Consider the following 71,463-nt stretch of genomic DNA (forward strand, 5'->3'; position numbering starts at 1 on the left):
TCCATACAATAGAATACTACACAGCACACACACAAAAAAGAAATAAAATACCAGTGCATGCTTAAACACGGGCAAACCCTGAAAATACTGTCCTAATTAAGTGAAAAATCCAAACAACAAAATGCCACATATTATGTAATTCCATTGATAGAAAATGTCCAGAATAGGCAAACCCACAGAGACAGAAAGCAGAGTCATGTTTGCGAAAAGCTAGGGGCAGGGCAGAATGGAAACCACTGCTTTACTGGTACAGGGATTCCTTTGTGTGTGATACGCTCCAAAATTGGATCGTAATTACGATTGTACAACATGGTGAATGTGCTAAACACTCTGAATTACACACTTAAAAACCATTAAGATGGTGAGTTTCAGGTTATGTGTATTTTTCTTTCCATTAAGAAAGAAGTGGAGAAAAATGAATATGGCGGAGAGGAGAAGACAATGAAGAAGACCAGCGTGTGGACCATGTCCACGTGGCAGCAAGACTGGCTGGGCCACAGAGGCCTGGCGTGGCACATCACATGCACCTGTGGTGGGAGTCTTTATTCTGAGTGGTCTACGTGCTGCTCAACTTCAGTAACTTGCTACTAAAGGAAGAAGGAGAAAACAGAGTTGGGGAATCCACTGGTGGTCTCTGTCAATTATCCCCTAACTTTAATCTTGAATTGTTTCTCAACAAAGCCACCAACAGGGAAAGTAAAACCAGGCCATGTAAAGGTCGGGGCTAGAACCACGGGCAGTATTTCTGCCAGTCGTCCCCACAAAGTCAGGCCTCATGTCAGTTGAGGCTTTGTGAAGACCCAGAGCTGTGCCTTCCTGTTTTCCCTTGGGTCAGCTAATGCGTTGGTAGGCTCTGCCTTAGGGTATATTCTGTCATGAGTGATATCTGAGCCACTCTCATTAGCAGTATACTCCAAGGCTTAGACAAGCATTCCTAATCTTAGTGTTTTAAAATAAGATTTTTAAAAAAGATTTTATTTATTTCTTTGACAGACAAAGATCACAAGTAGGCAGAGAGGAAGGCAGAAAGAGAGGAGGAAGCAGGCTCCCTGCCGAGCAGAGAGTTTGATGCAGGGCTTGATCCCGGGACCCTGGGATCACGACCTGAGCCGAAGACAGAGGCTTTAACCCACTGAGCCACCCAGGCGCCCCTAAAATAACATTTTTTGCCAGGGAACCTGTGGTTTGGGATGATCTCGATGGGGACGGATCCTCTCTATGCCACATGGTTCCACTGGAACTGCTCAAAGGCTCACAGCTGGGATCCTCTGAAGCCTTGCTCACTCCCACGTCTGCTGCTGCTGATACTGATGATGGCTGCTCAAGGCAGACAGTTGGCTAGGTTTGGGGCCAGAGCCTTCCCATGTGTCTGGCTGCAGGATCCCCAGGTCAAGGATCCCAGGAGGGCCAGTGAAAATTGCATTGCCCTTTATAACCTCCCCTTCCAACATAGTCACAGTCCCAGCAGGTGCAAAGCTAGGGAGACAGTCTCCCTCCGCCTCTTGATGCGAGAGGGCCTATGTCCATTACAAGAAGAACATGGTGATGGGACCATCTTTGGAAATTACAATCTGCCCCAGCAGGCATGAGATTCAGACAGTGTTCATGCCAACTATCCAATCGTGTGTGTGTGTATGTGTGTGTGTGTGCACGTGCACGTGTTGTGTTGTGTTTCATCTTTAACCAACTCCTATCTGTGGGCTCCCTGCTGCCTACAGTCTGACCTTGGCAAAGCCCCTTATCTCTCCATATCCCAGGCTATGGGACACCTTGCAAGGTGCCAGGTTTTATTTAGTACTTTATAATGAAATCCACGGAGCTCTGAGGGCTATAAATCACGTTCTGAGAGCTTTGGCTTTGTGCTTAATGGCAAAGCTAAGACGAAATGCCTTCCTCTTGGGTTTCCAGCAAGTTATTAACTTGGGTTAGAAATATTACCACTCAGCAGTTTCCAGAGTTTTCTCTCTAATAACCATTTGATCCTCTGAGTACATATTATGGATCTCCTCTCTCTCTCTCTCTCTTATTTTTTTTTCCAAAATGAAGAATTTCAAATTATCCTTCTCAGACTACCCTGAAGTACTTACTTTTTCTAAGATTCTGCTCTTTATGGTTCTTTCCTCTAATCAAGGTTTAGACCACATGCCCTAGCTGTTGCTCAGATAACTGAGCGTGGGCCACACACATGACATGGTCCTGGCAATAGCAAGCTTATCCTTTAGGAATTCATTGAGCTGCAAGTAACCCAACTCTCGGCTGCTTGGATGGTGATTTATGATTATGAAGTAATTGATTGATATGAAATTATGATTATGAAGTAATGAAATAATAATGATTATAAAATAAGGATGCATGGCCCGGAGCCTGTCCCAGGTACTGGCCGTCTCCTGCATGTGGGGCTTTAGGACAATTGGGGAGCTTCCCAAATCTGGCTGTTCTCCCCAGCAACCTCCCAGCCTCCCTCTGGCAAAAGGACATTGCATTAGTTGCACCTGTGCAAGGTCAAGTATCTGGCCCATAACAGGTTCAAGCATAGCTACTCTAGGGGCACTTGGGTGGCTTGGTCCATTGAGCGTCAGACTCTTGATTTGGGCTCAGGTCATGATCTCAGGGTCCTGAGTTTGAGCTGCGTGTCAGCATGGAACCCGCTTAAAGTTCTCTCTACCCCTCTCCTGCCCCTCTCCCCACCGCTCACATTCTCTCTCTCACTCTCTTTAAAAAAAAAAAAAAAAAAAATAGCTACTCTAGTCCCCAGTCCATCTTTCCCTTTGGGAAATGGGACCCTGGGCCTGGCAATTTGGACGGAGCACTTGGGGAGCGGGCACCGTGAAGGAGCAGAGCACTGGGTTGGGTCATGCTGGAGAGTGCTCCAAGTGCTTCATAATTTCCCTCCTGTTTAAATTTGAGGCCGGTCTCACAGCACTCCTTCAATTACATTTTTGTCTCAGAGAATAATTGTGTTTCTAAAACCATGAACTTTCGAGACTTTGAAAGCAGAAACAAATCCCCACTTAGAACCAGTCTCCCTTAAAAAAAAAAAAAAGCCTGTTTCCAACTGTTTTTATCTTTCCCATTATATTTTGGTTTGACCTTTAAGTAAAGACCTTTCTTAACCCAGCAGCCATTTTACTCCGCTTCTAACTTGAGGAAATGTTCCCAGCCTGTTGAGGACTGAGTCCTCAGCAAATGTTTGCCTAACCTTTGCTTCGAGCATCATCTTACCTTTTAATAAAATACACCCGAAAGCCTGCACTACAAGTTTTTCAGAGCTCCGAGTCGTGTTCATACCAGGAAGTGGAAGAATTGAAGAACTGTTTTGTTTGAATAGTTAAGTCCTAGCAGGATGGGGAGGCAGGAAGCGAGGAGGGGTGGCTGGGAATGGCATACCTAGCTTTGAATATGGACTAGAGGCAATACCCAGCTTTGAATATGGACTAGAGGCAATACCCAGCTTTGAATATGGACTAGAGGCGAATAGACGGACTATAGTCCGTCCTTCTGCAGGGAGGCAAGCTTGCGGGTTGTTCTGAGCACGGGCAGCCTGGAATGTGTGCCACACGGACACGGGAACAGCCAGGGATAAACCTGAGAGGGGGCAGCAAAGGGAATTTGGTAGGTGGGGGGTTTTCTCTTTTTTTTTTCCCAGGGATGGGGTGGGATAGGAACCTGAGGGAAATCTCAAACTTTAGACCACTCTGGCTCCCACCGTCTCCTCCGCAATGAGGAAGGAATTACAAATCATATGGGTCAGACCCCAGGACACTCAGTGAGCCACGTTCTGCGAGTGGATGGGGACCACTGGGCTTGGGCGTACGGACGGGCTTGGTCCCCTGCTGACCTCTGCATGCCAGGCCTTCTTTCCACCTCCGGCTTTGTGTCTAGCTTCCTGGCACAGGCCCTGCCTGCTCAGGATAGAGCCAGACATGTGTTTTGTCTTGGTTTAGAAACAGGTACTGCAACAAGCATCTGTGTAGCAGTAGTTCCTTGGGGAGATGATTCCAGAGATCAGAGTGGGGGCATGGGAAAGGGAGGGGGGGAAGACAAGACAGCCACAGAGGGGGTTCTATCAAGAAGACCATCCCTGGGGCGCCTGGGTGGCTCAGTGGGTTAAGCCTCTGCCTTCGGCTCAGGTCATGATCCCAGAGTCCTGGGATTGAGCCCCACATGGGGCTCCCTGCTCAGCGGGGAGCCTGCTTCCCAGTCTCTCTCTGCCTGCCTCTCTGCCTACTTGTGATCTCTCTCTCTCTCTGTCAAATAAATAAATAAAATCTTAAAAAAAAAAAAAAGAAGACCATCCCTGTGGGCACCTGGAACTAGGTTCACTTGGCACATCTGGGAGACAGGGTACTGTACGCACCTAAGAGTTAACCCCTCCAAGGATGGGGGTCCTGATATATTATACACCAACCCCTGTCAATCATTGGCTATGGGCTCCTCCCAGGAGGTGTTAATCCCCTGGTACTTCCAGATTGCCTTGAAAGGGGAGAGCAAGGACACCTGGTCACTCAGTCGGTTAAGTGTCTGCCTTCAACTCGGGTCATGATCCCAGGGTTCTGGGATTGAGTCCTGCATCTGGCTCCTTGCTAGCACAGAGCCTGCTTCTCCCTCTGCCTGTCACTCCTCTTGCTTGTGCTCTCTGACAAATAAATAAGCAAACTCTTAAAGAAAGAAAGAAAGAAAGAAAGAAAGAAAGAAAGAAAGAAAGAAAGAAAGAAAGAAAGAAAAAAGAAAAGAAAAAGGAAAAAAGAAAGGCAAGAGCAAACTCCAGGGACTATAAAGGCCATCAGGCAGAGATGAAATTATCCTGGACCAGGTGTCAAGAGCATCTGCTCTTCTTCCTCTATATTGTGATATCTTCACCATCTATACTGGAGAGGGATCAGCTATTTGTCCTGTGTCTAGCTACAGCCTGTGCCACAGACCCCAGGTGACTGAGACTCAGGACAACAGGAACCAGGAAACCTTATGCAGACCTGCCATTCTGAGCCACACTCTCCATCCAGCCTGTGCCCCGGAAGCCCTAAGTCAGGAGATGGAGACATCTTCTGGTGCTTGCCTAACGTTAATTCACAACTGGTATTTCACAACTCACTTGGTTCTTTCACCTTGTAGGTGTCCTTTCCTTGTCAGGAGCCTCAGGGATGTGGGATCTGGAGCACCCAAACCCAGATTCCAACCCCTCATGTGTATTTTAGCCATTGTATACCTTCCTGTTGCTCAGAGTGTCCATTTTGAAAAATGTAATAATGTAATACAAAAAAAAAAAAAAAGCAATACTATGTCACGTGAGGGCAGGAGGTTTTGAAGAGAAGGGCAGGAATGTTTTCTTTTTTTTAAACTTAAATTCATTAGCAACCCCGTCCCGCCCCACCCCACCCCCCAAGAAAAAAAGATCTCACAAGCTCCATTCAAGGTTGTAAGCCATAACGAGCAGGGGTTAAATTCAGGCTTCCTTTCAAAATCTACATTCTTTTAGGCTTCAGGTATGAGGTAAAGTAGCACGTTTCCAATTAGGCTTCAGATCTCCAATTACATATCTCTTTTAAACAAACCCACAGTTCTAATAGATGAGAGCTGCACCATATCTTTCCCCCCTTCTTGGAACTGAAGTGTGCACTGAGAAGTACATCACACCTATAGTTATTAATGTTTAAGTAAATTCTTGCTCCAAGGAATGAGAAATGTCAACCTTAGGCTCAACGCACGGCGTTTAAATTTTAATGGTGTGGGGGAGGAAAACATTCCCATTCTTACCTTCTAGGTTCTTTGGCTGGTCTAATAACTGAATTGACGTAAATCAGATTAACAGGAAAAAAAAACAGATTTAATTTCGTACACATAGGAACTCATTAGGGTGTGGGACTCAGAGAAGTGACCAAAGCTGGCAGCTTTTGCCTTTTAGACAAAGAAAAACTAACTTGTGAAAAATTGACAAAACCAAGGGATTTGGGTTTCGGGGTAGCTATTTAGGGAAGCCGTAGCCAGGTTTGTTTATGCAGACGACCCTGCCCTGAATTCTCTATCTCTGATGACCAGGATGCCTCCTCCCCTCCAGGTGCAGGGAGGGTATCCTTCCCATGGGGAATTTATTTCCTGCTTTCCGGGGGACAGAGGAGAGTCAGAGTGCCCTTCTTGCACGGGCTCTTTCTTAAGTAACTTTAATTCAAAATAATTGATATTGGGGTGATATATTCTGCTCCCCTTCAATTGTATCCACAAATGTACAGATACTCCATAAATATATCTGTGTGCTTAGGAAGCTCTCCCAAGAAAGGTTAAACAGGATGACAATGGCAAAGGAGGGGAATAAAAGGGAAGAGATTCATGTGGGGTAAAGACAGATGATGCTATTGAAATTGACAGTGCATACATTACTGAGGGGTAAGGAAGCACTATTTTTGCTTGAAAAATAATGGGACATTGTAATCATCTTCTGGAAGAAGCTGTAAAGCTAGGAGGACATGATAGCTGTTTGAAAAGCAATTAAGCAATCTCCTCCTAGAGGAGACTGAAAGGGCTGTAGGAAGAAATGCAAAATAGCCTTCAGTTCTCATCACATGTCAGCCCTTCACTAGCCCTGAGCCTTCCTGGAGCTGAGGAAGGGCGTTTGGTGAAATGTTACACCAGGAGCGAGGCCACGCACAGCTAGAGCAGGAAGCAAAAGGACCGTGTTTCAAATTATGAGGAAAGGGAATTGCTGCTGCTCATTTGTAACAAGCTGATTGCAAAATGGAGGTTCTCTCTATGCTGTCGTTGCTCCAGAAGGTGTGGTGTCTGTGTGTCAGGATAACGCAGCTCTAACAGTCTGTTACATTCAGAAAACAGGGCACCTGGCCAGCTCAGTCCGTAGAACCTGTCACTCTTGCTCTCAGCGTCATGAGTTTGAGCCCCATGTTGAGAGTAGAGATTACTTTAAAAAAAATTATTAAAAAGAAAAAGAAAAAAACAAAAACAAAAACGTGGCCAGATAATTGCTTAAGTCTTCCTAGCGTTTGTCACTCATACACAATTCCCCCGCTGATTAATAACACCCCTTAGAGTAGGCTTTCTCCACCCGGACATTACTGACATTTAGATCAAGAGCGTTCTTGGGGGGCGCCTGGGTGGCTCAGTGGGTTAAGCCGCTGCCTTCGGCTCGGGTCATGATCCCAGGTCCTGGGTTCGAGCCCCGCATCGGGCTTTCTGCTCAGCGGGGAGCCTGCTTCCTCCTCTCTCTCTGCCTGCCTCTCTGCTTACTTGTGATTTCTCTCTGTCAAATAAATAAATAAATAAAATCTTAAAAAAAAAAAATAAAAAAAAAAAATAAAAAAAGAGCGTTCTTGGTTGGGGGCACTCTGGAGCACATTTAGCTAGCTAGGCTAGCCTGTTTAGCAACACCACTTGGCCTCTACCCGCTCTTTCCCAGTAGTGCTCTCCCTCTCCTGTCGTAACAGTCAAAAATGTCTTGGGCGCCTGGGTGGCTCAGTCCGTTAAGGGTCTGACTCTTGATTTCGGCTCAAGTCATCATCTAAGAGTCCTGAGATTGAACCCCACATTGGGCTCTGCCCTGGGTGTGGAACCTACATAAGATTATTTCTCTCACTCCCTCTCCTTCTGCCCCTCCACCCACCAAGTGGGGGGAGGGGGAAATGTTCCTAAACATTGCCAAATGTCTCCAGTAGGGGGAGGGGTATGAGGTTACCACTAGTAGAGAATTACTCTGTTAGATGAAGTAGAAAACTTTTTTTTTTTTTTCTAACTTGCATGGTGTCCTGGACAGCTTCTGAGCTTGAAGTCAGGTGGTCCAGGGGCAGTTCCCTGCTCTCATGCTTTGTAAGTGAATGATTTGGAATCTCTTTCAGCCACTCCATGGCGCCCCGGAGGCGGCTGGGAGTTGTGCTAATTGTTTCCTAGAGGAGCGTTTGCTGTCCCAGCTCAAGGCACTGTTTGCTGCTTTTCTATTAATGAATTAAATCAACTAAAACAGTCTATAAGCTCTGCAGAGAGACATACGAAATAGGTCTGAAAGTGAAATGCCAGCTTCCCCTAATGTGTGAATTTTCAGATCAGTTGAATTTATTGTAAGGTCAGCTGTAAAGGTGTATTACTACCTCTATCTATGCCATGTGACAAGCAGATTTTAAGACTCTGCGTGTTGGGAGGAAGAGGTGGGGTTGGAGAGTCGTCGTCTCTGCCCCCCACCCCTCCCGCAAGGAGGTGGCCCTGACACTGAGGATTCTGAATGCTACATAGTACACTCACACCAGGGGTTGCTGACTCAAGTCTGGAAATGTCTCTTTGTGTGCCATATCCCAAGATTGCCACTGGGTGTCACCCTGGTCCCACCAAAGTTCCCACCATGGCTAACTTGCACATCAGAACTTCAGGGTCCGAGAAAGATGATCAAGGAGGAAATCTGAGGTTGGATTAGCCCCACCACAAGCCTTAATGGACGATGGGCCAGAAGAAAGTTCAGCTTTCTTGACAGATCCAGACAGCCTAGGAGGTGGACCCTACTGCCCTCCAAGGCCGTGGTGGGATCAGGCAGGAGCTGGACACTGCAGGGACTTGCTGGAGGTTGCATCCTTGTTGAGCTCATTCCCTATCCTGCCTCCCTTCTCCCTTGCCTGTTTCCCTGGAAGCCACGCTTCCATGAATCACTGTACACAAATCATGTCAGACTGTGCTTCTGGGGAGCCTCATGCAAGACACTGGTGTACAAGGTGTTCTTATCTGCCTGCTTCAGGCAACAGTGGGACTGGGGGACACATCTCACCTAGAGTCACCTTCGCCTGCAGGACAGACCAGCATCGCAAGACTATCCAGCCCACCCACCCTCCCTTATCTGCCTACTGTCCCTTGTGGCCTGATTGAGGCTGGCGCCCAAACCTGTGTGTCTACTTATGGCCCCTGGGCGTCAATGCTCATGTTTTGTGTGCTAATCCATGTGTGGCATTAGTAGTAACAGGAGGCTCAAGGAAAGATCTAGGATGAGGGCGGAAAAAAGAGCCTTAACTCATTTTGCCACAAGGGGATGGGGAGAGAAGTAAACTAACTCCTGAGTGACTGGGGTCCTGCCAGGTGGGTAGGTGGACAGCCAGGGACAACACCTTAGGCTTTCTGCCTTTTGTTTGTAGAAATCTCAAAGCCCACACGGGTTTCCCCCACCCTAGCCCCCACAGTTTGAAGAATTCCTCAAAGGGATTAACATTGCCAACTCCACTGAAGCTTTTGGCCAGGATAAATTCCCCTGCTGAAGGAAAGAGGAAAAAGGGGAGGGAGAGCAAGAAAAGAGGAGAGGCAGGGACTGTGGGTGACATATTAGTAACAGGGCCTCATCTCTGCCTCCCAAACACACTCACTTGAGCGCAGCGTCTGCTTGGCGAAGAAATTATTAAAACAATTGCTCACATGTGACAGAAAAGTCATTTACATTTAGAAAAATATTTAAATCACAGCTTGGGAGCATTCTCTGTCTTTGTTAATGATGGGTTAGAGGGAGGCTTCTCGAAAGCGTGCGGATCGATATGTCGTTTTTCCCGATTAAATTACTGATCTATGGTGGTATTTGCAGGTGACGCGGTCAGACACTGTAACACGGGAAGGCCTTTACAGTCCACAAAATTGGATTTCAAGGATAGGACATGGAATAGTATTAGCTTGTGTAATTTCTCTCTGACTTTTTTTCCCCCTCACCATTTCAGACAGATGAGGCTGATGGTTGAAGAAATGAGATTTTCTTCCTGGTGCTCACTTTTATTTCTTCTCTCCACTCAGAGCTGAAATACCCACTTCCTCCAGAGATTTGTTTAAATACTACACGAAGGCGTTTAATATTTCCCTGTATTAAATCAAATCCGGGAGGGCACAGGCGTCTCCTCAGCCAATAAACACGAGAGGCAATAAAAGCCCCCATTTATCTAGGGTCAGGAGTGGGGGAGGCTAAAGGCAGCTCCATTTTGACTTCTCTTTCTTTGAGGCTTATGAAATCCCCTAGGGTTTTCTAAAATTTGACTGCACAAAAAAAACCACTGCTGAATTTAGTCACGCCATGAACAATGAACTAAGTCACTTGTGACTCAAAAATTTTTCACACCAACTGTCTTCACAAAAGCAGTTGGGGCATGGGCCCCAGCAACTTGGATGTTTCTGGTCAAGTTGACTTGAAGCCTGACATCCCAACCATTACCCCACTTACTCCGTGTCCCCATAGCAAGTCTGAAAAACCTTGCTAGGCTTGGTTAGGAGTCTTAGAAGTTCAGGGTTGGGGGTGGAAAGGATGGGTTTCCAATTTTAGTATCTGCTGGGGATTCTGATGGTCTCTCTTACAGGTTTGCAGAAAGGAGAAGTAGCATTCCCAACGACTTGCCTCTTGAATAAGAAGTATGGCTTTTAACAAAAAGAATTGATATTCACAGGAATATGCTACCTGACTTGCAGGGAAGAGTTCTCAGCACTTTTCCTGAGATAATCAGAGGCCTGCCTTCAATTGTCCTTTCTTGACATTTGCTGGTGTTTGCTCCTGGGAAGTGGCCAAGGGAAGGAATTCAAAAGCTTGTACTCTGAAAATGAGGTGTCCTTCAGATCTATAGACTCGATAATTAGAGCAATGTCCTTGTTTCTGCAGGACTGAAAGGATTTTACTCAACAGGACCCCTGGCCACTTATTTATTAGTCATTCCAAGCAGATGTCACCATCACAAACACTCAGAAGTCGTATCTGCAGTCAAGTCAAGTCGCTCTTGGCTGGGCACCAGATAACACAGAGAATCCCATGGCTCGCTGCCATTTGCAAATTCTCTGAGAATAGAGGAGGATGAGGGAAGGAACGGCTGGAAGTTGGAGAGGGCTGGGGCTCTGTCCTTCCAGGTGTTTCTTCAAAGTCTCTTTGACAGAGCACCAGAGACATTCCCCTAATAATGATGGCAGGGGACCTGTGCCGTCCCAGACATCACGAACAGCGTTGGTCAAGTTCTACATGTGTGTACGTGTGCGTGTTTGTTCACACCTTCATGATAAGTATTTGTAGTATGCCCTGCATACAACTTCCAGAAAGCCATGGGGAAAACACAAAATATTCCAGAAAGAAAAGATGCTAAAGATATACTTTTCATTCACTTAAAAAAGAACGAAAGAAAGAACAGTTGTTCTTCAAAAGTTTCAAAAATGCTTGAAAAACCTCTCATCTAGAAGTTCATTTTACTGCCATTTATCACACACCCATTGTATACTGTGTACTGGTACAGTGCTGGGTGATTTTACGTTCTGTATCTCATTTAATTTAATCCTTATAGTTACCCCCCAAAGTTAGTTATTATTATCCTCAAAGGTATTCTTATTCCCATGCTTAGATGGGTCACATGGGAGGAGAGATCTTCATGAACATGGCTACACAAACAAGAGAAGATTGAGCCATCAGGCCACGTGACCAGTGAGAGGCCCAAGGGGTCTCGGGGCTACAACAACACACATTACAGTTACTCCACTGGCTTCCCGGTGACATGGGGAACCCGCCAAATATAGCCCATTCAAATTATGTGGAACTATAAAAATCACTAGTATTTATTACAGGATTATTTAACATCACAAAGGTGTAGCCAGTAAGAAACCATATATTCTGGGGTATCTGGGTGGTTCAGTCGGTTGGGTGACCAACTCCCGATTTCGGCTTAGGTGGTGATCTCGGGAAGGTGAGATCGAGCCCTGCCTGGGGCTCTGCACTCAGCACATAGAGCCCGCTCAGGAGTCTCCCTCTCTCTCTCTCCCTCCGCTCCTCCTCCATGCCAAAAAAAAAAAAAAAAAGAATAAATACATTAAAGAAACCACTATTGTAGACATCCATTCAGGCTCACTAGAATGCATTCCATACCCATGTGTACTTTTTTAGAGAAGGAATAGAGTCTCGGGTGGGTGCCTGGTGTGGTCCGTGGAGCTCTTCTCTCTTCCTCACGCCATGTGCTTCGGGTCTTGTACAAGGCTCTCTTCCGAGGGAGGGTTAAAAGGCCTGGCCAGAGATGTGAACTTCCAGCATCAGGAGAGCCAGGAACCATACTTACCCTCGCAGTTGGAGCGAGTGCCATCAAGCTGTGGAAATCTGAGGTGGGACATGCCGCTTATGAGGCTGCTTTCCTGAGAGGTGTTGTTATTTACACCCTTGCTGGGATGGTTAGACGCAAATGAGATGACCCAACTTTGCCGGGTCTGAATACAATTAATTTCTGTGCTAATGTCCATCGGGCTGTACGTCTCAGAGATAAACAAATATATAGAGAACCTAATGTAATGATTCTTAAAAAGTTGGGGCACCTGGGTGGCTCAGTGGGTTAAAGCCTCTGCCTTCGGCTCGGGTCATGATCCCAGGGTCCTGGGATCGAGCCCCGCATCCCGCTCTCTGCTCAGCAGGGAGACTGCTTCCTACTCTCTCTCTGCCTGCCTCTCTGCCTACTTGTGATCGCTCTGTCAAATAAATAAATAAAATCTTAAAAAAAAAAAAAAAAGGTGTGGTGGCCCTCAGTGGGATGTAAATGACCCTCCCATTAAGAATGAAGAGCTGTTAATGAAGGGATGTGGCCAGAACTGGGATTTCAAAATTACACTCACACATGCCACACCTTGTCACCAGATTGCCAGTGGAACGACTTGGGACTCTTTCAGGTAATTTCAGGTGTTTTCGGGGTTTTTTTGTTTTTGTTTTGTTTTTGTTTTGATAAATGAAACCACAAAAAAAAAAAAAAATGCATGCAATCTGGAACTATCTTTGGCTTAGAAATCCCAGATGGTCTGAATGGGAAATTACAATTTCTTATCCACAAAGCCTCTGGTAGATAACTACACAGCTCCTTGAGGGAAGGTCACTCTCCCTTCGGCCCTCTCGGGTCAGATAATACTGGCTGCCGCTTAGGGGTCCCACTCTCAGGGGCCCCCGTCTTCTATTTCACACCCCATATGACATTTAAGCCTTGCAACAACCCAGCAAGGAAGATGATGTGAACCCCCTCAATAGCCAAGAAAAAGGAGGTACAGCAAGGTCAGAACCTTATTCAAGCATGCACACATAGGGAACAACAGCTCTGAAAGAAATGGACAGCCTGCCTTGTTCCCTGCTGCCCTGGGCTCTGGGCTCACCCGACTTCTCTGAGCCACCAATTACACAGTTCTCTTAAACAAGATTTCATTTCATTTTATTGCCTGCCGGGTCTTCCCTGCCCTGACTGTTCTCACCTCGGATGAGTTTCAGTGCTTTTCTCGTCTAGCCCTGGTAACCCCTTTGAAGAGCTCTGCTCGAGGCCAAGTCTCACCATTTGCCCTAAATTGGCTCCTGAATCCACTGTCCTGTATTGTTTCCTGTATGTTCTGTGAGGTCAGGGGTGTGGAAATTCTTTTATTATTATTAGTTTCAGGAGCACAGTATAGTGATTCAACAATTCCAGACAAACTCAATGCCCATCATGGTAAATGTAGTTTTGATCCCCTTCACCTATTTCCGCCTAGCCCTCCACCTGCTTCCCCGCCGGCAACCGTCGGTTTGTCCCCTAGAGTTAAGAGTCTGTTTTTTGAATAAAGAGTTTAAAAAAAAAAAAAAAGAGTCTGTCTCTTTTCTTCTTTCTTTCTTTGTTTCTTGTCTTGTAAATTCCAAATACATGAAATCATAAGGTGTTTGTCTTTCTCTGACTGACTTATTTCACTTAGCCTAATCTGTGTGGTTGCAAATGTCAAGATTTCATTCTCCTATATGGCTGAGGAATATTCCATTATAGATACATAAGGGATGATGAAAGCCTTGGTTTTCTACCCAGAGGAAACAGTACAATTATATGGGAAAATGAAACACTACACAGATACACACACCTAGCCTCAGCTTGGGAGTATAGAGGAAACCTACAAGCTGAAGTTCCCTCAGGGATCCCTAGACCTAGTTGTTTGGGTTTTTTTGTTTTCTTTCATGTCTGTTGGGGGAGGTCACGGAGAGGACGTGACCACCAGTTGACCCTCGAGCTGGACAGGAAGAGTCGGTAGAGGTCCCCCACTCGTCTTGCTGCCGCCCACGACAAGCCTCATGTGTAAGTCCCTTCCTTCGGGAAATGGCCCCCTACCCATCTGGAGTGGTCTACCTCTTTCCCAGTCTCCCCATGCCCTCCCAGGGCCCGGTTCCAGATTTCTCAGGAGCTCCTGAGTTTGCAAAGCAACAACGTCCATAACTGAGAACCTCTTAGAGGCAGAAGATACCCTTGGTCGTAGTGGGAAGGAAGGAAGATTCCCCAAGAAGCCTCATTGTCCTCCAGACTCTCACTTCTCCACCCCTCGGCCCCCTTTTCTCGAAGGTAGAGGTCTGTAGACACTAAGCCAGTGCCTACAACGTGGGGTGGACGTGGGGGTCCTGGTTTAGGAATGTGGAAATCCTGCCTGTTCAATCTTGGGAGAGCTGCTTCAACTCCCAGGTGCTCTTGTTTTTTTCATTTATTTCTTTATGTGTCGGAGGAGAGGAGAGAACTAAAATGAGTGTTGCTTATAACCTTTAATGTCCAAGGGATTCAGAACACGCTACCCTAGAAGATGCCCTCTGGTGTATTATTTTTTTTTTTAAAGATTTTATTTATTTATTTGAGAGAGATAGTGAGAGAGAGCATGAGCGAGGAGAAGGTCAGAGAGAGAAGCATACTCCCCGTGGAGCTGGGAGCCCGATGCGGGACTCGATCCCGGGACTCCAGGATCATGACCTGAGCCAAAGGCAGTCGTCCAACAAACTGAGCCACCCAGGCGTCCCTCTGGTGTATTATTTTGAGCTGAAGGTGGGAGAGAAAGTGCAGACACAGGAGGGGCTCTGATCTACCCCCTTTCCGCCTAAAAACAGGCCATAAAATTTCCCACAAAGAAGGTGCCCCCGGTGTGCAGGGAAGGGGACATTCTTATCCCCAGGTCCTGAGAGTCAGCTCTGGAAGGCACCCACGCAAACGATCCCTCTGCCATCATCCTGATCTTCCACTTCTCTCCTTGTATGTTTTCTAGTCAATGTCCCACGATTTACTGCCCTGTGCCCAAGCCACTTTGTCTTGTCACGTCCCACAATTTGTTGTTCGTTGTTGAAAAAGGTATATAAGTACGTGACTCTAACGGCTTCTTTGGGTCTTCATTTTCCCTTTGAAAGTTCCGATCTCCACGTAAAAACATGAAATTAAACACACATGCTTTCCTCCTGGTAATCTATGTCAGTTTAATTCCTAGGCCCAGCCAGAGACGCAAGGAGGGTCGAAGGTGGTTTCTCTTTCCCTCCCATGCATCCATGAATCTCGAATCTAGGGGTCTTGTGAAAAAATGCAGATTGTGATTCAGAAAGTCTTCAGTGGGTTCTGCCTTCTTAACCAGCGCCCAAGCGAGGCCCATGCAGCTGCTGGGCCAGGGATGGCCCTTTGCCATCTGAGGGGCTAGCTGGTGTTTTAAAGTCCCTACAGGTACTTCCATTCTGGTGATGCAGCTCAGCCCCCAGAAGATGGAAACCAATCAGGGACCCCAAAAGTCCTGGGTGAGATTGGTTCTGGTGAAGGGGAGGCCGGTGTGGCCAGGAGGGACTGTAAGCCCAAAGCCCTGTTCTTGGGGGGAAAGCTGGAAGCACGAGGCCAGACAGATGGGGACTTTGGCAGACAAAGGTTGTCATAGGGATGCTGGGTGTCTTGAGGGATAATGGGGTACCTGAAATGGGGGAACCAGAAAGTGAGATGCAGATAGAAACAGAGGATAAATGCTTCTTATCTTAAATTGTGTCAACCATCCTTGTTGCTGCCTGAAACATTTTATGGCATGCAGTAAGACAGAGGCAGTGGACTGATGGGTTTGGGTTTGGGGGGCTTTTTTGGGGTACCACTGCACATAATGGAACCTCATTAGAATTTGGCAAAAATATATTCACCCCAAATCATAGTGGACACAGCTAAAAAAATGACCCTGGAGTGCCAGTCTCCATCTTGTCCTAAATGCTCTCCTCCTCATCCTGGTGGGATGAACAGATCACAGAAAACTGAGGAACCAACCTCATTTCCAAGCTTCTTCTAGACTTTTGACGCCCCCAGGTGAAAAATGCTTTAAAACAATTTTTAAGTCAGAAATTGTCAGTTTTTTTGAGTACAGGCATTTTAATTACATGTAAACAGACTGATGACTACATCAAAAGAATTATACTAGGAATGAACAATCAAAATAAATTTCCAATTAAATGTAGAGAAACTTGTATGTCCATTGGGACCACCAATCCCCCTCACCAGATTTCTTCCCACATCATCCTTGACTCGGGGACATTGCACAGGAAGAGGAAATTCGAAGTTGAAAGAGAAGTAGAAAAATAACCCACAGACTTTTTCCCCCTGTCTCTTGATTGGAAGCTCGAATGTTTGCAGTAACAGCACTCAGAAAGGGGAAACTATCCCATTACAAATATTTCATAAGCTGCTCCTCCCTTATTACAGACACACATACTTACTTAAAAGTAAAGAGAAAGAGGCAGAGTCCAATATCTATGAGTCCAAACAACTCGTCCATTCGCACCAGTTTCACATCTCAAAGGCATCAAATATTAAAAGTAACAACAATCCTGGCATATTCCTTGAGGATATAGCCCCTTTGGGTACATTATAACACTCCCAATGGCCAGTAAGACAAATAATTAGAAAACAGCATGTCCAAAGTAAGACCTGTCACCTACCAAGTTTGTATAAGGAGCCAAAGAACTGGCAAGAATTATAGTGAAGAAGTAATACAAATGAACTGTCTTCTGTCTGCATTCCTGTGTAAGAGAGGATTCTCTAGGCTGAAAAAGAATTTCTGCTTTCAATTCTCCCCCTTGAGCCAAACATCGCCCTGACCTCCAGGTGGTGGGAAGACCAGGCCAGCAGAGAACTGAACAGAATTTACTCCTTCATCTACCACCACTGGCCCCCAAGACACAGCCCTCCTGTAATAAATAAAGCCTTGAAACAAAAGTCAGAAATTAGGGACACATATTTTTTGTTGTTATTTCACTGTTTATATTTTTTGGTGTTTCCTTTTTATTTGCAGGTCTAATTTCTTACTCACAGAAGAAGTCAATATCCTGGGGAAAAAAGGCAAAAAAAAAAAGAAAAAGAAAAGCAAAAGGTTGAACTGAGTAGACAGAAAACAAATGCATTTTCTTTATTAAAAAAATCATAGGTCATCAAAGGGAAATCTGGATTTAAAATAAGGTTGAACCCCAAAGAATATGACATAATTATCACCTCAAGTCAAAAACTACTTAAAATGAAGGTTCTCAAATACACTTTTAATTGGTGGTTATTTGACACATTCAAGCTCCATGCTCAGAAGGGATGACAAGTGAGTCCTGTTTGTGTGGGTTGGGCAATGTTTTGAAGTTATTTCATGCAGCAATTAGCTCCAGGAGAATGTCTTCAAAACAACCACCTTGCCAAGTAGCTCAAAGGGGATCTTTTATGTCTCTTCTGGGGTTTGCAAGACCCCAGGGCATTGGAAAGAGTATAATTCCTTTTTCAAACATAAGTAGAATCTATCTATCACAGAAATAAGGCATCCAAAGATTTTTTTTTCCAGAATATTTTGATTCGATTACATACAGGTGCTGAATTTTTCCCAGCCCAGGTGCTTTAGTAAATAAATATAACCCTCAGTTAAGAGTCCGTGAATACTACATTCCTTTCTTTCTTTATGACATGGACTCCTTTCTAGGATAACTTGTATCTAAAAATGAAGGGGGTGGGTTCAGTAACCTTTCAACAGTGGGAATAGGTGTAAATGTTCGCCCAAACCGCCCTGTCCTCGGGGAAGCCTCCACGGCAAGCCTCCACGCAAGAAGGGGGGTTGTTCAGTGAGTCTTGTAAGAGATGTGATGCATTTTTTTATTAGCTTCTTTTTTTAAAATTTTATTTACTTATTTGACAGAGAGAGAGAGAGAGATCACAAATAGGCAGAAAGGCAGGCACAGAGAGAGAGGGAAGCAGGCTCCTTGGCTAGCAGAGAGCCCGACGAGGGGCTCGATCCCAGGACCCTGAGATCATGATCTGAGCCGAAGGCAGAGGCTTCATCCACTAAGCCACACAGGTGCCCCGACATGATGCATTCATTAAAATATTTTATTTATCTATTTGACAGACAGAGATCACAAATAGGCAGAGAGAGAGAGGGAAGCAGGCTCCCTGCGTAGCAGAGAGCCCGACGAGGGGCTCGATCCTAGGACCCTGAGATCATGACCTGAGCCAAAGGCAGAGGCTTAACCCACTGAGCCACGCAGGCACCCGACATGATGCATTTTTAACACTTGCCTGCATTAGCCCAGGATCTGAGTCCATCTCTGGCCTACTCTGAGACACTTACCGTGGTGGGGACTTCCTTGGTGGCTTCTTGGTACACGTGTTGCTCCTCGACCAAGCTGCTGGGGAAATAGCCCAGGGTGCCCATCTCATCCTTATGGTCATCTCCATAAACCTGAGTGCCCAGAAGAGTTACAGTCAGGGGATTGTGGATGGAGGTCCACTTCTAGAAACCCTCTGGGCTCGCATTTGCTGTGAATGAGAATTAAAGAATTGCAATGTCTCTCTTTTTCATTCTGGATTCCAGGGGCCTCAGATCCAACTTTGAAGCTCATTCACAGCCACTGAGTCAAGCCACAGAAAGTGTATCTCTGTTCCTCTGTGGCCCCGTCTTCCCGGTCTCACTGAGCATTCCTTTATTTCATGCAATCTTGTGAGCCGCCAGAAATGTTTTTGGAACCCATAAACAAAGTCAGTACTTTTCTTTTTTTCTTTTTTCCTTTTTAAAATTTTATTTAATTTCTTTTCAGTGTTCCAAAATTCATTGTTTATGCATCACACCCAGTGCTCCATGCAATACGTGCACTCCATAATACCCACCACCAGGCTCACCCAACCACCCCCGCCCCGGCCCCTTCAAAACCCTCAGTTTGTTTCTCAGTCAGTACATTTCTTAAGAACAAAATAGATACTTTTATTTTAAAGAACTGGTCTTTCTCAGTTAGAAATTTGAATGCACAGATACTTGAGTGAATTTAAGATTTAATCATTCATTCCTTGAGAGTCTGTCTGTGGGGTTGCAGATGAGAACAGGAAACCAGCTCGGCTTCATCCCTCCCTAGGGTCCACCCCCTGCCGGTTTTCACTGAAGAAAGCAGATTCTCTGGAACTGAGGAGAGTGTTAGTTTCCTTTAAAATGTTGAAGTGGAGCCTGACTGCCAACACGCATGCCTTTTCCTTGGCAAATCCGTGCAAACATTTTTGAGTAAGTTTCAAGCTCTTTGGGGTGTTCAAGCCCCCACATGGTTGACTAGGTCTTGACAACACATCACACAAACCTACATTTGGTTTTGTTATGAAATTTTCTTTTTTTCTTCAAAATGTAACAAAAGCAAATGTGTGTGAATTTCGACACTTGCATCTAAACCTCTCCATTGTTCTTAAGAGCTTATTCCAAACACTGAAATATATTGAAGGTAGATCAGAGAGAAAACATTAAGAGCAACCTATGTTCAGATGTGTGTATATTTGAAAGGATCTCATCTTACACTGCCAGCCCAGAATTCTCCAGCTCCATTTTCTTGCACCAGCTTTGAGTAAATGTAAATCTGCTGTCCTTTTTTAACATTAATGAACCTGCAGTCTGGGGCATTGTAATCTTCTCGAGCTTGGGCCAGAGAAATAGTGTCTGGAAGAAAAGAAACATTGAAATGACTACATTTTAGTCTCCTGGATTTTGTTCGTTTGTTTGTTCCTTCCTTCCTTTTTTCCAGATTTATTTGTGTATTTGAAAGAGAGAGAGAGAGAAAACTCATGGGGAGGGGGAATTGTGGAAAAAGGAGAGAGAGAGAGAGAGAGAGAGAAGCAGATTCCCTGCCGAGCATAGAGCCTGACTCGGGGCTTAATCCCATGACCCTGAGATCATGACCTGAGGCAAAATTAAGAGTTGGATGCTTAACTAACTGAGCCACCCAGGCGCCCCCAGTCTCCTCGATTTTCTAACAGTAAAAAGGCCAGGCAGATCAGAAAACTAGGAAATCAGAGAGATCAGTAATTCCCAGTTTATAGTTCCCATTCAGTTCAAGAGGAGTAATATAGCCAAGGTCTGAAAACTGAGAATCTTAACTAAGTGAATTCTCCATAGTAAGACACCAAAGGTACAGACCATGAGAAACAGAGCTAGCGACATACACGTTAGAGAAGATTCACTTAAAGCCAATTAGATGTTCAGCTATTAGTGGATATTTTTTTCAATTCTATAATAGAAAGATAATAAAAGGCATAAAAAAGGTCCTTACACACGCACTCGTCATCTGCACACAGTTTCTTGGAAGCAAGTCTGTCCATAAATATTCCATGCACGGCACATATGGCCACAAGACCTGGGAGGGAAAATAATAATAGCCTGGCCATCTTCCTTTTTTGGCTGTTTTTGCTGTCGTCCTTTAACTAGAAGTGGAAGCTGACTGCAGTGGTTCCTGTCTTTTATGTGGAAGCCAGACATCTGGGTGAGTGCCCCCCGGCCAATGGGAAGGTGCCCACCGTTCCTTCCTCTGCTTTCCTAACAGCCCCTGGGATCCAGGGGCTAATTTGCATCTGATTTTCCAAAGAGACCCAAACTCGAGGTCTTTTTCTTTTTTTTATTAATACACAAATGATATCCCAAACAGTCCACCATCGGTAAAGTCTTTTTAGCTGTGGTATTTTACCCTAGCAGGGAATTGTGGAAAGAACTATGAGAACTTTAAATCATTTAAAACTGTTTTTTGGCTCCATTTTCATATTCTTTCCACTTAGGAGCAAAGAGGTTCTAAGTAGAGGAATCTGCTGAAGATGAGAGATCCATATCCTTAGGACACAGAATGTTTGTTGAAACAAATCCGATTAGTAAACATGTGGATTTATAGACTAAATAAATCAAGGACGCTTAAGTTTACAAATCACCCATGATAGAATTTCCAGAAGTCGTGTCTATCCTGAGGCAGATATGGTTTGGAACACATGAGCCATGATCATATCTAGACCCCAGCAAATGTGGAAAGGAGGACATAGGTGAGTTGGAAAGAATGGAACCATCTTTTTTTTTTTTTTTTTAACCCTCTGGGACATTTGAAATTCAGTCTCAAAACCTGCTCCTGGGTAGAGACAGAAGAAAGCTAGAGGCTCTTGTTACCGCCCTTCTCCCTGCTTCTGGGAATCTTTCCCATGGAAAGAAGAGTGCTGCTAGAAATCACCAAAGTTGAAGGGCCAATACCCAGCTCCTATCTAGTCAACAAATATTTCCGGAGCACTGTTCCAGAAATAAGAGATATAGCCGTGAATAAAAAAAATTCCCTGGCCGCAAGGATTTACTTTCTGTGAGGAGAGACGGACAATAGGTTGCTGCTTTTTCTAGTGGTTGGGGCTGGTGTCTCTTTCATAAGATTCACACACACACACACACACACACACACACACACACACACACGCACCATTGTTTCTAGAATAGAGGTCCCTGTCAGGATGCCCTGTCAGACTTGGCTGATGACGAGATTTCAGAGCAGAACCTCCCCCTCCTCCCTCCCCACAGCGTGCCGTCACCTCACAAGATGAGGGACAAGCATTCAACTTACAAAATAATTTTGTACAAAACTAGGGATAAAATGGTAAAGCAAAAATATACTTACAGTATTATTTTTTTCATAAAAGGTTTTATTTGGGGGTGGGATGTGAGTATGTATGTGTTGTTTTCAGAGGACAATCTTTTATACAGCTGGCCCAGATTTAGAAGCTCATTTAATTCAATATCTTCATTATAGCTAAAGATACTACAGCCTCTACAGTCCAGAACTACTTTTTAAAAAAAAAAGATATTGTTTTATTTATTCATTTGAGAGAGAGAGAGAGACAGAAAGAGCACAAGCAGAGGGAGAAGCAGGCTCCCCACTGAGCAAGGAGCCCCATGCAGGACTTGAACCCAGGACCCTGTGATCATGGCCTGAGCTGAAGGCAGATGCTTAGCCAAATGAATACCGAGGTGCGCTGGAATTGAGATTTTAAATTCCTCATTTCCTGTTTCCCTTAAAGGAAAAGATGAACGAGAAGTCATTTCCAAAAGCAGGTTGCCCGTGCTTTTTTCCTTCCTTATAAGCTAGGCGCCTTAGAGGGTCTCTGGGAATAAAGAGATAAAGCATTGATTAAAGCATTGAATAAATCAATAAAGCATTGATTAAATCTTCTTTTTTTTTTTTAAAGATTTTATTTATTTATTTGACAGAGAGAAATCACAAGTAGGCAGAGAGGCAGGCAGAGAGAGAGGAGGAAGCAGGCTCCCTGCTGAGCAGAAAGCCCGATGCTGGGCCCGAACCCAGGACCCGGGATCATGACCTGAGCCGAAGGCAGCGGCTTAACCCACTGAGCCACCCAGGCGCCCCTGATTAAATCTTCTTAATCCTGATCAGACAGCCGTTTTACAGTCTGTGCCGGTCTCAAGCCAGCCCTCAGTACAGGAGAGCTAGAAGACAATTGCCACTTAAGAGGCATTTAAGGGAAACAGGGATTGCCACCCCGTGTCCAAGCGCCCCCACCCTTGCCCCCACAGCAGGGTGAAACATGGAAGAGATCCTCAACCAAGCCATCACAACAACTTAGCAAGCTAAGGCTGGTATTCACACCAAGCCATTATTGGCTACTGGAAGGTGGAGAAGCAAAGAAAAGAGATGTCAAGCCATCTGAGCACATCCCAGGCAGGCCTGGGATGTCCTAGCTTTCTGTAGCGGGCAGAGGTAGGATGCAAATGAATGTTTTGCTCTCAGTTGGAATTTATTTATTTATTTATTTATTTAAATTTTTAAAAAATGATTTTATTTATTTATTTGAGAGAGAGAGAGAGAGAGCATGAGAGGAGAGAGAGATCAGCAGGAGAAGCAGACTCCCCGCCGAGCAGGGAGTCCGATGTGGGACTTGATCCCAGGACTCCAGGATCATGACCTGAGCCGAAGGCAGTCGCCTAACCAACTGAGCCACCCAGGTGCCCCTTGGAATTTAAACTTACAATAACCTATGAGCATTTGTCCCTGGAGGCACACTCCAGACCTTGTAGATACTGGGGGTCTGGAGAAGGACCTGCTCTGTCCTGAGCAGGCTCACCTCCTTCATCTGGATTTTCAGGTGTATTCTCTGAGCCTTTACTGCCCAAATGACATTTTCTTTTTAAGATTTTACTTATTTATTTGACAGAAAGATCACAAGTAAGCAGAGAGAGAGAGAGAAGCAAGCTCCCTGCTGAGCAGAGAGCCGGATGTGGGGCTCGATCCCAGGACCCTGGGATCATGACCTGAGCCAAAGGCAGAGGCTTTAACCCACTGAGCCACCCAGGCGCCCCCACAAATGATATTTTCTGCTCTCGTTCCTAAATTAGTTTTCGATCTGCAGTTCTTAAGATGGAGCCCATGGCTCCTTTAAGGTCTAAAAACCAGCTTGGGCGGTAGATGGGGTGGAAGCAGCCCCCTTGCTGTGACCTACAAGGCCTTGCATGATCTGGCCCCGAGGCCCCTCCGGTCACTCTCTCCCTGCTTGCTCTGAGCCTGCCATATAAGCTGCTCTGTCTTTTGAAAATGCAAAGCTCATTTCTATGTTAGGCCCTCCAGAGCTGATTGCTGGGGAGGGTTTCACTCCATAGACCGGCCCTCCCCCAGATAGATGGGTTTCACACAGCCATCTTGTCCTCCTCCAACTCGGTCCATCCATCGTGTGACCGTGGCACACCGCCTCGTCACTTATCACTACCTGACAGGCCTTCTTTATTTACGTGGAGGTGATTTGTCCCCGTACACCACAGTGAAAGCTCCGGGACATGGGGACCTTGTCGATCTTGCCCTTCGCTCTATCACCAGCACCCAGAAAAACGGGTATTCATTGAATGAATGACCTCCCTGAAGTTGTGTGCTTAGGTGTATACATGCACGCTTTTGGTTTTATTTTTGTTTTTCCTGGGGAGAACCCTTAGGATTTATCAGATTTCAAAAGAGGCTTTTAACACCCCAAAATCAAGACTCACTAAGTTATCAGGGCAAAGACCTGGGTTTTGTCACCAAAGCATAGCCCCAGAGCAGCAACTTCAGCATCACATTATAAATTAGCCTCTCAAACCCCACCGCTCAGGGTGCCTGGGTGGCTCAGATGATTAGGTGACTGCCCTGGGCTTGAGTAATGATCCTGGAGTCCCAGGCTTGAGCCCTGCATCAGGCTCCCTGCTCAGCAGGGAGTCTGCTTCTCCCTCTGACCCTCCCCGGTCTCATTCTCTTTCTCTCTCTCTCAAATGGACAAATAAAATCTTAAGAAAAAAAGAAAAAAAACCCACCCCTCTCCTCCAATCCTGCTAGATCAGTCTACAGTTTAATAAGCTATGAAAATGATTTGGAAGAACATGAAAGTTCGAGAAATATTGCTCAAGGGCAAATCAATTATAGCACCAATTTTTACACTTGATCTTAGCCAAAAGGCCGAGAAGCGATATATAGCACCAATTTTTAAAAAAGACTTTATTTATTCACTTGTCACAGAGAGATATCACAAGTAGGCACAGAGGCGGGCAGAGAGAGAGGGGGAAGCAGGCTCCCCACTAAGCAGAGAGCCCAATGCAGGTCTCGATCCCAGGACCCTGAGATCATGATCTGAGCCAAAGGCAGAGGCCTAACCCAGGCGCCACCCAGGTGCCCCAATTATAGCACAAATTTTAAGCCAGGGCTTCACACTCTTCATTAGATCTTTACTGGATACAATATTTCCAAGGATAAAACGCTTGCTAGATACCCAAACAGAAAATACTTTGAGCCTTAAAGTTCAAAATGGAGATAGGAACCTCTTGCAATGTTTTCCTTAAGAAACAACAACAAAAAAAGATTATTTGAGAGAGAGAGAGAAAGAGTGTGAGCAGGAGGGAGAGGAAGAGGGAGAGAAAATCTAAAACAGACTCTGTACGGAGCACAGAGCCCAATGTGGGGCTCGATCCCACAACTGCAATATCATGATCTGAGCCCAAACCAAGAATCAGACACTTAACCAACTGAACCACCCAGGTGCCCCACAACATGATCCATTTTCACACCAGTTTCTTTTTTTTTTTTTTTTTTTTAAGATTTTATTTATTTGACAGAGAGATCACAAGTAGGCAGAGAGGCAGGCAGAGGGAGAGGGAGTAGCAGTAGCCCAATGCGGGCTTGATCCCAGGACCTTGGGATCATGACCTCCCGAAGGCAGATGCTTAACCGACTGAGCCACCCAGGTATCCCACACCAGCTTCTTCTTATCAATATACTGCCTTTAATACAATTTGAACTAATGGTCTAACCATTATAACCTGCTTCGAAAGGTAGAAATCTGGTTAGTTCCTAACTCACGTTGGAATCACTCAGGGAGCTTAAAAATATTGATGACTGGGTTTCATGGCTAGAGATTGGGATATAATTGATATAGGGTATAGGTTAGGCATGGGCTTTTGGAAATGTTTCCTAGATGATTCAGATCCGCAATGGAAATTAAACTGGAAGTTGAGAACCACAATAGATGGGCACATCTTACTTACTTTTTGGAAAACTCCTGGCAACTCCAACAGATGGGCACAAGATCCCAGCATGATCGAATCATCTTCAAAGGGTAGTTAGCTCCTTTTTTCTTCCCCCTCTTCCCTCTTGAAGACTTGCTTCCCAGAATTTGATTATATTCCAGGAGATTTAAGCAAATAAGTAAATGCATTGACCACTGGGAGCAGAGGACTTACAAAGAAGGAAAAGGAGGTTGGGGCACCTGGGTGGCTCAGCGGGTTGAGTCTGCCTTTGGCTGAGGGTCCTAATCCCGGGGTTCTGGGATTGAGCTCCTGCTCAGCAGAGAGCCTGCTTCTCCCTCTCCCCACTGCTTGTGTTTTCTCTCTCTCTCTCTCAAATAAATAAAATCTTTTTTTAGAAAAGGAAAGGGGGGAGCCCAGAAGAAACCCAGCATTGTCGGATTGCAGTTAGAGGTACTGCTGGAAATTCCTTTTTTTTTTTTTAATTTTTTTTTTTTTTAAGATTCTATTTATTTGTCAGAGAGAGAGAGAGAGAGAAACAGCGCGGGCGAGCACAGGCAGACAGAGCGGCAGGCAGAGGCAGAGGGAGAAGCAGGCTTCCTGCCAAGCTAGGAGCCCGATGTGGGACTCGATCCCAGGACACTGGGATCATGACCTGAGTCGAAGGCAGCTGCCTAACCAACTGAACCACCCAGGAGTCCCTGGAAATTCCTTTTTCATATAATTGTATAGAAACAGCCACAAATACAGACATAGAGATATCTCTCTATACCATTAAGAAAGGTAAGGACAGGGCTGCCTGGGTGGCTCAGTGGGTTAAGCCTCAGCCTTCAGCTCAGGTCATGATCTCAGGGTCCTGGGATCGAGTCCCACATCGGGCTCCTAGCTTGGCAGGGAGCCTGCTTCCTCCTCTCTCTCTACTTGTGATCTCTCTTAAAAAAAAAAAAAAAGGTAAGGACAGGTTGAAGAATGCATAAGACACTGAAGACACAACCACATGGACATGATCCTGGATTGGAATCCCAGATCATTTTTGGGACATCAGCAAAATGTGAATCAGATTGGATACTGCATTAGTGTTATTTCCTGATTCTGCTGGTCACATGGCAGTTCTGTAGCAGAGCAGTCTCGTGCTTAGGAAATACACACTGAAGTATTAAGGGGTGATGCAGGGTCAAGGTGGCACGACTCCTGAATGGTTCAGCGACGTTTATGGGAGCTGTGTACTATTTCCGCATTTTTAGATACATTGGAAATTATATCAAAATAAAAAGCTTTCAGAGGTAATCAGATGTTCATAAGCTCTTTATTTCTAACAGTCCCAAATTAAAAAGAACCCAAATGCCCATCTACTGTAAAAACTGCTAATGCAGAGGTGAACTTCAAAAACATTCTAATGATTTTTTAAAGTAATCTCTACACCCAACGTGGGGCTCAAACCCACAACCCTGAGATCAAGAGTTGCATGCTCCACTGACCAAGCCAGCCAGGGGCCCCCAAAAGTATTCTAGACGGGGAACAATTATAGTGATAGAAAGCAGATCATTAGATGCCTAGGGTTGGGGTGGGGAATAGATTAACTGCAAAGGGGCAAAGGGAGCCTTTGTTTTTGAGGAGTGATGGAACGCTCTCTTGATTATGGTTATTACACAACTGTATAAAATCATCAAAATCCATCAAATTGGGTCACTAACCAAAACTCACTGAAAATGGGTGAATTTTATTGCTTGTAAGTAACTCAATTTAAAAAAAATCTGAGGGGCGCCTGGGTGGCTCAGTGGGTTAAAGCCTCTGCCTTCAGCTCAGGTCATGATCCCAGGGTCCTGGGATCGAGCCCCACATTAGGCTCTCTGCTCCGAGGGGAGCCTGCTTTTTCCTCTCTCTCTGCCTGCTTGTGATCTCTGTCAAATAAATAAATAAAATCTTCAAAAAAAAAAAAATCTGAATTGCCCATTTCAAGGAGTTTAAAAGCAAGTCCTTAAAAAGGCCTATATAGTCCCATCTTACTCTCCCCTCCCTCACTCTCACCCCACTCCAGCTACACAGACCTTTCTACTTCCACTCATACAGACACTCAAAGCAGAGGCATCTGTGAAACCTTTTCTCAGACAAGGACGGTCAATGAGAGTAAGAAGTTAGAAAATTAAACAGCAACTAGCACTGCTCGAACATCTTAAGAGCATGGTCCTTTTTCTAGTAATTCATTCTTAATACATTTTACAAGCAAACATAAACTTGGCAAATAAGTTATTCAGTAAGTCAGGCTCTAGGGGCACCTGGGTGACTCAGTTGGTTAAGCCTTTGGCTCAGGTCATGATCTCAGGGTCCTAGAATCCAACCCTTGTCAGGCTACCTGCTTAGTGAGGAGTCTGCTTCTCCCTCTCCCTTTGTCCTTCCCTCTACTTGTGCTCTCTCAAATAAATAAAATCTTTAAAAAAAAAAAGAGAGAGAGAGAGATTCTAAATGTGGCAGCTTCAGGAATAAAAAACTATTTTGCTTTTTCCTCCTTATGTATACGGAAGAGTGACCTGACAAAAATCTACATAAGTCTAAAAGTAGTCATCCCATTTACAATAAAAATACAAACCTTTATTCAAGGAAATATTCAAAGAAAAATATGAAAAAATTATCAAGTGTCACTTATGTGTGCTGTAGGTGCAAAACTGTCCACTTCTAAAAATGCCCATGGTTTTACTAGCAGGGGACTGAATCACAGCCTTAGATATGAATCAAATGCTAAAGAAAATGAGCTTTGGTGTTTAAGAGTTAGACACTGATGTTTGAGAATTACAAAGAGGTATTAAGATTAGAACTGGCAATTTTTTACAAGTCAGCCTATTTATCTTAAAAAATTTTCTAGATTGTAAATTCTTTCCCTTGGAGGGAAACCCTCCTAAAGAAGAGCGTAGATTAGTCAAGCAGGTATTCCTTAGGAAAAATTCTGCATCAAGAGGATAGGAGCATGAAATAGGAAGTTCAAAGATAGCATTCTCTTTCCTTGTTTTCCCAGAAAACATGTTACTCCTAGATGGCCTTTAACCAATTAAATGCTGAATGAAAACCTTTGTGAAATGCCTACGACCAGCAAATTATACTCATTTATTTGAAGAACACAAGTTCAAATTTGGTTCCTGTCCAAGTCTCATTTTCTTCTAACACTTAAGGCAATTATTTTTACCATTAACACCAAACACACACACACACTCTTACCATTACCACACACACACACACACACACACAGAGCAATCCATATGAAAAAAAAAAATTACAAAAAAAATCTAATGAAGGGCTTGATCTAATTCTCCTTTTGTTAAAATGATTCAATGGGGGCATTTGGGTAGCTCAGTTAGGTGTCTGACTTATGCTCGGGTCCTGGGCTTGAGTTCTGCATCCCTGCCTCTATCTCCGTACTCAGCAGGGAGTCTGCTTGAGGATTCTCTCTCCCTCTGTCTCTGCCCCTCCCCCTGTTCTGTTCACATTCTCTCTCAAATAAAATCTGAAAAAAAAAAAAAAATTCAATGGTTCTTTGCCATTAGCTGCTCCAAAATAATACTAGGAAAATATCCAATTATAGTTTCATATATTTCCTTTTTTTTTTAAAGATTTTATTTGACAGCGAGACAGTGAGAGAGGAAACACAAGCAGGGGGAGTGGGAGAGGGAGAAGCAGGCTTCCCGCTGAGCAGGGAGCCTGAGGCAGGGCTTGATCCCGGGACCCCAGGATCATGACCTGAAGCGAAGGCTGACGCTTAAAGACTGAGCCACCCAGGCGCCCCCCAGTTTTATATTCCTTAAGAGGTGCTCCAGACTAGCATAAACATTTGGTGATAGGACCATGGAATAAAAGAAGTATTAGGTAAAGAATACAAATAGAAGTTTATTATACAAAATTGAGGTCTTCATATTTCATAGTTCACTAAGGCTAAACAAAGACTAGGTATTTTTTAAAATCATTCACAAAAAATTTCACTTTCACTCCCCCCTCACTCCAACTATTAAAAAATGGCCTGACCAAATGTTATCAAAACAAACACTATAAACAACACCAAGTCCTTTAAAGACAACTATCCAATATGTTATTTCTTGGCATAGGTGATCTTCATGGCGTGGGACGGTGTGATTTTAAATCCCTGTAAAGCATCCCTGGCAGCTCCAGCCTGTCCGTCATTTTCAAATTCAACAAAAGCAATGTCATGCCTCCCAGGTACCAAACGTACTTCCTTGAAGCCAGGAAACCTGCAAGAGGAGAAACAATTTATACACGTAAATATATAAAGGATATCAAATACATAAATGCTCAGTGTTTAAATCAGCAACTTCCCAATGCCGGTCTAGGAAAAGTATCATATCCTACCAAGAATCCTGAAGAGGCTCAAAGAGTCTAAAATATAATTAATAATGCCACGAAAGAAGTGTAAGTGTAATGTAAGCTAGTTCAATTTTGTCATTGTACCAAAGCTTTGTTTTCTGTTTTACTCATCAATTAGAATAATTCAAACATTAGAGGTAATTCAGCTTTTTATTTGCCAAATCTACAGACTGGCTTCAACTTACATCATTAACCCCAGACCAAATCAAGGAAGCTACAGGAATTACTGTCGTGATACACAAAAGGATTCAACCCACAGAAGAGCTGTTTGTCCTGTTGGGAGGCTTTCAGAACAGACTGGTTTATGAAAAACTTACTGATTAAACAGCATGGATAACATCATCTCATTAGTCTCTTCTGGTAAATTATTGAGGAATAAAATATAGTTTGGAGGGTAATCAGGGACCTAATACAAAGAAAAAAGGCAAAGTTAGCTTCAAGTATAAAAAGTATAGCAAGCCACTTCAGAGAGCTACATTCCAGTTTATTAAAGATTATGAATGTAGCACCACATCAAACACTAAAGCTAAAACACAGTGACACCAGAGAAATAAACATACACCTAACAGCAACTAAGGAGACATTCAAGTCACTTCATACAGATCTGGATAATTACAAATTTTATTAAGGTTAAGGTATTTAATAGTATTTAAAACAATGTTTAAGTTTTGAGCATCCAGAGTCACTTGTACAGGAAAGACTGTCAACTAGATTACGTAACGAAAGAGCCAAACAAAGCTAGAAATGGCAGCAGTGTCGCCCGACTCCAGCTGGTTACCCCAATAACACTCAGATTTCAATCCTCAGTTACTGTTTACAATCTCCCAGCATTTAAGAAAATTTAGAACTACCACTTTGAGTAAAAGTCACTACTACTTGGTGACTTTTAATACTGTCTGCAAGTAAATAGGATCTACAGAGCATCTAGTTACAACCAAATGGAACAAGTATTATTAGATGTTAAACTAGTTATCTGACACCCTAAGCTGCAGTTATAGAGAATTCTAGGGACAGGGTCATCCTGTACCTAAGAGCCTCTCTGTATTCAGGCTACTTTCATGAAGAGAAAAGACGACGTTTAAGGCTTAGAGAATTAAGTGCTGGCATTTGTAAACTGAACTACAACTGCTGAAAGACTCCAAAGGAGGGAGGTGGATAATAAAAGGAAAGGAAATAAAATAAAAGGAAAATGCACAAAACTTCAAGTCAGAGAAGAAAAGCTCTGAGGTGTAAGGAATTCTCTGGACTTAAGAATCTTGTCAGACTCTAAGCATCCAAGGAACCAAGGGGAAACCATCAATATCTAATTAAGGCTTTATCTTTGAGGCTTCCAGCAGGGGAGATTTGCTAAGAGGTTTCTAAAACCTATATATAAAGAGACATATACTTGTTCTCAGAAGCCAGAGCAAGGGTAACTATAAAACCACCTTGCTCTATTAGAAAAGACAGTTCAGTGCTTTGAGCAACTGGTATGGAAAGACAGCCTATTCATCTGGCCAGTTTCCCCAACCTGTGTGTCTGTAAAGCCCTGGGCTTTGTACATACTGTGGGGAAAATAAAAATGTTCGCTCCCAGCCTTTGTAGAGTTTAAAATCTGTCATTTGTATTCCATCACTGAAACATTATGGAAAGAAAGGAATAAAAGTCAGATGTCATTTTTTACCCCCTTAAAAAAATTAAAATGTTTTGAGACGTGAGTTTCTATATTGAAATGTTATATAATTTAATGTCTTATACAAGGAATTTTTTTTCAGTTTTTGGAGAGAGGCAAGTTGTTGTATATTACTGGTTTATAATTTTACTTTAAAAAGGAAGCACCACATGGAAACAAAGATTACCTGAGGATTTGGTGTTGAATTTCCTTGGGTATTTGCTGCATTTGGTGCTCCCTAAACAAAAGAAATAGAAAATAGTTAAATTGCTGATTGCTCTAAAAAAGCAACAGGTGATTATAATTTTAATTACTGCATAAAAATAACATTAATTTTTAAAAGACCACCTACTAAATGGGAGAAGATATTTGCAAATGACATACCCAATAAAGGGTTAAGTATCCAAAGTATATTACCAACTGATGAAACACCCAAAAAACAAATAACCCAACTAAAAAATGGGCAGAAGACATAAACAGACATTTCTCCAAAGACATACAGATGGCAAACAGACACATGAAAAGAAGCTCAACATCACTCATCATCAGGGAAATGTAAATGAAAACTACAAGGAGATGTCACCCCACACCTGTCAGAAAGGCTAAAATCATAAATACAAGAAACCACAAATGTTGGTGAGGATGTGAAGAAAAAGGAACCCTCGTACACTGCTGGTGGGAATACAGACTGGTGCAGTCATTCTGGAAAACTGTATGGAGGTTCCTCAAAAAATTAAAAATAGAACCACCCCACGATCCAGTGATCACACTATTGGTTATTTACCCAAATAATACAAAAGCACTAATTCAAAGGGATACATGCATCCCAATGTTTACAGCAGCTTTATTTACAACAGCCACCCAAGTGTACATCGATAGACGAATGAATCAAGAAGATGTGGTGTATATATACAAGGTAATATTATTCAGCCATAAAAAAGAATGAAATCCTGTCTTTTGCAAGAACATGGATGGAACCACAGGGCATAATGCTAAATCAGTCAGTCAGAGAAAGACAAATACCATACATTTCACTTATATGTGGAATTTAAGAAACAAAACCAACAAATAAAGGAAAAATAAAAAGGGAAAGAGACACAACAACAAACAGGCCCTTAACTACAGAGAATAAACTGATGGTTATCGGAGAGGAGATGCAGAGAGGGATGAGAGAAATAGGGGACAAGGAATAAGGAGGGCACTTATCGTGAGGAGCATGGAGTCATGCAGAGAAGTTATACTATACACGTGGAACTAACACCACTTATTCTAACCCTACTGGAATTAAAATCTTAAAAAAACACATTAATTTAAAAATATTCCTTATTCCATTTAATTTTACGTTAAGAATTTACACTGTATCTGAGTCAAACTTTAACTTGTCAGTTAATTTTGAAAGATCTAGTCCAAAATTTTAAAGACTATCATAAAATTTAACCTCTAACCTTTAAAATTATGGAGAAATATATATGAAAAACCAAGAACCAGTCTTTCCCTTTTTTTTTATAAAAACAATTAGACAAAAGTCAAGCATTATACTTCATGAAACTGATTTCTAATCACTTTCAGTCCAAAAGTAACTACATTTTGGATGATAATCTCACTTTTATTTCAAATTAGATTTTTGAATCCCTCAACTATTCAAAGAAAGCAGCTTTGTGGAGCACTCAAGATTAAAGATAGTATCTACAGCATTACTGGCAGGCAGTAGAACTTGAGAATCCAGCAGATATTAATATATTTTGAAGAATGATGGAACTAAATGTCATACAAATTCAAATAAAACTGTTTAATATAAATCTGCATATGTAAAGGTTTATATTTAATTTGGGGCTTAAAGATAAATATTGGAATTCCAGAACTCAACCAATTCCAGCTTCTAGAAAGTGCACCTTTTAAACACACATAGGCACATACAGATACCCGCCCCAACCAAAAATCATCCCTTAAGTGGAAAATGGACATCTCTGTCAAGTTCTTTACACCCAACAAACCTAGGAACTATGTTCATCTCACCTGACCAGGCTTTTTGTTTGCAGTGGTTGCAGTCTGTTCCACAGTTTTTGCTTTTTTCTTTTCCTTCTTCTTTTCTTTGTCAGCAAAAGTGCCACGCATTTTAGATATTATATCAGAATCTGTTTTTGCATACTGGATTCGCTGTTTTAATTATTTGGAAACGGTTACTATTCATTATGCTGAAGGCTGTTTATACTCTTCATTAATATTTCAAATTTCATTACATAAATACACTACAAGCCAGTTTTAAACACACCCCTAAGGAAATCTGTTAAATACACTGAGCACCAAATGAAAATAAATTGTGATCTCTGATTCACAACTTAGACAAAGTTAGACAACTATGCTTATTAGAAGCAGACCCATAGATTTTCATATGGGAAACACAGAACTGTGAAACATCTGCACCACAGGTTCTCTCAATTTTATGAAACAGAGAAAAACGCACTGGAAAGCTGTCTACTCCTTGGTAAGGACTCTCAATTAAGGGGTCAAGATGTGTCGATTAGCTGTGGAATGTATCATGTGGAATTTGTTATTTCCACAAGTAAAGTATTAAAGATGGAGAATGATTTCCCTTTGAATCCAATCTATGATTTTTAAATAAAATGACTAATAGTGGCAACAACTTAAACTTTAAAATGCTTTGAATAGAAACAAAGAATGGCATATCTCAGCTAGTGCAACCAGGCCAGCAAGAGCAGTATGCCAGCGAGACAAGAGGTTTGTGTTTAAAAACCCTAGTCCAGGAGAGCATTTCGTGAATTTTATCGTGCATTCTAACTACATGGAAGGCTGCAGATGCTGATGCAGTAGGTCTGAGTGAGGCCCAAGATTCGCAATTCTAATAGGCACAAAGTGGATGATGGGTCCCACACTTCGAGTAGCAGGGCCCTGACCTAAAGCATTATCACACAGTTAGATTCAACACCAATCACCCAAATTTTTGCTAAGAGTTAAACTGTTTTCTAGGGCGTATCTACCTGCAAACTGCAATTTCTATTTCCAGGAAACATTTCCTCTCTGGAGCTGAAACCAACTCTCCGCCTATACCAAAACACAAGAGTCCTACAAATGACTATCTAAAACTGCCTTACAGAGTTAAGCGTTGCATCTCAGTCTGAAAATTTTGCTTAATTTTGCTTAAACCAAACGAAGTCTCTTTTTTTCTCCCCTAGAGATGTGTGTGCTGGGGAAACAACAGAGGAGCACCCTAGCCTCACCTCAGCACCCACAGCTTTCTCTGGCTACTCTGGGCTGCTGTACCACAGGGTTTCTAAGTGGACTTATCCCTGTAAGCAACTGCTGGTTTTGCATGTCATCATCTAATCAGAAGGACAGGCTTAGACTAACTGACTTAGTCCCAAGGACTCCCTGCCATCTCCTCTGTGTCTTCAACCTTCTCCCTGACCTGAACACATCTTGGGTGACCTGTCCTTATGACAGAGTCACCTGTGAAAATCTCTGATCCCAGGCATCATTCTTAGCTGGCTGGTCTATACTAGTGATTCTCAACCACAGGTGGTTTTGTCCATAGGGGACAACTGGTGCTCTGAATGGAGAGTCTGGGTTGTCATGCTACTGGCATGTGTGGTACAGGGATGCTGTTAAACCCTCTGCAATGAAGGCGATAGACCACCACAACAAGAATTATTCAGGTCAAGATGTCAAAAGTATCAATGCTGAGAAACCCTGGTCGAGACTAAATACCCATAAGGGATAAAAAAGTACACCCACTGGTTAGAGAAGGAGCAAGGTTTACATTTATGCCAAAGGTTTCATAACAGAAGCCATTTAGGAAGATGGTTCTACTTTACTGAGGCATTTTTTGGCATTAAATAACCAAATATCCTTGAATCTGGGTAATTTTGTTATGAGTTCCAAGTTACAGCAAATTTTGCTTACTTCTGATCTGGTATGTTGGGAGTAAAAACAAAAGAGCAACTAAAACCACCTGAATAAACACAAAGCAAGACAGCTCAAAGAACATTCTTCTTCCTCTTCCAGGATGCTGGAAATTTGGCAGTCTTCCTGCCTTGAAAGCCTTCCTGAAGGCAGAGAATGGAACTCATAAAATACTTTCAGTGCATTTTTAGTCCACTGGACTTTTTCCATTGACTTAAAATAATTAGTTGGCAAAGTGAAGCCAGTGCCAACAATTTCTAGCTTTCCTGTATCTGAGTAACCAGCGCATGCAAACTTGTCATCTCAACTCAACAAAACAAAATCCTCTACAGGACGAAACTGTTCCTCCATATTAATGTAAATTTAGATTTAAACTAAAACCCAAATCTTATGCTCCTGCCAACTGCAATCTTCTCCATTATACTATTTCTTCATACTTACTAAGACAGACAAACTTGTTTTAGGAAATTCCAACTTATTAAAAAGAGTATATGTAGGCACAATCCCAGTTTTCTGAGGTGGGCCTTTCCACACAGCTGGTGCCCATCAGATGGGAAGTGATGGGAAAAGGGGAACTGGATAGAAAAGGAGAAGAAAACTTGCTCTAGTAATAGAGAAAAAATGCCCACTCCTGAATTAAACAATGTGTTACATAAAGGCCACTGACCATGGCCTGAACCACTGAACAGAGCCAACATTGCCTATTTTTGTAAATCAGGTCTTGCTGGAACACGGCCACATCATCTATGGCTGGTTCTGCTGCCATAAAGACAGAGTTAAACAGCTGCAGGAGAGATCATCTGGCTCACAAAGCCTAAAATACTTACTATTTGGCCCTTTAGGACAGTGTGCCAACTCCTAGTTTTGGGGGGAAAAACTGTAATACTGGTTGTCAGGTTAAGTTTCGAGGCCTTGTACTGCCATCAGTTGTAATAATATAACCCAGACTGGCAACTAACCTTTCTGTGCCTGATTCTTCATTTCTAAAATAAAGGGATTAGACCAGAATCTGCACTACAGACCATGGGCCAAATCCACCCAGGCCATGGCCTGTTTTTGTATGGCCCATAGGTTACGGACTTTGTTTTTTCCTACAGTTTTAAAGTGTTGTTAAAAAACACACACAGACACAGGAATATATGACAGAAACTGTTTGTGGCCCATAAAGCCTCAAATATTTACTACCCAGTCCTTTATAAAGTTTTTGATAACCTCTGAATTAGCCTAAAGGATAGCCAATCTGCTTGCATTTTATAGGTACTGAAAATGAACACAGGCACACACCCAGTCAATGGCAGAATCAGATCCAGGGCCTGGAAACTCTGGACCTTGGCTCTTTCCTCAAGGTCTCTTTTCATTCCATTCCAGTCTCAGGAAAAAGCACGAGGAATCTGTACCCAAGGTACTCTGTAGGTACACAGGGTTCCATTGATTAAAAATAATTAGTTGGCAAAGTGAAGCCGTGCCAACAATATCTAGACAGTGGCCTCCTAACTGAGTTCCTTAGTCCCTCTCAGCCCTCTCACTATCCAGTCCTCACCCAGCCGCTAAATGTGAATCTCAGGTCATTCCTGAGGTTAGTACTTTCTATGCATAACTATTTCACTGTTGCTCACCGTTTATTCATCAGTAACAACCTAGGACTTTAAAACCTATTGAACTTTTCTTAGATCACTGCTTTTTCGAGATTGCATGGCTTCTGATACGTATTTTGCTATGCTATTTTCTGAAACTTCATATTGATTTCCTCTTTGACCCACGATTTTTGTGTTCTGTATTGTTTTACAAGTTTACAAAGGTTTCTTTTTCATCTTCTGAGTTAACTTACAGTTCTTCTGAGATGAGAATATTGCCAATACTGCCACTATTTTTTAAACATTGTACACTTAGATATATATTGTTTTTGCCCATCTGAACTATAATAAACTAGTGAATTATAAACTCTACTATTACTGTGTTTCTAGAAACACAAATGTGTAAATAAAATAAACCCAAACTTGCTTTAACATATAATTAAAAGCAGAAAGAACAGCCATAATTTCAAATGTGTATCTACAAACCTAACATACCATTAACAGTGATTAAAATAGTAAGACTGCCTTACCATTGGTTTACCATAAAATGGAAATCCTTGTAACTGTCTCAAGGCATTTGTGGATGAGCCCAGTTCCTTAAAAATAACAAAGGCTTGCCCCCTCATCTTCATCGTCTTTAAAGCTACAATATCTACAACGTGGCCAAACTGAGAAAACAGGGCATACAGGGATCTCTTCAACTCTAAGCAAAAGCAGAGGGGAAAACAATTTATTTGTGAAACAATGACAAAACTCTTCATAAAATGATACTGCTGAGTATCCCCCATCATGCATTTACTTATTTACACAAAGTTACATATTTTAATAAAATCACATTATACTACTGGCCATCTAGTTTTTAAAAGTTGTTTCAAACCACTTTATCTATGAGTGAAAACACATTCACCAAATTTTCAGTCCTTACCTATTTGTTTTTAAAAAGCCTTAAAATTCTCACACAAAAGGAACAAGCTATTATTTCAGGTACCGACAAAGATTACTACATGAGAAGCTTTGAAGCAGTACAGTTTTTAAGACGCTAGTAATTAAACGCACTTTGGTTGTGAACAAACGTTTTTTAAAAGCACTTACCTTCTTTTTTAATTTTGTCGTTCATATTGTTGATGTAAATTGTATGATTTGGTCTGATATCCATGTCTGGAGTTAAACTGTTCAAATTGCCTAAGGAGACAGTAAATATTCTGTTATAAACAGGGAGCATTAACTCACACTGTGGTGTGTTATCATAACACAGGGACTATTAACGTCTCAATTTTCTTTCAAATTTTCAAATTCATCTCAAATTTTCTTTCCCAAATGTCAGAAAATACCAGTTCGTGAGTAGTCTTTAAAACTTCTCCAGCACTTGCTAGCGCCTCCCCGGCCCCGGCCTTTTTTTAGTGTTTTATTTAATTATATGAGAGAGAGAGAGAGAGTACAAGTAGGGGTGAGATGCAGAGGCAGAGGGAGAAGCAGAATCCCCATGAGCAGGTAGCCGATGAGCAAGGGGCCCATGAGGGACAAAATCCCAGAATGTTGGGATCATGACCTCAGCTTGGGATCATGACCTCAGCTGAAGGCAGATGCTTAATGACTGAGCCACCCATGCACCTGGGTTAGCCCTCCTTTTTAAACAAAAACAACAGTTCTCAAGCTCAAAACTTGGTGGAGCACCAGTACCGAGGCAGATTTTAATAACATTTCACCCAATATATTTATTTTTATACTTACCTTTCACTTGCAACGAACAATAGTTTTTTCACTTGCCTAACAAAATAACTTTTTTTTTTTGGACAGAGACAGACACAGTGAGAGAGAGAACACAAGCAGGGGGAGTAGGAGAGGGAGAAGAGGCTTCCCGCTGAGCAGGGAGCCTGATGCGGAGTTCAATCCCAGGACCCTGGGATCATGACCTGAGCCGAAGGCAGACCCTTAATGACTGAGCCACCCAGGCATCCCTACCTTTTGTTTTTTTAATAAAATTATATTATTTATTTACGTAGGATCCACACCCAGCATGGAGCCCAATACAGGGCTTGAACTCAAAACCCTGAGATCAAGATATGAGCTGAGCTCAAGAGTTGGATGCTTAATTGAATGTGCCACCAGGCACCCCACTTAATGAAATTATTTTTAAAATAATGTTTTAGGCTTTAAGGGAAATGAGAAAGAATCTAACAAACGTGTGCCCACTAAAAATCATTAAGAGAACATATTAATGAAGTTTGCCCAGCAATACTTCTTGAGTACACTTAAAAAGTGCTTTCCTACAGTTACTTAATTTATACACATCATCACCAGCTGTCCTGACTAGAAGGTTAACTCTAAAAGACTTGAAATTATGGAATTCAGAAAGAGCAGTATGACATGATGGTTAAGAGCTCAGATTCTCGTACCAACCTCCTCTAAATTCAAATCCTATCTATGCTTATTACTAGCTGCTTGACTGAAGACAAGTTCCTTAATCTCAGGTCCACGGCTGTAAGATGGGGCTGGTATAACAGCATTTACCTATCAGAACTCAGAAGACTAGATGAGATAAAGATCTGGCACAGCTCTCCAATGGGCATGGAGCACTTCGAGTAGCTGTTATTAATGGCTACTACATGTAAAGTACTTGTCTGCCTACCGTTAGACTAACCGTTAGCTAATAAACAGCAGGCCTGGGGTTCCACCCTTGTTCTCCTCGTCTTTTGAACTTTTCTTTCACACTCACTTCGCTATTTCATTTTTTAAACCGTTTTTAGTTGCCAACTGTGACCCTGTTTTATTTCCGTGGGTGCCCCTCATATTCCTTCATTTCACCAATTTTAAATCCACTGTGTGCGAACAGTATAGGAAGCCTGAAAAGGAAAGAGCCTACAGAAGGACTGCACTAGTGCGGAACAGGTGAAGGGTAACGCTTCTCAGATTTGCGATCCCCTAACCTGGAAGGGCTGGGGTCGCGAAAACGACAAGACCAAAGTGAGAGGTCAAACTGAAGGCGGAGTTCTCAAAAGGGAGGCTCTTCCAAGATCTCCCGCGAGGTCTGAGGGTGGTGTGGACCAGAGCAAGGCACCTGGAGTCCAAAGGGAGCCTCCCGCCTCTCCAGCCACAGGCACGTTCGACCAAAGCCCCAGGAAGAGATCAAACGATCGCCGACCCCAACCCTTCCCACTAGAGACAATTCTCCTAGATTTGGAGGCCTAGAAGGACCAGCGCGTCAGTTTCCAACCCCCACCCCCACCCTCTCGCCAACACCTCCGCGAACTCGGGAGCAAACAGACGCCATCCCCAGCACCGAGCCCCGTCCAGTCCCTGTTCCCACAAACCGACGTCCGGCCGAGCGGCGACCCACAACCCGGAGAAGGGAAACAGCGAAGAAGAACGCGTTCCAACTCACCAGAGGCCTAGGCCAGTTCCCAATGAACCGAAAGCCGGAAACGGAGCCGCTACCGGAAGTTACGCTACCACGCACCTCAATCAATCGCCGACAAGTCCAGCAGTCGAGCTCAGAGTCGATCGATGCCTTCTAGCTCCAGCGGCGGCTGCTGGGACTCTTTCTGCACATGCGCTTACCTGGCGGGCGGGAAGGGTGGCTGGGGAGCAAGAAGCTTGTAGGAACCTAACGGATTAAATTGGAATCCTGGGGTCGTGCAGCGAGGCGATAGGGAAGGTCGGTGATTCCTTACCCAGCCACGACTTTGTGTAGTTTTACCCCACGCGACGGTGCCTTTCATCTTTCCAGATCCTGTGTAGTTTTATAGGCAGCCCCTGGGAAGGTTCCCTGGTTTCGCCCTTCTCAGAGCTCTGGAGGCCTCTGGTTTAACATCACCTTGAGGGCCCCTGGTACGTCCCCCAAGGGTCCTCTGATTACTGATGCTCTTGAGGGAACGCTTCTTACCATTCTGCTGATGAGCTTGAATCCCGGAAGAACTCAGGTTGAGGCTTCAAAGCTGAGGGAACTATGTCTTGCTTCCTCTCTCTCACCTGGTAAGGCAACCACCTCGAATAATTGCCAAGCAAGCACCCCTAAGATCATCTGCCTAAATTCACTGGGGGGGAGAGGGGGAGCCCCTACCACTCTAACCATCTTTTCTCACAAAATGCCTAGATTGTTCTTGGATAATACAAATTGTTGATGTTGATGTCTAGCTGAATGGGAATCCAAAAAAGTACATGCGGTTATTCTTATATTCATCGAATGTATGTAAAGTATCATCTGAAATACGAAGCGGTTGTTAAGAGCCAAGGGAAATCTCATCTTGTATCTTCCGATAACCTTAAAAATAAAACTTACTTTACCAGCAGTGGGTTTACTTGGGAATGACAGGGAATTGTAAAATTCAAGACAAGCGAGTACAGCCAAACCCCACAAACACAGTAGGGGAATGTTATTTTTATGGAGAAGGAGGAAATTGGAAGGGGTTGTTTTGAAAGAAAGTCCATTGTTAAAAAGCAAGATATCTGGGTAATGAGGGTTTCTCATTGGCTGAGTTGTAGAAGTAATGAATTTCTTAGAGGAGAGGCATTATACATCTTTTTTCTTTCCGGACCTGTAATTGATTATTCTTTCCCACTGAGGATTCTTTCCTTTGGTCTGTGATTGATGCTAATTTTGGAGTTTGTAATTGACAGTTCTTCTTGTAATTGACATTGAGTGGTATTCCCCTTTCTAGCCTCCCCAGTCCACTTTAGTGAGGTTTCCCTTTATTAATTTTCACACTTCCCCTTAATTATCTCTCTGAGCCTCCTTTCCTCATCTGTAAACTAAGGACCATAGTAATACCTCCTTTTGGAGCTATTGTGAGGATTAAGTAAGCTAAATGTGAAGTGGTTAGCACACTGTCAGACACAAAATAAATGTTTTATAAGTGTTATTTCTAAATGCTGGCAATGATTTGTACGTATGAAGAGGCCAAATTGGTTGGTTTTATAACATGGGGGTTTTTGTTTTTTAAAAGACCGCCTGAAGTTGGAACAACCTGAAAATAATGTAAGCTCCTTAAGCGTGGGGGGTTTTTGTCTACTTTGTTCACTCAAGTACCCTCAGTAACTAGAAAAGTAACTGATACTCAATAAATATATTGAATGAATGAATGAAACTTCATGAAAAAACCAAGCAGCACTAAACAAATGTGATATTTTATGAAGATGCACTTAAGTATAGGACATAAACAATCACAGAAAAGCCTTATTTTCATATATATATACACATATATATGTAATAGAAGAACTATAACTAGTTCTGTCTCAGTTAAGGAATTATGAGGGAATATGAAGGGCATATCCTTAACACGTTAAAACAGAATATAAACTAAATATAAACTAAAACAGAATATAACAGAATATAAACTAAATTTCTGAGTAACAAAGGTTGAGCTGCCCTGCACATTAATATGGGTATCTGTGCCATTAATTATTTGTTTGATGCTACTGAGGATAGCTAAACTATTTCTCTGAAAATAAGCTATAACCTGACAGTATTATGCAAGTGCTTCTGTCCAAGAACTTATCATAACTATTAAAAGGGAATAATGTCGGACTTTGCCAAGATGGGAAGAAAATACCACAGGAAATACAGAGACCCAAAGACAGACTACACATCGCGTTTCATTAACAACTAAATAATGGCTACTATACATTACGCTGGGAGAAAGAAATCATCTAATGCCAACTGCATGCTATTTCCCAGGTTCTTCTCAAAAGAGCTAGAGCATTTGCCTGTCCTTGGGCAGTTGCTCCGCTCTTTCTAATAGCCTGTTAATGGTCCTCCATAGTTTCCTGAATGATTTTGAGAAACTGGTAATTGAAGGCAGGAATGAGAAAAGAATGAAGAGGAGAGAGGAGCTTTTCTGGTCTTGTGAGAAGCCTTGCATGGCCTGGTTATAGAACTCTATTAACAGTGTTATAATAGCTAAACCTTGGTCAGATATATTATAAAGCAGCTGGGGCTGGACACCCAGTTCCTGGACCTACTCTGAAAGCGTTAACAGAACTATAGTTCTGTTAATTGTGTTATTAACTTAGCTCCATGTTCTGTTTTTTTTCCCTACTTAATTATGTTTTATGGACCTCTTATCAACCATAAACTTTGCCTTTCCCACTCCTACTCCACTCCTACTCCTACTGTTTACCTACTGATTGTAGTAACATGATGGGGATCCGGTGATGCTAACATTTTTATTGAACTTATCTGCTTACCTGGTCACCAGGTCCCAAAGGGTGCCTCATTTTCTGAAAGAATGCATACCTCTGGTTGTGTCAAGGAACCCCCTCCCCACTCAAGGTTTCAAGGAAACTTTCACCCTCCTCTGTGTATTCACCTCCTTCCCCAAACATATATAAACTGTCCCTAGGCTCAACTGGGCAAAGACACTTTGCGAATGATCCCCTGCCTTCTCCTTGGGCTGCCTTTCTGATAACAAAGCTCTCTTTGCTTCAGAGTCGGTGTCTAAGACATTGGCTGGCTGTGCATTGGGCTCACGGACAAGTTTGAGTTCTATAACAGAACTGTCATTCCTTTATAATGAAATTCACCTCTTGAGGATCAGATCAGGAATCAGTGTCAAAAACTTACGTGTTTTTAAAAATAACAGAAGAGTAAATGGGTTTCCTTGGAGTTCGACTCAGTTCAGTCACTCACATTTCAGTTAAGCAACATGATTTACTTTCCTGTGGAACAGGTTTTTTATCAAACAAAGCCCAGAGGCAGCGCTATGACACCTTGTCCAGGCTTTACGTGTCTACTGATGATGAAACTCGTTTATTTTAGGGGTAGCAGAAAAATGCCTACAAACAACAGGGAATAAAATGGTGTCAAGACATCTAAATTACAAGAATGATAACTGAGGTGTCTCCGAGTGACTTGGAATACGCAAGTGTTTACTTACCTTATCTGTACGTGGTTTATGTTTCTCATTAAATGTTTTCAGTATCTTGCTGGAGTAGTTCTGAGATGGAGCCATGTTTAGAGGAAAACGCGTCATAAAACTGGTGGATAAATTTTGGCTTATTTATGTTAAGAGCCACAAAATGTACGACCATTTGTTTGTACCTTCTTTCTCTCCCCAGGTGGCAATTACATTAAGAAATTTATGTAGAGTGAAATTATTTTCACAACAAGCGTTAAACAAACCCAGGCATTATTGTTGAGCACTAAATTAGGTTTACCTTTTCCTAGCTGGTTGAGATTATGTTTGCTGAAACTTCCTAAAAAGCACCCCTACCCTTGCAAATTAGGGAGGAAATCTTCACTTCAGCCCTTCAATTTTATTCTTTTTGGAAATATTCTTGTTTTCAAGGAAGAAAAAAAAAAAGTCCCAGAAGTGACTATCACTTCTGATATGTACTACTGTGTTAATGGTAATGACGGAGTGCCATTCACATCCCCAGGAATAATATCCTCTCCCCCAGATGGGTGGGTTCTGAGCTAGGCTGTCATAATATATGCATTCCTTAAAGTTTCAAAGCAGTAGTTTGCCTTTGGAGACCTGATAAATAATCCAAAGAGATTTGTGTGTTGGGAGGGGGGACCTGAACTTCTTATTGTTTAATATTATGATACATGCAAGTTGTTCTTGGCATGGTGTCATCTGACCTCCCCTGAGGTCCTTGAAAGTAATGTCACAAAGCTGCCATTCTCTTCAAGACTGGAAAAAATAAGGTGCCAGTCTCATTAGGCCCACCTAGCAAGCAAAATATTATGAAGATAACAATTTTTAAGTAGAGCAGGTTTTGTTTCTATGATTTAAAATGTAATTTTTTTTAGTCTTGAGCCCTGTGACAATTGGAAAATCCAAATTTGAAAAAGGAAAGGTCTTTTTTTTTAAGATCTTATTTATTTATTTGAGAGAGAGAGAGTATGAGAGAGGAGAAGGTCAGAGGGAGAAGCAGACTCCCCGCAGAGCTGGGAGCCTGTTGCTGGACTTGATCCCAGGACTCCGGGATCATGACCTGAGCCGAAGGCTGTGGCTTAACCAACTGAGCCACCCAGGTGCCCCAGAAAGTTCTTTTTTAAATGTTGGAGCTCAGTTATGGAATTTCACACATGATACAGAATTAATTTTATGGATTTACCTCAGATATCCTAATCCAGCGCTTCTCAAACATTCATAACCACACAGGTCACCTAGAGAGTTTGTTAAAATCAAATTTCAATTGAGTTGATCTGGGATACAGCCTAAGAGTCTGAAATTATAGCAGGCTTCCAGGTGGTGCTGATGCTGCAGTTCCCCCATGATATTTTAGGTAGCAAGATCCAAAGCATTTCCTCTTTAAGAGAATTAATTAATCCATAGATTATCCAGTATCTCACAATAGTTAGCTCTGAAGTCACAGAGCTACGATCAGATACAGAATACTATCTTCCTAAGCAAACACAAATCAACTATTTCTTTCAAAGGAGGTACTATTTATCTGAAGCTTTATTTTAACTGCCTTTTACTGGGCATTTGGAAATAAATTTTAGGTAAGTGCTTGCTTCAGCAGCACATATACTAAAATTGGAAGGAAATAAATTTTAGGTGAGAGTGACGAAGTCTGGAACTTATATTCCTTATTGACAAGAGATTGCTTCATTGTTCATTAGGCCCAGGGTCACCTTCTAATTCATGGTACTCATCGTACCTGTGCACAAACATTCTGGTTCTTACCTCCTTCCAGGCTCATGGAGGGCCTGAACTTGTCCACAGCCTTTGAAAATCATCATAGTAGCGTAACTTGTTTTAGCTAATGAAACATATCCCAAGACAGAACCTCTGTCAAATGTAGGTCCCTGAGTGATTTCAATGATTAGGCACCTCCCCTACACACACATACACACACAGCATATGCTGCTTCAAATTGGTCATGTAACATAAGCAAGAAATAATTAACTGAGATTTGGGGGGCTATTTGTTAAGGTGGCATAACCTAACCAATCCTGACTTACATACTAATTGAAACCATCTCTGAGAATTAGTTCTTAGAAAGTTCAAGAGTTTGGGGATCCTGGCTGGCTCAGTCAGTAGAATATGCAACTCTTGATCTCAGGGTTCTGGGTTCAGGCCCCATGTTGGGTGTAGAGATTACTTAAGTAAAATCTTTCAACTAAAAGAAGGTTCAAGAGTTTTACAGAAGTAGTTTCACAATTAAGGACTGTTTTTGAGTGCATAAGAGGTTATGTAGCTGAGGTGGCTCATTTCTGTTGAAAGAAAATCAAAGTAATGAATTTATAACTGCAATTGGCCCTTGAACAATGCAAGTTTATACTGTGTAGGTCCACTTCTTTGCAGATTATTTTAATAAATTCAGTATAGTACTGTAAGTGTATTTTTCTCTTCCTTACGATTTTTTAGAAATTTATTTATTTATTTTAGAGAGAGAGAGCATGGCAGGTGGAAGAAGGAAGGGGCAGAGGGAGAGAGAAAATCTCAAGCAGGCTCCACGCTGAGAAGAGAGCCCAATGTGGAGTTTGATCGCAGGACCCTGAGATCAAGACCAGAGCTGAAACCAAGAGTTGGACACTCAACCAATGGAGTCACCCAGGTGTCCCTTCATTATGATTTTCTTAGTAGCATTCTCTTTTCTCCAGCTTACTTTATTAAGAATATAGTATATCTCATATATAATATACAAAATATGTGTTAGTCAATACTTACATTATCAGCAAGCCTTCTCATCAACAGTAGTAGTTAAATTTGGGGAGAATTGAAAGTTGTATGTGCATTTTCAACTGCATGGGGGTTCAGTACCCCTAACCCCCACATTAGGGTCAAATGTATATGATCCATGTTTTCAGTGGCCTTTATGTAGTAATTTAATTCTAGATTTATTGGGCACATATGTTAGATGACTATATAAGAAAATATCTTGAAGCCTAGCTGAGAGAAGAATCTGTGGTTGGTAGCTTTTTCACATACCTTCAGAGAAGGGTTCTAATGAAATAAAGAGATGTCACACTCACAGTCTAATTTTAGAGTGGTCAGAATCATCTTGCAACAAGAGACCAAGATATGTATAAAACATTTCAGGCAAGATTTAACATCATGAGACAGTTTGGATGCTTATCACAAAGAAGTTGAAAGAAAAAAAGTGAAGCCTCTAGTTTGAATTGCAGATTATTTTTGGACAATACAACCCTGGAAATTATTTCTGTCTAAGGAATCCAAAACAATTATGTAAATGAGGCTAGTACTTGCCATTCTATTTTGTTTAAGGTGAATGGGGATCAGTTCAACTATTGTAAATTTCCCTAATATCCACTGGCAGAAACATCATCACATACAGGTTAATGAGTTTATTAAAATGGATGTTGAAAAAATAAATAATATTTATCTATTATTGATATGGGATAGTCTCTCCTTAATCAGTCTTTTATTTTTTCAGGTTTAATATGAAGCTACTTTCTGACATTTAATGTTACCAAATTACTTCAGTTCCTGAGAGATATTAATATAACATAATATATTTTGTCATTTCAGTAGAAGATTCTGAGTAAGACCGGTCAGTTGAGAAGTCTGAAAGAAATTAGTTTTAAGCTATTTCCTCGTGACTGAAATTGCAGATGTCAGATTCCATTACAGGAGGCCAAGAGTAGAAGAGCTTCTCCCTTGTTTCATCCCAGGGTATCCCAGAAGCCTTTGTGCAGTGTTAAGCTTTAAATAGCTTAAAACAGCACTAAGACTTTGGGACACTCTTATCTTTATTGAACGAACCCCATGCTAACTACTGAAGACATGATTATAAGCAGCACAGACCTACTAGCTGGTCTCGTGGAGCTTCTCATCTCTTGAAGGTGTCAGACCAATAAGTAAATGCTTGCGAACAGCTACTGTGGAGATGTTCCCATTACTCTTGCTGCATAACAAACTACATGAGACTATGCCTCATGGACTCTGTGGGTCAAGAATTCAGTCAGAGTGTGGCTGGGTGATTCTTCTACTCCTGGATCGACTGCAGTCACTCCGTGGGACTCAGCTGGTGGATGGACTGGTCTAGAGGATCCAAACAGCCTCGCTCACATGTTTGGTGGTGGGAGAGCCTAAAGGACTAGCTCACATGGCACACACAACTGGAGCACCCATGCATGGTGAAAAGCCAGGTGGAAATTCAGGGTAGATGAATTTCTTACATAGGGATCAGGTACCCCCAGACCATGTCTCAAGAAAATTAGGTGGAAACTTCGTGACATTTTTGGACCTAGCCTGGAAAGTCACACAACAAAACTCACAGCAATTTCTTGTTGATTAACAAGGGAGTCATAATGTCAGCCTAGATTCAAGGAGAAAGAAATTGGATTCTATTTCTTGATGTGGGAATAGCAAATTCACACTGTAGAAACCTTGTGGGAAGGGAGATACTATTATAGCCATTTTAATTGTTAAAGAATTTGTACTTAGAATTAGCCAGCTGAACTAAGTTTAGATGATTCCACTTTTGTTGGCAACATCCAAAGCACCATAGTCAGGAGCTAGTTGAATAGATGCTTTATTCTCTTCATCAGGTTTGTTCAGAGTGTTGACCTTGACCCCATCCAGTATCAGTGTCATAGAGCTTCTTCATAGCCTGTTTGGTCTGGTGCTTGTTGGTTTTGACATCCACAAGGAAGAGAAGTGTGTTGTTGTCTTCTGTCTTCTTCATGGCTGACTCCGTTGTCAGGGGGCTTGATATTGGCATAGAGGTCAAACTTGTTTCTCCTGGGGGTACTCTTCTAGGGCTATTTGGGTTGCCTTTAGAGCCATAGTGTCTTAGGCTATCAAAAGTTGGGTGATATGAAGATCTTCTTTATGACTATCTTCAAAAATACAACCTTCCAGAAAAAGAAAGAAAGAAAAAATGGAGTTGTAGGGAAAGACTTTATAGAACTAAAAATAAGAAAGACGGGTAAGAAAGACAATAGGAGGAAGACAATGGAGACCTCCATAGGCAGAGTAAATACTTCTTGCAAAGGCCCTATGGTGAAAAGGAGTTTGCCAAATTTGAGAAACAAAACAAAACAAAAAACAGCTGGAGCTGGAGTTTGGAGAGTGAGGGAGAGGGTAAGTTTCAAAAATCAGGTAGTATCTTGCAAGCCATGTTAAGACATCCAGACGCTCTAGTAAGAGCAGTGGGAACAAGATGTTTAAGCAGAGAGTAGCATGATCTGAGGACTTGCATGGATCTTTCAGAATAAATTGGAGGGGTCAGTTCTGATCTAGTTAGGAAATTGTTGCAGTGTCCATGCTGATGATGAGGGTTGCCTGAATTAATATGGCAGACAGATTTGAGTTTCATTTAGAGACATAATTAAGAGATCTTGGGGCGCCTGGGTGGCTCAGTGGGTTAAGCCTCTGCCTTCAGCTCGGGTCATGATCCCAGGGTCCTGGGATCGAGCCCCATATGGGGCTCTCTGCTCCGTGGGGAGCCTGCTTCCTCCTCTCTCTCTGCCTGCCTTTCTGCCTACTTGTGATCTCTCTCTGTCAAATAAATAAATAAAATCTTAAAAAAAAAAAAAGAGATCTTTCTGTGGATTGAACGTAGAGAGGATAGGGATTGTGAGATGTATTAGTTTCTGACAGCTGCTGTAACAAAAGTCAAAAGTGAAATAAAATGGAGTCAGTTATGTCAAGGGGTCTTAAAATGGAGACAGGAGGCCATTAAGAAAATGGGCCCTTTGCACACTCTTACTGGGTAGAACCATGAACTTTAGAACTGGGCCAAATCCCAGAAATTCCTAGGACTCTACAACTTGCTACAGCAACAGACTTTTGCTTGTGACAGCCTTAGCAACCATTTATGTCTACCAAGATGTTTTCTGCCACCAACACCAATCAATATCTTTATAAAGGGGGTACCTGTTGGGGCGCGTGGGTGGCTCAGTGGGTTAGGGCCTCTGCCTTCGGCTCAGGTCATGATCCCAGGGTCCTGGGATCGAGCCCCGCATCGGGCTCTCTGCTCAGCAGGAAGCCTGCTTCTCCCTCTCTCTCTCTCTGCCTGCCTCTCTGCCTACTTGTGATCTCTGTCTGTCAAATAAATAAATAAAATCTTTAAAAAAAAAAGGGGGGGGTACCTGGGTGGCTCAGTGGGTTAAGCCCCTGCCTTCAGCTCAGGTCATGATCCCAGGGTCCTGGGATCGAGCCCTGCATCGGGCTCTCTGCTCAATGGGGAGCCTGCTTCCCCCTCTCTCTCTGCCTGCCTCTCTGCCTACTTGTGACCTCTGTCTGTCAAATAAATAAACAAAATCTTTAAAAAAAATCTTTATAAACCTATACAGGGCACCTGGGTGGCTCGGTGGGTTAAGGCCTCTGCCTTTGGCTCGGGTCGTGGTCCCAGGGTCCTAGGATCGAGCCCCGTGTCGGGCTCTCTGCTCAGCAGGGAGCCTGCTTCCTTCTCTCTCTCTCTGCCTGCCTCTCTGCCTACTTGTGATCTCTGTCTGTCAAATAAATAGATAGAATCTTTTTTTTTTTTTTAAATGTCACCCTCTCAGTCAGCCCTCCCTGGCCATCCCTCGGTAATGTTGAAACCCTTTTCAGTCAAATCCCTTATCCTCCTCCCTGTTTTATTCCCCTCACCATAGTTCTTCATTTTATTTTATTTATTTATTTTTTAAATTTTATTTATTTATTTGACAGATCACAAGTAGACGGAGAGGCAGCCAGAGAGAGAGAGAGAGGGAAGCAGGCTCCCTGCTGAGCAGAGAGCCCAACGCGGGACTCGATCCCAGGACCCTGAGATCATGACCTGAGCCGAAGGCAGCGGCTTAACCCACTGAGCCACCCAGGCGCCCAATAGATAGAATCTTAAAAAAAAAAAATTAAAAAAAAAAAAGAACCTATACAAGCATTCCATTCTGTCTTTATTTTTTTTTTAAAGATTTTATTTATTTATTTGACAGAGAGAAATCACAAGTAAGCAGAGAGGCCGGCAGCAGAGAGAGAGGAGGAAGCAGGCTCCCTGCAGAGCAGAGAGCCTGATGTGGGGCTCGAACCCAGGACCTGGGATCATGACCTGAGCCGAAGGCAGCGGCTTAACCCACTGAGCCACCCAGGCGCCCCTCCATTCTGTCTTTAAAAACTCCTGGCTTGGGGCACCTGGGTGGCTCAGTGGGTTAAGCCGCTGCCTTCGCTCAGGTCATGATCTCACGGTCCTGGGATCGAGCCCCGCATCGGACTCTCTGCTCAGCGGGGAGCCTGCTTCCCTCTCTCTCTGCCTGCTTCTCTGTCTACTTGTGATCTCTCTCTGTCAAATAAATAAATAAAATCTTTAAAAAAAAAAACAAAAACTCCTGGCTTCTATTCTCTAATGGGACACAATGTGGGTTACTACCTGAATCTCTGCTCCCCAAATTATAATTCTGAGACCCCAAATAAATGCCTCTGTTGGTTTTTTTTTTTTAATGCCTCTGTTTTATTCCAGCTCAGCCTCTTTTCTTGGTTGACACAAACTACCACAAATTAAGTGGCTTAAAACAACAGAAACTTATTCTCTCATAGTTCTGGAGGCTAGACATCTGAAATCAAGATGTCAAAGGGTCATGCTTTCTCCAAATGTTCTAGAGAGGAATCTACTTCATGTCTTTCTCTTGGCTTCTGGTGTTACCAACAATCCTTGGTGTCCCTTAGCTTGTAGAAGACACTTCACTTTGCCTCAGTTGTCATATGGGGGACTTCTGTGTGTCTGTCCCTGTGTCTCTTCTTTTCTTCTTATAGGACACTAGTCATATTGGATTAAGTGCACAACCTGCTCCAGTGTGACCCCATCTTAACTAACTACATCTGTAAAGGACCTATTTCCAAACAAGGTCACACTCACAGATACCAGGGGAGGGACTTCAACTTACCTTCTTGCGGGGTATAATTGAATCTACAATATGAAGAGAAGAAAGTAATGACCAGAGATGCCTCTCAGATTCCAACGTGCATTCTCAGGGGAGTAGTAGTAAATAGTGTTGAGGTATAAGCAGACTGGAGGAAACAGTGGGAAATCCAGTGTTCATTTTAAATAGGTTAAATGTCACATGGCAATGAGATGCCCAAGTGGAGAGTTCAAGCAGGTAGCTGGATAGATAAGTCTAGAGATTTTGGAGGGGAAATCTGGTTAGGAAGCCCTATGTAGAGGGAACTATACCCTGCTGAGGGACAAGCAAGGGAGCGCAGGAGAACTGGCTGGTGAGAACAGAGAGAAAAGCCTAGAACCCAGGGGACCTCCATCCAATGTCTCAAGACATCCAGTGTCTCAAGACCTTGAGAAAATCAAGGTCAGTGTTATGCTAGTAAATATTTAACAACTAGTTCTCTAGGGGGAGGAGAGAAGAGGAAAGCCCTGATTTATAGAATCGGCCAATTTCTGTGGTATAAATATGGTATAAATACTCCTACTATGATCAAAGACTTGAAAAATTCCTGAAAATTTAAAAACTGGTTGCTTATAAGCTGGAACGAGCTGGCTCTGGTATATCCCTGAGGTCAAGGCCCTGGTTCATGCTACTAGTTGTGTAAGCTGAAAAATCAGCTTATCCTTTCTGAGCCTTAGTGTCTTTATCTATGAAATGAATGGCTGCTCCTAATGGTTTCTTCAGGGTGCCTTCCTGCTCTCCCAAAACATAAACCCCAACAGTAAAACTTGGCTCAGTTTTGATGGTCATGGGCCCTTTGAGGCCCAGGTGTATGGGCAGAGCATGTGGTATTTTCCAGTAAAAGAGCTGAATGGGTAAGGCCTAAGTTGTGACACTCTTATTCTGTGCCTGTCAACTCCTGGCTTTCAGATGTATACACACACACATAAAGGAGGAAGACTGGAAACTATGCTCTGAAGTCCTGTTGGCAGGTTTAAGCTCTATTCATCTCTGCTTAATTTGCTCCTGCCCTCACCCCAAAAGTTCACCTTGGACATAGTCTGCCCTTAGGTGTGAAAAGGTCCATGGGAGTCCTAGAAGAGGACCCAGGCCATTTAGATAGAAGATTCTCAAGTCCCTGGATCCAGAGCATAATTTAGTAAGGAAAGGGATATAGGTTCCGGTTTTTACAACTAACTTGACCCCATGAATTGGGAGAGGCTCCTCTGACCCTCTCCCCTAAGGGGATGCTGTCGAAAGTATATGAGTTAAAGTATATGAGTTAAAGTAATAGGAAATAACCTACTATGTGTTTGACACGTGTGTATACACACACACACACACACACACACACACACACACACGGGCATGCTTTATCCTGTGGCGGACACCAGACACACATAATACACTATCTCTTCTCATAGGCAGGACAAACTTGTTGAGGAAAAGAGACACTTCAAGAGTGTAACTGATCCAAGAGATATTTTATGAAATGTACAAAATGGGACACGCCTTGGCTCCGTGGAGTGCAGAGAAGTGGGGGGAATTCTAGCTCAGAAGCTCAAAGGAAACCACACAGAAGTAGCTCTGGGAATAGACAGACAATTAAAGCATTCATAGGTCATATTCAGGAACAATGAGCAGACTATAGCAGCATGTTAGAGTTGGAAAGCAGTGCTAAATAAACTGGAATAAACAGTGCTGACCAGCTTCTTTCTGTCTTTGATGCTAGAAAGTGAAGAGCCATTGAGGATTTGCTTTCTTTTGATGCTAAAATAAGTCAAAAAAGTTACTCAGAGATTTTTTAGTTTTTTTTGCATGCAAATTGACCCTTTGCCAAGGAGATGATCCAAAGGCTGTTAATGGGCCAAGGCAAAAAGGAGGATTTATGAAAGAAAGGAGAAAGGAAAGAGAAAAACTATGGATGGTCTGGAACTATGAACCTTGGGTTACTTGTTTTGTGTAAACTGATTTGCTGGCAGCTGGCAAAGAGGTCAGCTGGACCATCTGAACTTGAGCAGGCCAACTGGACATTGAATACAATCATTTTATTTCTTTGTGGATGTGGGGGAAGCCCTTGAAAGCTTCAGTGTGGCACACACACGTCTCTGCATAGTTCCTTCATTAGTATGTCCACCTTCTTGAGGCCACACCACACTGTGTCCCTCTTCGGAGGTGATTTAGTGACAATATAGGAGTCTTTGAAAATCAGGCAGAAAATCACCCTTTTAATACAATTTTTCTATCAGGTGGGTATTACTTCATGATCTATTTCATGTGCTTATTTGCATAAGTGTAATTCTGGTGAATACCTAATATTCATATAAAATCTTGGTTTTTATCATCTATTACATCACTGCCCTCTGAAGAGTTCTCTATAGCTTCATATCACTTCTTCTCACTCCTAGCCCCTTGGGGAGGGGGGAGCTGGTTGGCAGATGGTTAAAAGCACACCAAAAAGGTGGGTGGGACAGTATTTAGAGAAACAAAAATTCATAAGACTCAAGAAAGAGGTCCGAGAGCCTGCATGGCTCAGTGGGTTAAGCCTCTGCCTTTGGCTCAGGTCGTGACCTCGGTCCTGGGATCAAGGCTCACATCAGGCTCTCTGCTCAGCAGGGAGCCTGCTTCCCTCTCTCTCTGGGCCTGCCTCTCTGCCTACTTGTGACTTCTCTCTCTGTCAAATAACTAAGTAAAATCTTAAAAAAAAAAAAAAAAAAAGAAAGAGGTCTGTATATAGTGGAAAATTTGCTTGTGGAGGAGGAATCTGGCTTGCTCTGAATAGTTCCAGAGCTCTCAGTTGAGACCAAGAGGTAGAAGTCACAGGGAAACATATTTTGCCTTGTAGAGCACAGCGAAAACCAGGCCATCTCTGGGTGCTGAGTCCCTGTGCATGGAGGAGTCCAGGTGAAACGGGAAAGACCACCTACCAGGGACACTCCTGCGGGGTATCTAAGCCTGGCCTGTGAGATAGGAATGAATGGCATCTCAGAACCTGACATTCAGCTTGGGCTGCTCTGGTTTTCCATAGTCATGAATAAATCGTCTTACAAATTAGTTGCTTGAGACTGCAATAATCATTTGATTATTCTCTCTCACAACTCTGGGGGTTGACTAGGCCCAGCTAGACAGCTCTTGCCAGGATATCTATGTCACACAGTGGCTGGGGTTGAAATCATCTCAGACACTCCTCCCTCCTATGTCTGAGACCTGAGTTGACAAGATTCAAACAGTCGCAGGACTAGAGTGCTGGGCATTCTTGGGCAACTCTCTCTCTCCTTCTGTGTGTCTGTTCAGTGCTGTGCCTGTAGGGGAGTGGACCTCTTACAGGGCGGCTCAGAACTAGAAATGCATGTGCCAGGAAAAGGACTGAGAGAGAGTGCACACTCATGCACATGTGGCAGGCAGAAGTTGTGTTACTGTCATGATTCAGCCCTCAGTCACACAGAATCTCTCCTGCTGTTATCTGTTCATTGAGACAGTCACAGAGACCTGATCAGTTTCAAAGGAAGAGGGCATAGACTCTACTCTTGATGGGAAAGTGGAAAATTCCTTAAAAAAAAAAAAAAAGATTTTATTTATTTATTTGAGAGGAGTACATGAGCAGGGGGAGGAGCAGAGGGAGAGGGACACGCGACTCTGTGCTGAGTGCAGAGCCCAGTGTGGGGCTCAACCCCATGACCCTAAGATCATGACCTGAGCCAAAATCAAGAGATAGAAGCTTAACTGACAGAGCCACCCAGGTACCCCAGGACCAGAGTTATTCTTGTGTTCACTTTGGAAAATACGAACTGCCACCTGAACTTTCTAGAGGAAGACTTTTCCCACATTTCTCGGTGGGGGTGTCAAGGTGACATAACTGTAACTCTTTCGAGGTGCCTCAAGCTTCTGGGCCAGGGTTGTCTCTAATATAAAGGTCATCACAGAGGTTTGCAGTTTTTATGTGAGGAGAGAATACTTCTTACTTTCCCCAGTTCCTGAGATCAACCTAGAACTGAAGGAAGGGGAAGAAACAGGAATGATGAGATAGTGGCATAAATGAGTGGTACAGGGAGCCAGACATGGGCCTAGGTGCATATCCCTCTCCGCTGAGATTCCTAGGGAGAGGGAGACACCATCAGGACCCACTGATTCGTCTTCATCTATAGGTTGGGAAAGATGGATTATACATTTCTACTCATCTGCATCAGTGGGACTTGGGTTCAAATGCTAAGAGCAAAGATTCATTTGCAATAGCTTAACTCACAAAGGTTTATTATATAAAATACAACCAAAAATCAGCTGGCTAGGGCAGTTCCACAAAGTGTTCATGGGTCAATCTTCCTTTTATTGTTTTGTTCTATTTTCTTGCTCTGTTTTTCCATTTCCTTTCAAAAGATCACCTCATGGTTCACAGTGGGTGCTGGAGTTCCAACTATTATATTCACATTCCTGGCAGCAGGAAGGAAGGAAGGAAGAGGAAGCATATCTCACTGTCTTTTAAGTAGGCTTCTCAGAAGTCTCAAACTATACTTCTATCTATATCACTTTGAACAGAACTTTGTTTTATGGGTTCACCTAGCTACAAGCAAGCCTGGGAAATGTAGTTTCTCTGCAGGAGATGTCTGAGGTCTTGCTTCCTAAAGACAAAAAGTGAAAATTACTATTTGCCTTATCTGTCAAATTTTAAATTAAGAGATAAGAAAAGATACCCACCCAGTTAAATGAATCATAGAAACCTTTCTAGTGACATGTAGTTGTGCTAACATTTCTTCTTTTTGAGTGCCTTCAAGAAAGGAGAGATTTAATTCAATGTTTCAAAATCTGAGATGCGAAATAGATTTTGTGGAATCTATTTCCACTCTGAACAGTTGATGACAGCATACAAATCATGTTTTCAAACCACCCGCATCCTTGCCACTTCCCCAATTTGCCCTTTTGTTCTAAATGACTGAAGTCACAGCTAATGCAAGATATGAGAGGACAGTTTGAACCTTAAAGGATGGCACTGACTCTCTGAAGCATTCAGTGAACTGATCCCTGAGACTCCCCTCGAGGTATTGGCAATTTAGGTAATTGTTGCTATTAAGACATTTGCTCAGTGTTACATACACACAAATGTGCATGCCCATCCACCCAGATAATGTCAGGAAGTATTTTCCTAGCTTCTCCACCTGCTAACATCTTAAAGGCCCACCCGAAGTCCCATTTCATTCCCGAAGCTTCTCCCAGAACATGTGCTCTCCTATGTCTCCCCTCTCTGTACTCAGGGACTGGTTCTACTATTTGTATTCAACTGTTAGTACCCAACATTTAACATTAAGAGAATGTCTAACATGAGTCCCAAACACTTTGGGACTTCAATGTGGCATGTTAGTGTCATATGTAAGATTCTTATCTTCCCAGGTTGAGTGCGAGCTCTTCGAAGGCCTCATACTTGTTTTGTATCATTCCGTTAAATACTTCCCAATTGATAAGAGTCCTGTAGATTGCTCTGGCGCTAGGCATCTAGAAACCAAAGGAGTATATACTAACCAGGTCATGGAATGTTTCCATTAAAGGAAAAAAAAAACCTACTCTAAAAAATTTTGTAATTAAACTTTATGCCCAATGTGAGGTTCAATCTCATGAACCTGAGATCAAGAGGCACCATGTTCTACCAACTGAACCTGCCAGGCACCTCCTTACTCCAATAAATCTTTGAGTCTCAAAAGCAAACTGTAACACATGTTCCAGAAGAGCTAGAATGGAAAAGACAGACAATACCATGGGGTGGAATCATTGGAATGCTCAAATGTTGTTGGTGGGTGTGCAAGTTACAGCCACTTAAGAAAACTGTTTGACTGGACCAACTAAAGTTGGATGTAGGCATGTTTTGTGACCGAGCAACTCCACCTGTCTCCATGCAAAACCAGCAACAACAGCAACACAACAACCATGCACTAGAATGTTCAGAGCACTGTTTGTAATACCCTTAAACTAGAAACTGCCCCTATGGCTTTCAACAGTATAATGGGTAAAGACATTGAATAAAATGTAAATTCGCACAATGGAATATTATGTGATGATAAAAATGGACAAACTATCACAACATACAACAGCATGGATAAATCTTACAAACATGACGTTGAGTGAGAGAAGCCAAGCATAAAACAGGCCTCACTGTTTGATTTCATTTATGTACATTTCAGAAACAGGCAAATGAATCTAGCCTATTAGAAATCAGGATAGAGATTGTCTGCAGTGGAAAGGAGTTGCCCATGGGAAGAGGCTCAGGGAGGGTTTTGAGGGTGCTGGGAATGTTGTATTTCCTATCTGAGTACGGGTGACATAGGTACATTGAAACACAAACTGAGCTGCACGCCCATGATTTGTGCATTTTTATCTGTGTTGCATCTCAATAAAAGCATACTAGAAAATAAACCCAGAAATGACGGGCTGTGGGATACAGTAGGTAGTCACCCGTCCCAACCTGCCCATGTGCTCTATGGGGTACCATAGATGGAGGGCTTACCAGAAGACCTCCTAACTTGCCTGTAGCTCTAGCATCCTATGCTTCTATGATTCTATTGGGTGCCCATTGGAAGAATACTAAGAAATGTCCTTTGACTTTAGGTCCCAGAAGGAAATTCCAATTGGCAGGGAGGAGCCCTGGGGCCAGCCATCCTCTGTGCCTGAGCCCACTGGTGGGTGTCCCAATTCCTGGAAGCCATCCATGCACAACTGTGCAGAGCATCCTCAACAGAAGAGGCGAGAGGCTGGGAGGCTGGCTCCAGTGGCACTTTCTAGATGTCCTCCTCCTCCTCCTCTCTTCCATCAGCCTCTGTCTCCCTTACTTTGTCAGCAGCTTTCCCTCCTGGCACCCTCCGTTTTCAGGGCTGACAGTTGGCTGGGAGAAGTGCCTCTTTTCCTTTTCCCTCATTGGCATCTGTCTCAGTTCTTCTTCTAGGGCTGCTGCTGTGAGGCCACATGTCCTGTGTGTGGTCACCCTGTTTGCTTTTCTTAATGACACATAAGATTTCAAAGTTAAAAACATTAAAAACTCCCTGTCTGCCTTATGTCTTAATGGAACACTTGTCCATTTCAACGTGCTTCACTACACTGACAACTCAGAAAAAAATCATTGAGGGTTGGGGAAAAAAATCAAGAATAGAGGTGCTACAGATGGTCAGAAGGACCAAAGGGGAAGATGGACATTGAGTAACCCCTCCCAACTCATCACTTAGTTATTAAGCACTCTCTGCTCACACCTGGGGCCAGGTTACAGACCATGCAAACAACGCCAGGGGTGCCCCCCACAAGCTCCTGACCTAAAGGGCATGCGGGATGTGGGCAAATGTAGAGGTAATCAACAACAAGAAGTCGCAAATGAAAAATAATGTAGTGATGAACTGGAAATGACAGGGGAATACCAAGGGGCATGGGGGTCCCCAAGACAGTGCCAGTTGTATAAACAAAGCCTCGTGGAAGGCAGGCAGGTTAAAATTGGAAACACTTCCAGTGCAGCCCAAGTTGGAGGCTGGTTGGGGAGATTAATGGAGCATGTGGCAGGCTGGCTCCATAATCATGAAATTGAGACAGCATGAAGTTTGGCTCTGTGAGTTTCACTTTTCCTGGAAGTGAGTTTCACTTTTCCTAGGAAGATGATTTCCTAGGCAGGGGGAATAAACAAGGGTGACTGCGTGAAGCTGAGGAAATTTTCTTGTGTGTGTGTGTGTGTGTGTGTTATCACAAGTAGCACACTTTTTTTTTTTTAAAGATTTTATTTATTTATTTGACAGAGAGAGATCACAAGTAGACGGAGAGGAAGGCAGAGAGAGAGAGAGAGGGAAGCAGGCTTCTCGCTGAGCAGAGAGCCCGATGCGGGACTCGATCCCAGGACCCTGAGATCATGACCTGAGCCGAAGGCAGCGGCTTAACCCACTGAGCCACCCAGGCGCCCCACAAGTAGCACACTTTTATTGAAATTATTTTTCAAGAAAAATGGTGAAAAGAGAGGGATTGTTTTATGTTTTTAGAACCCCTCTCTCGTCTGACTCAGCAGCGACTGCTGACAGCTCCGTCTGTGGATTCGCGGCTTTGGTTGAAGGACGAGGACAGCCAAGCCCCACGCAGACGCAGGGCTGGAGAGCAAAGGCATATTCTAGTAGCGTCTTCAGATACTGCGGATCCTTCTTCTTTGATATTACACCAAAACTCAACAAGTTAGAGACCCTGAAGCTTAGTCATAAAACTGAAACCCTATGGATGCCTTCTGTGTGTCGTGCTAAGACCCACTGGGAGGAAATTTTCAAACAAGGAGAAGTCCGATCTAGTCCGCGGTGAAAGAGTTGTCAGGATCAAAATCATGGAAGTTCTACCACTCGTTGTACTTGAAGCATTCAAGGACCTGGCCTTTCCCCCTCCCACCCCCAGTGCATGGTCCGGGCTGAGTCCTGCATCTTTGGGTCTCCAAAGGGGGGACAGTGGGGGAAGTAAAGAATATTGGTTTATTCCTGCCACCCTCCCTTCCCACCCCGATATAAAATACCAGTCATAAAACAACCTAATCCGACTGTTAAAGGATGAGCCAGATGTGATGGGGTCCGTCTCATCAATTTTTAATTTGTGTGATTTTCTGGACTGAAAACCAATTGGATATATAATAGAGAGAAATAGCCCAAGTTCTATGGGATCTTCATGCAGTAGACTCACGGTGCTTGAGGCTGGCTCTCACTGCAAACTTTAAGGATCATCGTCTAGAAAGCCATCAAAAGATGAAAACTGATACAACACTGAATAGTAAACGTCCTAAGAGTCAATTTTTTTATGGGGTTTACAGGGGGCGAGTTGGTACTTCCAACCACAAACCTGTGATAGAGTCACTCTAACAATGCATGTTTAGAGAAATAAAGAAACTCAAGAAGAGGGATGTCTGTTACTTCATTCATTCATTCATTCATTCATTTAGAATGAATTTTGAGGTCCTATTGCCTGTGTAGACACAGGAAGTGCTCAATTGCAGGTTAGTGCTGAACATCTAGGTGGATCTCATTTTTAACTTAGTCACCTCTTTCAAAGGGCTATTTCCAAAGAGAGTCACATCCGGATGTACTGGGGGTTAGGACTTTAGCAGAGGATGGAGGTAGGTTGGGCATGGACACCACTCAGCCCATTACAGCTGGGAAGACTATTTGATCCCTTGACCAAGATCATGGGACCCTGACTTCATCTGTCTAAACTGAGGCCTGAAGGTTTCTTCTCCCTAGCAATGTCAGGAGTCACAAAAAGTCTAAATCCTGAATGCATGGAATGCAGTAGAAGAAATACATTGAGGCAAGTTCCCACATTTGTGATCCAATGGTCCACCAATCGCAGTACAATGATGGCCTGTGCGGACCAAGGGAGGCAACTGTGTCCAACTGCCCAGACTGTTTGCTACAAACACTGAAAAGGAAACATCTGCCTATACTATATTTTTTCCTTTTTTTCCCCTCCCCCTCTGAATGCTTCGAAAGTGAATGAAGTGGATTTCAGTAACCCTGCCACACAAAGCTGGATTCATGCTTTCAGTAATGCCTTCTGTGCTTGTCACATGCATTCCTGCTCTGAGGCACTTCCAACACTGTTGATTCATTTTTCCATGAATCTGAATGAAGGTAATACGGTGGAGCCAAGTTGTTCCTGCTCTTCCGGGGTGGGATTTCACGGTCTATCTGCCAACTCATTAAAGAGCACCCACCCCTTCCAGTTTTCTGGATTTATTCTGATTGTAATTTCCCTTAGTCTTCTTAATCTTGAAATAAAGACCGTTTGGACCCAGCAGTGTATTTTGTCCACCACAATATTCATTTACTTCCATCCCTCAAGGTGATTTGGAAGAACATTTGAAAATGTGGAGAAAGAGAGTGAACGTGGCTGAACAATCACATGGCATTGCCTACACAAGGCTTTGAACATGCATCCCCCACTTGAACTTTCTCTATTCCTTTAGAAGGCAGGGAAATAAACAGTTCAGATGCAGCCAGTCTTAAGAAGATAAAGCTCATTGTATGTTTCTATACAATGTTTCTTTTCAAACACTGTGTAAATATCCAAGCTTGGAAACCCAGGTACTACATGGCACCATAATTGCTTGTCTGGAAAGGCTTCAGATAATTTGGTGCAGCATCTAGCTCCCGCCTGCTTTAAGTTAAAAAGGCTGCCTTTGGTGGACAACAGAGAGCAACCATCTGCTTACTCAGGAGAAACTCCCTTTTGTGCAGGAGAAGACGCTGGGAGGACATGCATTCTGTGTCGAGTTCTAATAGAGATTCCTTCTATCACTTAAGAGATCATTTTACATCCCATTGCCTCATGTTCCTTCCCATTAAGGTGGCAATGCTTCACCAGGTTCCTCGCTCACAGGAGTCTTATGCAGAACAATTAAGGGTTAATTAATTAATTGGAGAACAACCAAGCAAGAGAGATAATGGGGATTTCTGCTGCATTTCCTTAGCTTTGGGTAAGGCCACTCCTAAATCAATTTTAATCAGAAGCTTTGGCCTCAATTTTTCATTAGTAGTCACACTTCAAGGCTTAAAATGAACATGAATCCCGTGAATATAATTTTTCCCATATCAGATATTTTCCCCTCTGCAAGAAAGATCTCTACTAACTACCTCACTGGGTTAATCAATACATTACCTTGCATTAAATTTTGTAGTTCTATTGTGAGTCAATGAAAATGACAAAGGTTTTTTTCTTTGCTATTTAATGTGGAGGGTTTTTGTTGTTGTTACTGTTGCTGCATATTTAAGTTAAATGGGAGAAATTCCATAGTCCAATATGAGTTTGCTTATTTCCATCTTTTATCTTCAGAGATAGTCCTGGCCAGAACCCAGGACAGAATAATGACAGACCTTGGATGCAAAGTCAATGACTTAAAAAAAAAAAAAAAAAAGATCACCTGCTGATTATCCAAATGCTAGTTTTCTAGGGTGAACATGACCTGTTTTCCTCCCTCATCTCCCTCCTGGTGCTCACTCTGTTGGCTGGAGCTCACATATGTAGACCAAGAAGGATGCATGGATGGATTTGCTCCCTGCTGCTGGGAGAGCTGGTGCTAGTTCTAAGCTCAGCCCTAAAGCGCTGTAGTTCAAGTGTCTTTAATGTTCCAGATCAGTGATGCCCAGGTTCAGGTGGCTGAACTTTCATTTCCTTATCACCCTATTCTATTCTCTTTTTTTAAATTTTTATTTTATTTTATTTTTTAAAAAGATTTTATTTATTCAACTGATGGGCAGAGATCACAAGTAGGCAGAGAGGCCGGCAGAGAGATAGAGGAGGAAGCAGACTCTCTGCAGAGCAGAGAGCCTGATGCGGGGCTCCATCCCAGGACCCTGAGATCACGACCTGAGCCGAAGGCAGAGGCTTAACCCACTGAGCCACCCAGGTGCCCCCACCCTATTCTATTCTAAACAGAATGGGATCTCTCATTCTTGTCCTGGAGAATGCAAGTTGGAGTTCCTCCCTCTTACCGAACAACCTGCTTTCCCTCCCTCATGGCCACAGCACATCATATCACTTTCTTCCTGAATGTAGAAAACCTCTAATGTGGGATAGAGGTACAGCCTGCCCTGTTCCAGTTTCCCAAAGAAAGATGGTGCTACAGTCCTCGAAGAAACATATTCTTCTTCCACTCAGTGCCAATCAGCAACTTTTTATTTCAGTTCATTCAACCAATGTTTATTGATGATCAATATGTGACAGAGCTAGGAGTAAACTACTAGGAACACAAAAAAGATATCAGACACAGTCTGTCCCAATGAGGTCAGTGTTAATCTAGGGGAGGAGAGCTGCATAGCAAGGCAAGAAGGTTAAGTCCAAATTCATTAGTTTGACCTCTCCATAGGAAATATGGTCAAAGACTGAGTTAAGAGATAGAAAAAAGTCAAAGAGAGGATGAACATTTTTCTTCGGGGATAAAGTATTCAAAGTCTGAATCTGGAAATATTCAGAGCTCATATTCTTGGAATAGAAATTCCTGTACTTTCATCAGGTTCAGAAGAATTTTTTTAAGTAAACTCTTATAGATAAATGCCGAATTTATTTTTACTAATAATGGAGCAGAGGGACCTCAGAGATAATCCAACCCCCTCATTTTAAATATTAGAGGATCTGAGCTCCCAAGTTAATGATTTGCCTAAACTCATGTTAATAAAAAAAAAATGGTGGACTGGGTCTAGAGCTCAATTTTCCTGTCCAAACTCATGTTACTTTAGGATAAAAAAAATTACTATATATTTGCTGTAATTTCCCACCACATTCTTTCTTACCTTCAAGTTTGTGGGGTACTCTTTAAGCTACATTAATTGACTTAATTAAAAATGTAACTTGGTAGATTGGAAAATAGTCTTTGTTAGTGGGTCATCGGCAGCAAGAGAGGTGGGACAGAGCAGCTCTAGACTCACTTGCTCTTCAGGTAGCCTGAACATTTATTAGTGTGGAAAATGGTCTTGGTAACTGGCTTTAACTAATGGGGCATGAACAAGAGTGAGGGTAGCTGAAGCCTCAAGGGAGCTCACGCTTGGGGCTTGCCCTCTGGCTTCTGTTGGAACTCAGCCTTCATGTGACAGAATGAACACAGTGTGCTGCTGATGAGAGACACATGGACCAGTCAGACCAGTTGCCTCATCAGCTAACAGCCTAGGCAGCCCTGGGCCAAAGCACCAACTGGCTAAAGACACATGTGTGAGCCCAGTTGAACTCAGCCAAACCTAGCACAGAAAAACACCCAGTCAACTCCTGAGCTAAAAAAAAATGCCTCTAAGTCCCATAAACAATGGGGTGGTTCGTTGCAAAGCAAAAATAGCTAATACAATGGGTATAAGATGAATAAAAAACATTACAGAAGTGAGTTCGAGAGGGGAGAGTGCACTGTTGCTAATCTGAGTAAATGGTGAGAGGTTCCTTTTGAAACCTACACTTTATATTCAAGAGAATAGAACCTTAATGCCAAATTTGCTGTTTTTTGAAGGAAAAGGCAAAAGTTCCATGCTATCCTTTCTTCCTGGGAGAAACTTCCTCATGGGATGGATACAAGTTCTCATTACCTTGTTTCCTAATTTAATCTCAAGCCTTGGCCAATAACTGGCCGCTAACCAGCATGAAATCACAAATAAAATTTCATATTAAGCACACAGAGGCACGTACATATGCATGCACACACATGCCCATAGACAGACACACACACACACACACACACACACACACACACACACACACACACGATGCTGGCAGAGGCAGAATTGTGCCTCCTCTTACAGGATCATTTATCCGGGAGACTGCATATTGTGATCTCTTCCAGCCAGAGCTCTGTTTACTGTGGATTTCTGCCAAGATAACCCTTGGCATTCTTCAAAGATTTCTCTTTTAACAAAAACATCTCTATAATGCAATATGCTTTCCAGGGGTTGAAATATAACCCTGATAGAATATAAAGATAACTCCTTGTAATAAATAAGTGCAGCACTATTTCCTGTGTTCTTTGAGGACAAAACTTAAAAGAAAAACAGTTTTTAAAGTCTATTCAAAAAAAGATAGGGTCCTGACAATATTTGGTAACTTCTCCTTTCCACTGCACCATCTTAGAAGTTATGGGAGAAATGTCTATCTAAAAACAAGTACAGTGTGGCAGTTGTGGCCATTGCTGCTATGAATATTGGGGTACAGATGGCCCTTCTTTTCACCACATCTGTATCTTTGGGGTAAATACCCAGTAGTGTAATTGCAGGGTCATAAGGTAGCTCTATTTTAATTTTTTGAGGAATCTCCACACTGTTTTCCAAAATGGCTGCACCAACTTACATTCCCACCAACAGTGTAAGAGGGTTCCCCTTTATCCACATCCTCTCCAACATTTGTTATTTCTTGCCTTGTTAATTTTTGCCATTCTAACTGGTGTAAGGAGGTATCTCAATGTGGTTTTGATTTGGATTTCCCTGATGGCTAATGATGATGAACATTTTTTCATATGTCTGTTAGCCATTTGTATGTCTTCAGTGGACAAGTGTCTGTTCATGTCTTCTGCCCATTTTTTGACTTGATTATTTGTTTTTTGGGTGTTGATTTTGAGAAGTTCTTTTTTTTTTTAAAGATTTTATTTATTTATTTGACAGAGAGAGATCACAAGCAGGCAGAGAGGCAGGTAGAGAGAGAGGAGGAAGCAGGCTCCCCGCTGAGCAGAGAGCCCGATGCGGGGCTCGATCCCAGGACCCTGAGATCATGACCTGAGCCGAAGGCAGCGGCTTAACCCACTGAGCCACCCAGGTGCCCCGAGAAGTTCTTTATAGGTGTTGGATATCAGCCCTTTGTCTGTAGTGTCATTTGTGAATATCTTCTCCCATTATGTGGGTTGCCTCTTAGTTTTGTTGACTGTTTTTTGCTGTGCAGAAGCTTTTTATCTTGAAGAAGTCCCGAAAGTTCATTTTCGCTTTTGTTTCCCTTGCTTTTGGAGATGTGTCTTGAAAGAAGTTGCTGTGGCCGATGTTGAAGAGGTTACTACCTATGTCCTCCTCTAGATTTTGATGGATTCCTGTCTCACATTGAGGTCTTCCTACCAAAGTTATTCATTAAGTGAAATGCATAGAACCCCATCAACCTCATCATTATCAACAAATCATCAATTATCAACATAACACATGGAATTTTAAAAAAAAATTTTTAAATTTCTTTTAAGTGTTCCAGAATTCATTGTTTATGCACCACACCCAGTGCTCCATGTAATATGGACCTTCCATAATACCCACCACCAGGCTCACCTTCAACAGACAAATGGATAAGATGTGGTCCATATCTACAATGGAATATTACTCAGCCATCAGAAAGGATGAATACCCAACTTTTGCATCAACATGACTGGAGAAGATTATGCTGACTGAAATAAGTCAAACAAAGAAAGTGAACTATCAAATGGTTTCACTTACTTGTGGAACATAAGGAACAATATGAAAGGGAAAGTGAAGGGGGGGGTGAAATTGGAGGGGGAGACAAACCATGAGAGACTATGGACTCTGAGAAACAAACTGAGGGTTTTGGAGAGAGGGTGATGGTGGGATGGGTGAGCCAGGTAGTGGTTATTAAGGAGGGCACGTATTTCATGGAGCACTGGGTGTTATACGTAAACAATGAATCTTGGAACACTGCATCAAAAACTAATGATGTATTGTATGGTGACTAACATAACACAATAAAAAGATAACTTTGGTAAAAAATAAATAAAAAATAAGAACAAATACATAATCAGTTTGGAAAATAAGAAGACGTGTTTTCAGTAGATTAGGAGGAAAACAAAATTGTACTTTAAAGAGTAAAGACCCACGTAGGAAAGGACTGCTTTAAAATGTGGGGTGCTTCCAGCCTAAAGGTAGAAAAATGGGGGTGGACAGGACCTGGGTGGGATGGCTTCTGGATCACTAGTTGGGATAATGCCAACAAACAACCCAGATGGTTGACCCTTCTTCACTGCCTACCTCCCCACTGGCTAGATGGTGCTCGTTGGACTGTCTTCATCTAAGTAAAGTCAATCTGGCAGCTAGATGGGAGAGGCAGAACACAGTCCTCAGGAAGATGGTGACCAAAAGGAGTATTGGAAATTACTCATGCCCAGAAGATGTCATGCCTTGCCCACCAGCACACACTGTGTCTAGGTCTATGCCCAGACCTAGACAGTGATGGCAGTGTACCCCACCTTGAAGAGGAGCCTTCTCCTCCAGCAAAATCAGTCATGGGGGGCCATGACAAACAGAATAGTCCTTGAATCAGGTCAGCAGGAAATCAGGGCAAGAATCTATAAACATTTGTGTGAATCCACAATATGGAAAAGGCTCACCAAACTCAACCAATGGAGAAACACAGTTAATACAGCAAACAGAAGAAGCTAATCCCTACTCTTTGGTAAATCTTAGAGGATACTGTAGTCATTAAAAAAATCAATTAGAGATCTAGGAAATTTTTAAAAATATATTCTTAAAATTAAAAACTGAGTAATGCAGGGAACAGCAAAATAGACATTGATGTAACATCAATGGCTGGCCTGGGAGAGGAATTCTGCCAGAATGCAGGACAAGAGGACAAGAAATTATAAGACATAGAAGAAACACTAAGGGATTTGGAGAACAAGTCAGAAGCACCAACATTATCTAGTAAGCATTCTGGGAGAGGATGTGAGGACGATTTGGCTGCGACATCTGTCACCCCATTGATCACCAGGGTTGATATGGCTGATCTGGCTGGCTAGGCGAGTGTCCCCTTCCTCCCTCACCACTCCATGTGCGTCCCTCCCAGTCGAAGAAGACGACCTTCCCCGATAGAGGAGAGGACTGTTCTTCGGTCAAGGGCATACGAGTAGCTGTGCTCCCCTGCTAGAACCTCCAAACAAGCTCTCAAGGTCCCTTTGTAGGAGAACGTAGGGTAGTCAAGCTTCCAAGACTCCAGACACATCCAAGTGAAGCGCTGTGTGTGGCAGTCTGCCTTTCTTTAAAAAAAAAAAAAAAAAAAAGAATTCTGAGAGAGACTAGAGTGAATGGTGAGCATGAGAACACTCAAAGCCATAATAGAAAAGGAAGTCCCAGAACAAAAGAAAAACACCACTTGAACTGAGAGGCCTTGCTCTACGCTATTGACAAGAGATATATCTATACTATAACCATTGTCGAAGGTTGAAAATAAATACATGTAAAAGCTCTACTAGGTAAAACCTACCAAAAGAGGGCTGAAGAATGGTATTTCTAGGCAAATTAGAATCCAAAAGCATTATAGGGACAAGAGGTATTTCATATTGATAAAAGGAACAGTTGTAAACACTGCAACAGCCATAAACTCTAGGTCCCTTATTTCCCTGCTTCAGAATATTTAAACAAAAAATGAATTGAAGAAGAAAAACTAACAAATTCATCCCAACTGACACTGGTGATTACATCTGGGGAGGAGGGTGAGATTGGTTAGACAATAAAGAAGACTTTTCTAAGTCTGTATTATGTGAAATTATGTTTGCAAATTAGATGTATCCATATATTAATTTTATATTTAGTAAATTTAAAAAATAGGATATATATATATATAATATTGTACCATACTTAATAATACTTTGCCTATTTAAGTAAGGAATAATTCCAATCCCAGCCCAAACTGACCTTCCTCCCTCATCTACTAAAATCTGGTTTATCTCTGCTTCAGCTTTCATCACTAAATTTCTTGCCTGTTTTATGAAGGAAATTTCTGCACTGTTGTCTGGTTATTGTTCAGTGAAAGTCAATCATGTAATTTCAGTTGGAGTTATCTTGGATGAAAGGGATTTTTCTTATATTCTAAATAATAGGGGCGCCTGGGTGGCTCAGTCAGTTGAGCATCTGCCTTCAGCTCTGGTCATGATCCCAGGGTCCTGGGATCCAGCCCCCCATCTGGCTCCCCGCTCAGTGGGAATCCTGCTATTCCCTCTACCCCTCTCTGTGGTCACACACACTTTTTCTCAAATACATAAATAAAATCTTTTTAAAAAAGAAAATGTTTTGTAATGAGGGCATATGATGTGGCACTTTGTGTTATCTCATTTAATCTTCTCAATAGCCCTTTAGAATCAGTACCAGTACAGATCCCATTTTACAGATGTGGCAGTTGACGGTTTTGTTTGGTTTTGTTTTGTTTTTTTGCAAATTAAATAACTTGTCAAAATTCCCAGCGCAAATAAGAATAGAAAAAAACCAATATTTGAAAGTAGGTCTGCTTGATTCAGGATTCTGAATTTTAACCACTGTGAACGGGTCTGGGCCCAAAGAACCCGCTCAACATAGGTTGCAATGATTAACGGCTGATTTCACATCTCAGGAGCAGTCCTCCTGTTTCGTGATGTCAAGCTCTCCTATGACATCAAGAGGAGGAATCAGAATTGGAAATTGTGAAGTGTCACAATTAACAGTTTTAAACAGGGGAGGATCTCAGCGATCATTTTACAGGTGAGGAAAATGAAGGCCAGAGAGCTTAATCGAGTAGTCCAAGGTTAGTCGAAGGTGACAGAGCTCGATCCTGGGAGAGCTGGGACTGAACCGAACTCTCCTGGATCCCAGATGCAGCATGATGGAAAGCAACCTCAGAGTGGACAACAACGTCAAAGGCATGGCTCCTGCAGCTTCTAAGCAGCCCTCCTGCCGTGTTGTGGGCTACAGCTCTTCCAGCTGTGCTGTCTTTACGGAGCTGGGGTACCATTCCCAGCCTCCGAGACCCAGCACCTGTGTCTTGAAGGGGGCCACGCGACTCAACGCTGTGGGCTTTTCCAGAACGAAGGTGAGAAAATCGGAGGTTATTCCAGGAGCAGAAAGCAGGACCTCAGACATTAAAAGGGGGCACTGAGGGGCGAAAACCAGCGAACAGTCACAGACAGAGAACAGGAGGATCCTGAGAGCATCCAGACGGCAGAAGTGGGGCTGTCGCCGGGAGAGAGTAGCTTCAGACAGCGACACCCAGAGGTCTGGATGAACATGAAGCTCTGGCCATAATGCCAGGGCTCCCGTTTCCCTTCGCCCTGTTGGGGGTGCCTCCTCTGTGAGCCCTCACAGCGAGAAATACCTCGTTTTGGGCTTTGTCTAGGGTTCAAACTATAGTGGATGAGGTGACCCGTGAAATAAAATGGCTTTTCTTTTTCTTTGTTTTAAAAGATTTTATTTGAGAGAGTGTGTGCAGGCACGAGGAGGGGTGGTGCCGACAGAGAGGGACAAGCAGACGCGACACCCCCCACCCCAGCCAAGAAGGGAGTCCAATAAGGGGGCTGGATCCCAGGACCCTGGGATCTCGACCTGAGCCAAAGGCAGATGTTTAACTGACTGAGCGACCCAGGAGACCCTCTTTTTCTTTTTTAAGAATACCAAAGCGTTTTCTTTAAACCATGTATTTCAGACGCACAGAGATATTTAAAAAATGAAACCATGAACACCTGCATGCCCTTTGTCTAGACTCCCGTGTTTTGCCACATTTCTTTCTGTACTTTTTGTTGCTGAACCACTTCAGAATTTCCATATATCCTAATTCTTTACCCTTGAATACCTCAGCCCACATATCCTAAGCACAAGGATATTCCCCTCTTGTGATTAAAACACAATGACCAAATCCTGGTTATTTTACACTGACACACGATTGTTACCTAACATACAGTCCATGCTCAAATTGTACCAGTTCTCTTAATAATGTTCTTCATAGCATTTTTTCCCCGGATCCAGAAACCGATCTCAGATCCAATGCTGCATATGATTGACATTTCTCTTTAGGCTCCTTTAATCTGGAACCATTCCTCAGCCTTTGTTCTTCATGACCTTGACATTTTGAAGAGTACTACCCGTCCCTCCTTTGGGGTTTATCCAGTGTTTTCTAGTGATGAGAATCGTTCAGTATTTATGGCAGGCCTACCGCAAAAGCAAGGTTGTGTTCAAGTGAAATGGCTTTAATCACAATAATTTTATAAGATATTAATCCTGTCAGATGTTCTGCTTCTTACGTTCAAAGAGCGTAATGCTAAATGACACCAAATTAGCTAGGAAGCGAGCCCCGAGGAGAGAACACCATCCCCAAAAGGGAGGTCACTCTGTTGATAGCATTCTCAACCACCTGCCTGTTCAGTATGCAAAGCAACTTCCTCTCAATCCAGCTCTTATCACGCT

The 71,463-nt window shown here is 42.8% G+C and overlaps 2 protein-coding genes and 1 long non-coding RNA gene across 5 annotated transcripts; 1 reads left to right on the forward strand and 2 right to left on the reverse strand.

Moving 5' to 3' along the window:
• Window positions 1–16,986: 16,986 nt before the first annotated feature.
• OTOR (otoraplin) lies at window positions 16,987–20,402 on the reverse strand. Its single transcript, XM_047743745.1, has 4 exons — window positions 20,288–20,402; window positions 19,538–19,677; window positions 18,334–18,444; window positions 16,987–17,059 (listed from the first exon to the last, which is right to left on the reverse strand). Exons 1-4 carry the CDS (start codon window positions 20,400–20,402, stop codon window positions 17,036–17,038), a joined length of 390 nt encoding a protein of 129 aa, XP_047599701.1. The 3' UTR covers window positions 16,987–17,035.
• An 8,987-nt stretch (window positions 20,403–29,389) lies between these two features.
• SNRPB2 (small nuclear ribonucleoprotein polypeptide B2) lies at window positions 29,390–40,500 on the reverse strand. 2 transcript variants are annotated; one of them, XM_047745971.1, is made up of 7 exons: window positions 40,430–40,500; window positions 38,140–38,229; window positions 37,578–37,750; window positions 33,569–33,709; window positions 31,740–31,790; window positions 30,219–30,307; window positions 29,390–29,768 (listed from the first exon to the last, which is right to left on the reverse strand). In XM_047745971.1, the coding sequence occupies exons 2-7, from the start codon at window positions 38,201–38,203 to the stop codon at window positions 29,609–29,611; spliced, it is 678 nt and encodes a 225-aa protein (XP_047601927.1). In that variant the 5' UTR covers window positions 38,204–38,229; window positions 40,430–40,500; the 3' UTR covers window positions 29,390–29,608. The 2 variants fall into 2 exon arrangements, with proteins under 2 accessions (XP_047601927.1, XP_047601928.1); XM_047745972.1 differs by having other exon boundaries at window positions 38,140–38,225; window positions 40,430–40,453.
• A 119-nt stretch (window positions 40,501–40,619) lies between these two features.
• LOC125109206 (uncharacterized) lies at window positions 40,620–49,291 on the forward strand. Of its 2 annotated transcripts, none has more exons than XR_007130152.1 (3): window positions 40,620–41,019; window positions 43,802–43,926; window positions 47,490–49,291. It is a non-coding gene; the product is annotated as an uncharacterized LOC125109206 (long non-coding RNA). The 2 variants fall into 2 exon arrangements; XR_007130153.1 differs by having other exon boundaries at window positions 43,802–43,879.
• The last annotated feature ends 22,172 nt before the right edge of the window (window positions 49,292–71,463 follow it).

Source organism: Lutra lutra, chromosome 9 (assembly GCF_902655055.1).
Source record: "Lutra lutra chromosome 9, mLutLut1.2, whole genome shotgun sequence".
Lineage (NCBI taxonomy): Eukaryota > Metazoa > Chordata > Mammalia > Carnivora > Mustelidae > Lutra > Lutra lutra.

Bases quoted from the DNA above. Each gene is read 5' to 3' on its own strand.
- OTOR (XM_047743745.1), bottom strand. From the start codon at position 20,402: ATGGCCAGGCTATTATTATTTTCCCTCCCAGGTCTTGTGGCCATATGT. The intron at 18,445-19,537 runs GTAAGATGAGAT...CTGGGCACTCAG, and splicing joins GAGAATTCTGGGCTGGCAGT to GTTTATGGAGATGACCATAA. The intron at 17,060-18,333 runs GTAAGTGTCTCA...TTTTTTCCCCAG, and splicing joins CCAAGGAAGTCCCCACCACG to GATATTGACTTCTTCTGTGA.
- SNRPB2 (XM_047745971.1), bottom strand. From the start codon at position 38,203: ATGGATATCAGACCAAATCATACAATTTACATCAACAATATGAACGAC. The intron at 33,710-37,577 runs GTAAGGCAGTCT...TAATTAAAACAG, and splicing joins CATTTTATGGTAAACCAATG to CGAATCCAGTATGCAAAAAC. The intron at 29,769-30,218 runs GTAAGTTTTTCA...CTCCTCTTGCAG, and splicing joins TTATCCATGCTGTTTAATCA to GTTTCCTGGCTTCAAGGAAG.